The sequence below is a fragment of the Gambusia affinis genome, linkage group LG02 (assembly GCF_019740435.1).
Source record: "Gambusia affinis linkage group LG02, SWU_Gaff_1.0, whole genome shotgun sequence".
NCBI lineage: Eukaryota > Metazoa > Chordata > Actinopteri > Cyprinodontiformes > Poeciliidae > Gambusia > Gambusia affinis.
In genome coordinates, this window is record NC_057869.1 from 13,656,466 (window position 1) to 13,728,554 (window position 72,089).

General features: G+C 36.3%; 2 protein-coding genes and 1 long non-coding RNA gene across 14 annotated transcripts; 2 read left to right on the plus strand and 1 right to left on the minus strand.

Annotated features, from left to right (window-relative positions):
• Positions 1-14,017: 14,017 nt before the first annotated feature.
• On the plus strand, positions 14,018-31,152 carry syt9a (synaptotagmin IXa). Its single transcript, XM_044137189.1, has 7 exons — positions 14,018-14,446; positions 21,541-22,030; positions 22,229-22,784; positions 27,997-28,117; positions 28,216-28,387; positions 28,637-28,766; positions 30,462-31,152. The coding sequence occupies exons 1-7, from the start codon at positions 14,299-14,301 to the stop codon at positions 30,528-30,530; spliced, it is 1,686 nt and encodes a 561-aa protein (XP_043993124.1). The 5' UTR covers positions 14,018-14,298; the 3' UTR covers positions 30,531-31,152.
• Positions 14,215-30,455, minus strand: LOC122842901. Its single transcript, XR_006372641.1, has 3 exons — positions 29,723-30,455; positions 29,266-29,352; positions 14,215-14,302 (listed from the first exon to the last, which is right to left on the minus strand). It is a non-coding gene; the product is annotated as an uncharacterized LOC122842901 (long non-coding RNA).
• A 2,749-nt stretch (positions 31,153-33,901) lies between the features above and the next one.
• ppfibp2a (PPFIA binding protein 2a) lies at positions 33,902-59,162 on the plus strand. Of its 12 annotated transcripts, none has more exons than XM_044137094.1 (23): positions 33,902-33,969; positions 39,286-39,533; positions 42,606-42,692; positions 44,541-44,654; positions 46,241-46,372; positions 49,032-49,319; positions 49,607-49,699; positions 50,727-50,838; positions 51,389-51,450; positions 52,113-52,191; positions 52,288-52,412; positions 52,517-52,575; positions 52,664-52,724; positions 53,354-53,489; positions 54,200-54,335; positions 54,669-54,794; positions 54,889-55,039; positions 55,184-55,295; positions 55,543-55,631; positions 55,762-55,884; positions 56,197-56,322; positions 58,632-58,820; positions 58,921-59,162. In XM_044137094.1, exons 2-23 carry the CDS (start codon positions 39,291-39,293, stop codon positions 59,143-59,145), a joined length of 2,868 nt encoding a protein of 955 aa, XP_043993029.1. In that variant the 5' UTR covers positions 33,902-33,969; positions 39,286-39,290; the 3' UTR covers positions 59,146-59,162. The 12 variants fall into 12 exon arrangements, with proteins under 12 accessions (XP_043993029.1, XP_043993038.1, XP_043993047.1 ...); XM_044137103.1 differs by lacking the exon at positions 33,902-33,969 and adding an exon at positions 33,985-34,099; XM_044137112.1 differs by lacking the exon at positions 33,902-33,969 and adding an exon at positions 35,795-35,822.
• The last annotated feature ends 12,927 nt before the right edge of the window (positions 59,163-72,089 follow it).

The following is a 72,089-nucleotide window of genomic DNA, read 5'->3' on the forward strand; positions in this document are numbered from 1 at the left end:
TCCTGGTGTTAAGAAAAATCTCTGCCAGCACGAGAGGTAGACTGATTCAGTACTGCAGAGATTAACCTTCCATTTATAAACTGTAACTATTTTAAAACAAACAAACAAAAAAAAAGAAACAATGCTAGTTGTTTCCTTTAAAAGAAAAGCTCAAGTTGAGATTAGTCAATGTCAAACTTTAGAATTAATGACGTAATTTGACACCACAGGTAAAAACAAATTAAACTGCAGTTACCTTTTAAGCAAATTATGTCCCCATTTGATGTAAAACCATTTCTATCAATATATACCATCAGTATACAAAAAGAAAATTTTCAAACTACACTATGCATATTTTGTTTCATTTCTAAAAAAAAAGTCTATTTCCTTTTGAACAAACTTTCTATACAACTTTCTAATATGCAATAGTGTCTCTAATTAAACATACTTAATTTGTTTTGATTCGTACCCAAGCACACTCTCAGATCTAGTAGTCTGCCTTTTCATTGGTGGGTACATATGCAGTATTTTTCTGCAGCTTCATACTGGGAAAGCTTGAACCCTGTGATGTCAGCAGAGATGTTGATTTCTTCCTTCCATCCAGATTGCTCTGGGTCACAATGACTCAGAGGGAGACACAGAAAATCACCATCAGACCATCCATCTGTTCTCATATATTTTCTAATTTCTGTCAGCCAGCAAATTAGAACATAAAATCTGGTAATTAAAGAAAAAGCACATGAGACGAGAAAGTACAGCAAATAAAACATCAAATCATTAAACTGAGTCAACTAATAGTGTTCTTTTTTCCTCTCTTTTTTGAAATATTGAGCTGACCTGGTACTAAGCCCCTGCAAAGGGGATTTGTGTCTCTGTCTGATTAGTAGAGGGTTTCACAGCTTGGATTAACTGTTCTAATCGTTTTTTGTTTGTTTTTTTTAAACGAAAACACAATGAATGTATTGTTTGGAGGATGCTAAAATAAACTTTTCTGATGTGCTCTGGACTGAACCTGAAATCATTTTGTGAATGTCAAATTTCAACATCGGTCATATGGAGTAAAAGGAGCTCTTTCTTTTTAACCTAATCTTTACTAGGTGGGAATCACAAAACAATATGCAAATACAATACAAAAAGAGCAATTATTGCTTAGTAACACTCATCTAAAATGCTAAGCAAAAGGTGAAGGATGAGGAAAACTAAAGCTACTAAAAGGCAGACAGTAAGAATATACTTGTAAAAGAATGGGATCAATAAAATAATTCAAAGATGTCATAGTTAAATATAAGATAGAGTTAACAGATATGCAGACAGAAGACGACATATTTTCTGGATCCAGGGCTCCTGGTAAGGAGCAGTCCTCCCTTCACCAGAAAAGTCAAATAAATTTACATGCTGTGTCCCCAATGGTGGCCTCGGGTTGCAAAGGAGAACAACTTCTTTCAGTGGCTCCTCTTTGCTAACACAGTAACATTTTCATGGAAAGAATCTACTCCTATTCCTTCTTAAACTAAAGGTTGGTTGAAAAAATTCATTATGGGATTAATAGTCCTTATACCAACCTTCTTGCTCCTTGTATGCATGTAGACCAATATGAATAATAACTTTTCCAAATATCTTAAACTGTTCGGTTGACTTTCACTAAAGAGAAAATATCGGAAGATCTTACTAAGTACTACAAACATCTACATCTACATTTTTTTGTGGATTGAACTGGGTGGGAGTCAATAATAGGATGAATTTAAATATTTAATTTAAAGAAAAAAAATGTGATGTGTGCGTGTGTAAGAATTATGTTTTTGTTAAAAAACACAGACGCATGTTGGAAAAAAAAAAAAAAATTGTAACATACCATATTATGCCCATTAAAACTACAAGTTGTTATTCTCTTTGTGTGTTCCCAGAGTACACATAGCATAAAGATTTATCCAGAAGAGTTCTTGGTCTTAAATTAGATCCCTCAGAATGAAGCCTTTGGGAAGCTACATTAGCTAACAACAGATACAAATGTTTGCTCACACCATTTAAACCCCCTTGCTACGTCGTGCTCACTCTGACTCTCCTCCAGCATCCTCTCTCTTCTAGAGAAATTCTTTATCGCAAGCAATACAATTGCTGTTTTTGTCAATCACATTTATTTATCCTAAAATGACTTCAGTGTTATTCCCCCTGACCAAATGGGCTTTGTACTCCATGGTTTGGTTATCGCTTGACAATGTAGACCAGCAGAGCATGTGGGAAGTGTGAGGATAGCTTACAGTATGAGTAGGCAGTGAAAAAAAATCTAGGTCTGTATGCATATAATCAAACTCAATCACTTCCTTTAGCTATGACCAATTTAATACGTTCACATGCTAACCAAGTGCCAGACCTCACTATGATCGTATTTTATTTAATGTCACATCTAGTGAGTGTTTTTGCAAAGCAGAGATAGCATTATGGAATATCATAAACCCACAAGGACATATGCTCTTTTATAAATTCCAGGAAATTTAATTATTGTAAACAATTATTTTGAATTTATTCCAACTACCAAACAAAAAAGTTCCAAGTTTCCAGATTGCAACATTAATAGTGTGGAAAAACAAGTGACAGCTTGTTGCAGGACTGAACAATTTGTTCATACAATTTGAGAGAACCCAGCATGTGCTTTTCTGGTGAAAAAATGAATAAAAAATTTATATTCATTCCAGCATTCATTCAACTTCAGCAAATTTGGTTTCTTTGTTTTTCTTTTGCTCCATCTGCCACATTTGATGATTTGGGAACTATGTATCTTTTAAACAGCATAAGACAAGATTCTTACACAACCAATCCTGTAATACGATTTAAATATACATCAAATTATTACAAACTAAGCCTTCTTTCCTTGCTTCCTGCCTGACGCCTTCATCATGCCGGACAGAAACTAACCCACTAAAGCAGCCAGAACTCAGAGGGACCGGGGCAGAGAGGGCACATTACCGCCAAACCCTGGGAGACCGAGAGGTACAGAGTCCCGTCCACCCCAAGGTCACCCCAATACTTCCCTGGGAGCCATAGGCTCCTGCATAGTCCTGTTGATCTTTCATAAAAGACTTCACTTAAAGGACCTTTATTTAAAAATCTTTTGGATAGATATGTTAATACTTCTGCTTAAGAGAAAGACATGAACACCCCTTCCACCTCTTCACTTGTTGTTTGAATGTCTTAGTGTTTCTGGGAAAAGTGACTTGGGAATACAAACTCATTAGCAAGCCTCAGTAAATCTGGCACTGCAACACATCTATCCACCCCCAACATCTAATCAAACACAGACAATGCATCAAATGTCTTTAGAACAAAATGAATCGATTGGGTATCGCTATGCCAGTTCTTGTGCACTAAATGATGCGGGCTGACACAAATCAGAGCTTGGAGACTTTTGCAAAACAACAAAGCATAAAGATATCTTCTTTTTAAAATGATCCATCCCAGTTTTTCTTGCTCTGGATTTCCATTGTCTTGGACTAATCTTGGTATGATAATGAGGGTGTGCAGCTGTAAATGAAGCATGAGCAGGGATATAATAGAACTGGAGACTACAGCGCCAGATCTGTGAGGTTTCAGCAGACTAGGTGGAATAATTTATTTGCAATAGAAGATCTTGAGCACACCAACAGCATGAGTCGAAGCTCAAACAACAGATATCTACTGAGTATCAAAAGAAAGCTTTTGGTGCTGTTGCCTAGAAGTCTCGCCAATTTTTAAAACAAACTCCAGTATGTGGCTTCTGGACGTTCTCAAAACAATTTAAAAAAAACATCCACAGAATGGCTTCTGACATGTTTTGTATATTTGTTTATAGCTTTTATATTATACGACGTTAAAACAGCTTAATAATGCTGACATAATGTGGCATAATTAGATGATGAGTAGTGGAAGCTTTTTTTTCCTTGTTAGGAGATAGAGTTGTGTCAAGCCCTATTTGCATTTTAGCAGGTTCTGCTGCCCTTGTTACTAACCCTGTTATCACATGATAACATTGTGCTTCTCAGCCATGCCCCAAACACATAATTTCTTAATTAGCTTACTTCAGTGTTGCTAAGCAATTTCAACTGCACCAGCAGGAAAAGAAGCTGTGAAAGCAATCATTTTAATCACAGAACAATTTTTTAACTATTTGGTTCCAATGGCTGTCAACAAGGTAATTTCAGTGAAGTGTTTGTGAAGTATGCTGCTTTAGGAGGGACTTATTCTGTGTTTCTAAACGGACATCTAAAACGTTTTCAGACTCGTAATGAGTATGCATAGCTATGTAGAAACAGAAAGCGGAATAAACACAGATTAGCTTGAAGGCCGAGTGAAAGGTGGATGAAACAGATTTCCACCCTGGAAGAATCCGTACTCCCATCAGGACTGCCCTCCCACTTGGTTTGTGGAGTGGGAAGCGAGTAGTCAGTCTCGACTCATGCCATTTTTAGCTTGTTCTGCACCAGTGCCACCATGATTCGACACTTGGTGAGCAGAATAGTGATCAATCCCTCCACCTAGGAATGGAAACGGACACCCATAGCCAGAGATATTACAGCTATGGAGGAACTCGCTGCACTGTTACTATGGCAACAAGCCATGTGGGGAGGGGTGGGGGATGGCAGTAAGGAGGGTGTCAATGTTGGCTCTGTGAGACTGGTTGCTGGTTTGTTTGGTGCAATGGTTCAGCCCAGCTTTTTGTGCACCTTGAACTAGCTGAGGCTCCTTGGATTTATGATGCAAAAACAGCAAAGACTGCAGATGTGAGTCAGTGAAGCCCAGAATAATTGCTTAAAGCCATGAAAAACAATAACAAAAAAAAAAAAAGCCTTTTTTATATTCAGTGATATAATGACTATGTTAGAATTTTCCATAATGGAAGCATTCTGCTCATTTTGAAACTCAGAAATGCTTTCATTGCTTAGCGTCTTCACTTATAAGTAACATGTGCGTTAAAACACTCAGTTAGTCTTAGTTGGTTTATTTTATAATCTTTTTTAATTAAGAAAAATCTTACAGAATACAGGAATATTACATTGCTATAGTATTAATATTTGATCAATCTATTATATGGATTTTCCACCTATGTGTATTTGAGAGAGCAGTCAGTCAGTGGAGCTTGTCTGAGTCCCTCAGTGTTCTGACCCCTGAGGATATACATGCAACATTTACACACAGCCTCACCCAGTCTCTCTGATAAATTATTACTGAAATGCTTTCACAAACACATCATCTCAGTGTGTCCCTGAGCGACTATACTGTAAGCTCAATATCGTCAGAGTCCAGAAAATATGTATTATACAGAACATGTAAGCGGACACCTTAACACAAAGACATGAAACCATGTGCACACACATTCCAAACTCTTGCCCCACCCCTGCTCCCGAGAGCCTTTTTCCAGCTGTCTTTTTCTCACAGAGATGCCCTGATGCTCTGAACACGTGTGAGACTATCACACAGGAATGGATCGCTCACATCACCCCTGGAGTAAACAACTCACTCAGCTGCACACTTCAGGACACAATCAACATCGTCATTATGGGTGTTTCACAACTGTGCTTCCTCACTCACTAACGACAAGGTCCATCTAAGAAGTGTACCAGCTTCAATTTGTTGCAAACATTTTGAACTTTTACTTTTGCATGGGACAAAAACAAAAGTTATTTCATTGTAAAACCAGAATGAAAAGGCAGCAAGAAATTGTGATCTAAAGACTGAAAAACTTTCTTATTTACCGTATAAATGCTGGATTAGTCTGCATTCTTATAAGTTTCCTAGTGGTCATCAGTTGGAGCAGGAACCACTGTGTGGATGTGCTCGTATTCATCTTCCTCTCCTCTAATCTGAAGGCTTTGTCTGGGAGCGTTCTCCCTTGAGTCTCACCAGGATTAGCAAGTCTCTAACCTCTCTCTGGGATGTTCCCTCCCAAGGGGAACACAATGTCTAGCTGAGCAACACCTCTCGTTCCTGCAGCAGCTTTCAATCTGCCACTCATGAAAGAGTGGAGATGATGGACAGGCAGATGAGGCTCCCTCACTCCCTGAGTAATATTCCTCTATGCTGCAGCTCTGGAAATAACACATCAACTGTCCTGCAGTGCTGCATACTTTAGATAATTTTTATTGTATCCGGATGTTCTTTTCCTCTACAATAAATCCCAAAGATAATTAACCCATGATTGGTGGGTGACCTCTGTTTCACATATATTTATGTCAAGCTTATACACTGGCTCATACCTTAGAACTTTGCTGCTCTCCTATTTTTAATTTAACAAACTCATAATTGCTTTTATAGTTTAGTTGTTAATTAGTCTGAAATGTATGAGTTGTGATTAGTTCCATAATAAAGCCACACTGTTTGATTCCAGTTGCAATGCTTCCAGAATAGTTTTTGATGACTTAACTTTAATTCTCGTATACAACTTACTTCAATTCACGTAAACAGAATGTAAATGCAGCTGTTTCAGAAGAGTTGATGGATATTTTAATCATGTGCCAAATTAAAAAGGGTACACAAATTAAGCCTAATTATTATTTTACTACAGGCAATGCATTTAAAAACAAGAGCTAAGAGGTAGGTAAAAACAAAACTATAATTGTCATATAATCAAGTCTTAAGAGGACATTTTTATTTTATGCATCCAATAATGCTTGTATGACTTGATTTTTACAAGTTGATTCTAATTTTTTTTTTTTTTTTTTTTTTTTTTTTTTAGTAATGTCTCTTTTAAATGTTCACAAACAAAAATAAAGTCTACTTATCAGGAGAAACAAAAATATCTATGTAGTCTATCAGCTTGTTTAAACTAAATCTCGCAATTTATTCTGACACTGATATCAACAACGTTGTAATAGTTGGCAAAATCCCCAATGTCACTCTGATTTCACACTCATATAATAGACACAAACTTATGTTAGTTGTACAGACTTAGCTAAGTTAATTGATGATTTTTGATCCACTCTTTTCATCTTTTATGTTAATTTAATCAGATAGTTGTAGGTGCTTCATGTCTTGCCTTGTCAATGCTGAATAATAAATGTCACAAAAAAAAATTAAGGAAAATAATATTGTGATTTCCTACCAGAAAAATTGACTACATGTTTTCATAAAATAAATATAGGTGTCACACTGCAGAAAAGCATGTTGCATTATGTATTTCCTTTTGCAATATGTATAAATCAAAAACTAGATTTTTTTGTAATACAGATATGGGTCTGCGTTTTGGATGGAGACCATCACTATTGGAATAAATTCCATACATTCAATTAAAAGGTTGCATTAAATAACCCGCCATTAAACAACAGGAAACAGATGGATGAATTATGTTGACAAAATCATCATTTTGATTTTATTACCAAAAGTAAGTCCAAAAGTCCAAATCCTCCTCGAATATCTTCAGAATATGGTCGGCGTGTTTGATTTGTTAGAAGTAAGGGTAGGCTTAGAGCTTCATAACACAGGTTCTGCCAGCTGGGAGTTGCAACTGAGCCAACATAGATTATTACCTGCAGCTATTGGCACTGAAAAAAATAATCCATTCCATTTCTGTCTGCCACTCGAGAATGCTCTGTACCTCTGTGGCTAATTTCAACATTGTTGTTTTTTTCCCATTCAGGATAAAGAACATTCAATTTCCATGTCCAGGATGAAATTAAGTTATTTTTTTTTTAAACAGATGCTGTTGTCCTTAAAATTGTTTACCTGCTTTTTTAATTAGAAGATTTAAAAAATCTTCAATTTTTTTAAATTAGAAGATTTTTCAACAGTCTTTACAGTTTACAACAGTAAAGACTGTGTAGACTGATTGAGAAAGACATGTAACAATGTTGTCGCTGATTTAGGATCGCAAACATACAATATTTGGACATACAATGAAACACACTTCTGGGTGTGTTTTGGGGAGGGATCTGGTTTCGCATTAATAATTTTTTTCTAAGCAGTTTACAACTACACACTGCCTACGCTTAGCAAGGACAGATTTGTTGCTTTCTGTTTAAAATGATCTCTCTTGGTCAGTAAAATTCTTTTTTTGAAAGATTCCATTAGTTGAAGATAAAAGTGTAAAGATGTTCTGCAAATCTCTAAACACTGCTTGTTGTCATGACTCCATTTAATCTAAAGGGCTAAGTGGCCTCTGCTCAGCAATGTTCTGTACCACTTTACCAAGATAATTAATGTCAAAGGAGAGAAATAAAGACTGCAAGTTGAAAATAAGCCATTATGTAAACCGACTCCTCTACTGCTTGTTAAAACATGTCCCCTGTTCCCTTCGCAGTGGGATTATATTCTAATTCGATCCCTGTGGATAGCAACTGCAAAAAAAAAAAAAAAAAAAAGATTTAGTTTTAGTTTTGCTTGTTGTCTTCCATTCAAATGGATATTTGTATATTTTTTTCATAAAATCACTGCTATTTTGAATTTGCATGTGAATATGCAATTTAAAGTGATTTTTGGCAGGGAGATTGTGGTTCAGAGGATCAAATGCTCTCTCTTGTTTACCTTGGTTCTAAATCTTTTCCCTCGGGTGTGTGCACCTGATCCCAATCCTCTGGCTCCTCTTTGTGACCTGCAACACCTGCCACACACACTGTCCCTCACTGACTCGTTGTGTTAACTGTACTTACTTCCATGTCTTTCCACACGGATATCTCACACCTTGTAAGCTGTCTTGGTGTCTCTGTCATCTTAATTGGCTTACATAATTATCCACAAAAGTCACAGCATTTTTTTCCATTGTATTCTTCTGTGGATGAACCTGATTGCCTTTGTTTAACTTTGCCAGCTGTTTTTCAGATGTCACGTCTTGCTGCATCACAGTGTTCTGCAAATAGTGCATGAGTGCTCACCTGTTACAGCTTCAATATAATTTGGGAATATTTATGTTAATATGCAATGTAACACTTTGGTCACATAAAATGCTTAAAGTGCCAAAATATTAAAATGTCAGGTCTTGCATTTAAAGACATTTATGGATTATAAAGCAGGAACAAATGTAAGCGTTAAACACTAAACAAAAAAAAAAAAAAAAACATTTCAAATGAATATATTAGCATGATAATCAAAGCAAAAGTCAACTTTTACTTTGATTTCAAAAACAACCAGCCAAAATTATCCCATACAGTTTCATGCCAACAAAAAGTATGCATAAAAGCAGAATGAGTCAGACAAATGTATTGAAAACAGGAAAAAATGGAGGCACAAATAAGCATGAAGGCTAAGAAAAATATTGTAATCTCTCCATATAGAAAGCAATCCCGTCCCCAATAAGTGCCAACAATATCAATTGGTTTAGTCCTAATTGACAGACTGTAAATAGATTTCTCATTACAGAGGTATCAGAGAGGATCTCATGATGGATAGAAGCAAAGAGCTCCAGGAAGGCCTTTGCAACCTTACTGCTGTAAAATATACTGATTGTATTTATCACATGTATTTCTTCATTTAATGTTGCAAAATCTTGTGAGGAATCAAGAGGGAAGACAACGGTGGGTCTTTCAACATGACAGCAGCTGCTTATCCATTACAAATCTCCCCAAAGCTTTGTTGATTTGCCACTAATGTCAACCTTCCCCCACCCCCAAGAGATTTTGTAATTTTGTAAAAATTTTGTAATTTTTTAATTTAATTGCATTAAATTAAAAAAAATTATTAAAATCACACATGAATAAGTTTCTTAACACAATAAGACATTAAAAAACAAGCTTAAAAGTTTTTCTCCTCATTTATATCACAGATGTTCAAGGCCTCTCTTTTAAGCGCACAGAAGAGCAAATTCAAAAAAGAGCAGAGAGGTGAATTTCTTTCCATTGTCCTCCTTGCAAGAATCTCCTCAGAAATGCACATTGTTTGATATAAAGCAAGCTGAAAAGCTTGTACACATGAGAATAATTTATTATAACTGTCATATAGTGTTTTTTTAGCCACACATGAATTCTGCTGTGCTCTTCTGGCTGCTCATTGCCTCATTTCTTTAAATTTTGTTTACCGTTTGCCAACTTTAGACCAGTTTCACCAGAAAAGTTGTAACATTCATAAAGGTCAAATCACAATAATGTGGTTCCAGGGCTAAAATATTATAACCTACCACCAGTGTTATTGTGCAACTTGCCTATAGTTAAAAGCAAATTGTACATATTAAAAACCATGATTGATATTTAATGGGATGAGGGATGATTTTGTGTCTTCCTGTCAGTGAACTGACACCCATGTCCACCTCCTCATACCTCCAAATAATGACCAAATCATCATCGATACTGTCAAGTCAAACTGTCATAACTCATGCAATGAGACATAAAATGTCAGTGTTCTCACATACTGAGCATGTAGTGGTGTCACAATATTTATAAAAGGAAATGACTCAGATAGGGCTAGCCATTTTACAGTCTTGTTATGAAATGCTATTTTTATAGCTGTGGCTGCTTTGAGTGACAATTGAATAAATAAACCAGAGAATACATATAACGGCGTCTGGTTTTCAGTGAGCTCTATTTTTTAAACATTATGATTCCAAGATGACAACAACTAAAGAATGAGTGTTAAATGGCACTTACCAATTTAAAAGTCAATTTGATCTTAGAGACAGCCAATGTTGTTCCTTCATGAAAATCTTTTTGATGTTGTATGGATGTTATTTCAGCTTAATATTGTTCCGTTCAGATGGATATTTATATCAATATGATACCATAAAACTCATTTATTACCAAACAAACTAAATCACAGAAAATGCAACACACCAGCGAGCAGAAGCTCCAACTCTATACCTCCACATCCAGGAAATAATACCTCAGAAGGTGGTCGCCTTAATTCTAGGGTAGAGACAAGTAGACCAAGATCCTGCAGTAACGAAGAAGCCCATCAGATCAGACAAGGGACACTCAATGCCCAAACAACTTCAATCCGAACCATGACTAGACCATCGAGAGGTACGGCCACTACAGCCAGAACAGCCCACAAGTTTTGTTAACGTTTAGTGATATATTGTTTGTCATTTGTGAAATCATGATAAATATCCCTCCTACAGGCTCATCGTCTTGTTCCTAAATCCTAGGATATGAACTTTAGTGTTATGAGTGAGACTGGGCTCGTTAAATGGGGATTGGCTAAGGGAGGCTGATAGTCACTGTTGTCAGTATTCTTTTTTGGTTCTTATCACTCTGCAAAGCCTTGCAGATGTTATTAGCCGATAGCAAGAAAAAAAAAAGCATTGCTAATTGAAAAGCACTAAATTGGAAGGAGATTGTGTGGAACAAAGTGTAGTCTAGGAAGAAGATGATAACGCTGAAGACTGCAAGAAGTGAAAATGAAAGTAATTATGGTGAGGAGAAAAGCATATAACCACAGTATTATTATATTTACAAAGAAGAAAAAAAGCAGAACGACTTGGAGTGAAGATTCTGGTAAAGAGTGCCTTGTTTCAGTTGCCATGGACACCAAGTAAGCTGATTTTGTGCACTGCAAGCACTTTTCTCTGAAGAAAATCTCACATACACAACCAAACATTAGGCTCATTAACCATTCAACACAGAAAGCTCACACAACCTTAACTCTTTAGTTAGAGAGCATTTTACATAATCAGAAACTCGCAAAAGTATGTTTTACAGAGATCAAGTAATGAGGACATCCAGCTGGGTCCAAATTGACAAAAGGTACCAAAGACTTATAATATTTTAATTTTGTTTTTTATGTATTCCTCCCCAAATTCAACTTAATTAGAAACTGAGAGAAAAAAAATTGTCATATCAGTATTTCACCTTTTATCTAGAGCTAAGGTGAACTAGAAATAAAAAGAAAAGTTTGAGAACCTTTAAACTAAATTTTTAGACAAAATAAAAAAAAATAAAAACCTAATTCTTAGCAAGAGGTACTTTACCTTTTTCTATCCACAAAATAGCATTTTTAGAATCCCCCACCAAGATTGCTCCCTCAGAGTAACATGGTACAATCCATCAATTCTATCCAGGCTAATTAAATTCAGTTGTATCAACAAATAAAAAGAACGTTACTACAAAATTTGCATTTGTAGACCGTGAAGTAACGATGAATTACACCTGCTAGTTGAAGTAACCTTATAGTAATTTTCCACATAACATTTTTCTTGAACCAGGCAGAGAAATTGTGATATAGTAACAGAAAAAATAGATACTGTAAGCGTTGCAATTGCTTAAGGCATCTGCTTTGCAGCCTCAGCTTTTCTTTTGCTAATTTCTACACTAAAGGATAATTTCACTTTTGTGAGGATTCTGGACTGAATTGTTAATCTTTTAAATTTAGCATACGGTACTTGGACTGGTCAAATCTGAACCTAATAATTCCAAACAAAATATTATTGACTGCTGCACAGTTTTTTTGTTGGTTAGAAAACAACAGGGGACCAATGTCAATATCGGTTAAAAGGTCAATATAGGTTAAAATGAGAATAAAAACTTAAGCTTTTGATAAGTTAATTGATTGTACCTTGCCATGTCCCTCTTGGAAAAGCGATTGTAGTTCTCAACGAGGTTCTTAAATAGTTAAATATAGGTAACTATAATTCAGAGTTCAAACTACACTAATCTGAGGTTCTTTAATACAAAGTTTTGAATTGTGATTACTGTATTTCTAAAAATAGGGAAAAGAAGGCATTATTCATTTTTCTCAAAATTGTTTTAATTCTTGACTTGTCCTATTCTTGTAAATATAATATGTATTTTCTTATCTCATTAGCTGGATCCATCATTGTCCTTCTAGTTAAAGCCCAAATAGTATTCAGTAAGGTCAGAAAATGTTCATTTCAGCACAGTTTTCTTTTTCTCAGAGCCTGCAATCATGTGACAAAAGCTCAACACGAACACCTCAAACATAAGAGATGGGAAATTGCAGTGCAACAGAATGAATTCATAGCTCATTATAGATCGTATTTATCTTTGATGGAATGGAACAGGCTGGATGTTCTGTTCTTCATGGAAGGAGTGTGAAAAGCATAAACACAACCAGGCTTTTTACCTCGTTTTAGTAATTTCTAACATAGTTTTCTTCAAATCCTTGCATCTTGTAAAAAAACATTAGAATTTTTTTAATTCTTTAGTGGATAAAATTGCATATACATTGAAAAATTCATTTATTGATTGATTTCTATACCTCAATAGATTCATAGATGTTCAATTAAACAAGAAATTGTTTGCCAATTTATGATAATCAGATTAGTTCACATTTGCTTTCTCCTTTATGTTATAAGTTATTGCTTTTTCTCTCTAAGATTAATAGTGTGCACACTAAAACTACATACCTTAATTAGTGGGCTTCTCAATCAATGCAACAATTCAGTGGATGTGAAATTGACTAGGCTCCCATGAGAACTGACAGGTGAAGTAAATGCATATAAAAAACAACAGAACAACAATGCAATAGCGCATATATTGACACCAATTCTCCCATGAGAAATATAGAAGGCTGCCTACTGATTAATTATAATTAGACTTCTAGAAGTCAAAGAAACACTCGGAAATTCAGAAAATAAATAAATAAAGACAGGAAGATATTAATACATTGTTTCTTGATTAAGTGTAGCGTGTGGGAAAACAACCTTGCCATTTATGTGGCAGAAGATCGTAACATGAAAACATCAATGAAAAGCACAGTTTTCTCAATAACCAAAAACTATTCTGTATTCAAGTTTTCTAAGGTATTCTACACGAACAGTATCGCAGATTTTGATGGCTTTTGAGTGGAAAGCGGTTTTGCCAATGAAAGCCTAAAATGATTTCACAAAGCGAAAAAAAGTAGGTTCTGATTGGCCATGTGCAGGAACGTAAAACCACACCAGGCTTGTCAGAGCACATTTATTTATTTTATTATTATTTTTGTACTGGTTGTAAAGCTTGCAAATGCGGCTTTTTCGCTCTCGCCTATACTCGGAGTTGATGTGTTCAGCTTTTCCCGGGTTTCGCATTGTTTCGTAGCTCAAATAAAAAATGATTTGGAGACAGAAGTCAGCGTGATGCAAACGATTTATTGCAGCGGGAGTACGCGCGCACATTTCAGCACACTGGACAGCGCACGGCGCCGCAGAGGCGGTGCGTGGATTCAACCGGTGGCTTTCAGCGGAGCAGCAGAGTGAGAGGAGTGTTTCACTCGTTGTTACACAAAAGAAAACAACTCTTCGTGCTCCACATGTGGGATAGGTTGCTTTATTTTTGGAGCACTTGGACTTGGGATTTTTTCGCCCTTTCCAATAAAGTCCGGCATCGGAAGGCGTGCCGCTGGTCGAGCGTTTCACTCCACAAACCGTGCCGACCAGCGTGGAATAGGTGCCGACGAGAGACCGTCCATTTATAAGGATGCTGGTGGGAAATGCCTGGAGACAGAGATGACGAGATTTGTCAAAAAGCACTCGAACTCCTGTCAGATCTTTGCTCAAAGGGGGAAGTGCAGAATGAAAACTGTCTGGATTTTATCTACTATTTCCGAGATCTCACCAGACCACGATATTCTGATTCAGGTAAGGCATCATTTGCATGCTTTCCTTCAGCGGCGGAGCTGATCAGGAGGGAACGTGCATGTGACTTCTTTCGTTGAAACCGACCGGCTTACGGCACGAGCTTTTGGGTTAGAGCATGTACTTGATCATAGTAGATATTTATTCAACATTCTTGGGTTTAATTTTGTCCCTTAAAGTAATTTACCCGTTGTTAAATCGAAATTTCACTTTATATTTGAAGAAATGTAATGTTTTTAGTTTTATTTATTTATATTTCTTCCCCAATTCGTTTATGCGATTTTATTTTGGTACCCACCAGAGGAAAATATTAAACTAACTTAATACCTGACTTTGTTTCATATAGTTAACTCTACATAATGTATATTTTCTCTCGGTTGAGTAAGCAGGAGGTCCATTATTTGCCTCTCTTACTCGCAGTTCTAATAGGCTCCTACTTATTTAAAAGTTTATTTTCCTCTCTTGCCTAAAAGTCTCTGCCTTGGAGGAATAAAGTGTTTGCCTGAAACCACATCAGAATCAAAGCCAAATGTCAAGAAATACCATTAGGTTAAATCATTAAGGCTATCAAACCTCACCTGACTTGGCTGGTTGAGCGCGCGTGCGCACAAAAGCAAGGCATAGATCGTGCTGGGCACAATTCCTGCAATCCTCCACAAGCCTATTTTTGTCTATATAGTTTGGATGATGATTTCTGATTATACAGAAATCGTGCCATTTTAGGTCTTTCTGTGATTCTTTATTTTTACTCTAGTCATTTTCCTCCTTAATTTTCTGTCCTGAGTAAACTCACTCACATCCCCAAATTTAAGATTTGTATGGGTTAACAAGCAGACAGGGAGGTTATTGATCTCAAGTCACATGATATTTAATTTTATTTTTCACAAAAGCTGGTAGATCTCATCCTTTAGGATGCTACACCAGAATGATAAAGTCAGTGGACAGCCATTGGATCAATTACAGCTCTAAAGAGCTCGGACTAGACTGTGTTAAAAGACTTTCCTAAGTTTATGAGTAAGTATGAAGACACTTTGGAATGGCTACCACAGGAGATTGAAAAATTTCTCAAACATGCATGAATCAATCAAAGCAATATTATGTTTCTGATGAGGGAATACAATTAGAGCATGATCTAAAGCTCATAAAATCTTTTACCTTTAATGTTCACAGATCACATGAACAGAGAGCACTGACAAAAGACAAAACACAAAACACTTTTGAGCAACAACATCATGTATTCTTCTTCAGAATGCTGCCTGCATTGTTTTGACTACATCTAAAGGCAGGTAAAGATGTTTTGAAATGTCCTGCAAAAAGGTAAATTCTGTTTTCGGACACTACCGAAAAATAAACTAAATATTTCAGTCATGGGTTGTGCATCAGAACTGATCAAAGATAACCTCACATTGTTGGTGGCATAACTGTTAGAACCATAATCATTGTCATTCTTGGTTTCATACCAGTGCAAAGATGCCCTGCTGTCATCTCTTTTATCCTGGAGCTGATTTCATTTTCAATATGAACAATCCAATTTTCCATTTCAAATCATAAAGGAAAAAGGAAATGTTTCTTGGTTTGCTTTTGAGACCCAGTTTTAAGTATAATAGATTCCCAGAATAAAAACACTGAGCAGGAGATGACCAAAATAGGTTGTCTTATATAAAACGCAGCAATTGTGCAACATTTCTTGCTGCTTTCAAAAGTAGCACACAAACTGCTGCTGTTTGTAATTCCATTACATTTCTATCTAACCATCAGCCAATGTGTGCTACAGCTTTAAAACTAGGATTCCGTGAATATGAACACCAAGCAGCAGGTAAGACCCAGAGGACAACAGTTTAAAATGCAAGAGTCTGTCCCTGGATACTAACTTCTAATTAACAACTGGAAAATCAAGTAATGCTACATATTGTACATTGAGAAAGCAGCATCTTGGAGCTTGCACATTGGTTTTTCCTCTCTTGCTCACCTCCTACACTATTGCACCGCTGAAGGTCTTGTGCTCTAGATTTGGTTCACCTTCTTCATTGTGATGCTGCCTCTAAACCATTCCAGTTGTCTGCTGATTCCTTTTAACCAGTCAGTTCCTCAACATTCTGCCAAGCTGGGCTCAGTGTCCTCAGATGGCAAATCCTTCAGTTTCTCCCCGATCACACTTACTCTGGTGTTCACAGAATCTCGCAGCACAGAAAGCACAGTTGGTCTAAGTTCTTGTGCTAACTCTTATGACTGTGCCTACACACAGGCTCAACGGCGTACTAAGCAAATTTGCTGGATTTGATTTCTGAGCTACAAGAAAAATAGAGCTATTCTTTTTTAAAATTATCTTCATGCCAAACAATACACTTCTTTCAGGTGGCTTAATTGCTAATTTCATATCATTTTGTGCTCATTGCACTTTTTAATTAATGGTTCCCAAATATATAGCCAGATTTACTTTTGTTTCTCAAGGTTGACACAACGTTTATATTTGTAAATGCTAATTAGCATAAACTTAAACAGAAGTAAATGGTACATTTCTTCAGTATTATCTCTAAAAAGAAAAATTGAAAAGTAAGACCATTGACTTTGACACATTTGGGAAATATTTAACACGTAATGATTTGTTAATGTTAATTAGAAGAAAAAAAAACCTATTACTATTGATTAAAGTGTCTATCTTCTCCAAACGTCTATTTTGCTTTCAAAAGTTGCAGGTTTCTATAACTAGGTCACAGTAGGATAGAAACAAAAAGACTATCCTGCTTATTACTAGAGATGTTTAATGGGATACTTTATTTTCCCCCCAAACCTCTGTGCAAGTCTGCCCCTGGACAAATTTATTTTGAATATATGGAACAAAATTTCATATTTTCTCTTTTACAAAAAATAACTTGTGGCATCTTGCATAGTCAGCATAAGAAGGCAGAATGTGTGCACCACTGACACCACACATCCAAAAATAGACATGGTCAGGTGGATTTGCAGATACTGCCGCTATTAGAAAAATTTGTGACAAAATGGCTTGGCAACATAAATACCAACCTTTGGTGTCAGGAGAAGAAACCACCATGTGCATGATATAAAAATGTTGCATACTGTGCAGATTGCAAACATTGTACACATTACCATTTAATCTTACCAAAGACCAAAGCATATGTCAGCTGAGAATCTTCCAATTGCACACAATCCATCCTGGTAAAACCAGGGGCAGCTGCAATAGTAAAAGTAGGTAAATAACAGGAGAACACTGGCTTTGTTAAGGGAGAGTATTGGACCCACCGGGTCGTGAAATTAGTAAAAAAAAATTAGCCTAACTAAAAATACACAAGGGAAACATGCTTATCTCATAGTCGATCTCTGAATGTTTACATGCATTAGGACACATGTACGTGAACATGCTGTGTCATTCAGACATTCAAACATGTCTGGGATTAATGCACAATAGTTCATATAAAAGTTCCTTCTTCAAATTATCATTACAAGATTGTAGCAGTAGAACAATTTGTTTATCTGAAGACCATTCTATGTGTGACTTTTCACAAAGTTGTGTGATGATAGTTGTGAAGACCTCATTACACACCCAATCTCTAGTTAAATTTGAATTTTATAAAAAATTAATTGTGACAACTAAAAAAAAAAATAAAAGCACTATACAAGCAGGGAAACAGAAAATATAAGTATTTAAGATAAAATAAAAGTTTTAAAAAGTCATTTAAAAAAATAAATACAAGTAATCTGGGTGTATATGTACTAAATATTAAGATGAATATGACAATTGAAGTCTGAAAAAAATAACTAATACAACAAACTAGAGAAGTTCAGTCAAGCATAAATACCTATTACCTATATTACCAAATTATCTATACCTTTGGCAGATGCAGGTTTAAAATAATCCTTTAATTTTACTAACATGCTTCATCTGACTAGAGCTACTTTGTGGTAGCCCAGTTTGAGTCTTGACATGAATCTGGTAATCAGTAGAGAGCTAATTAATAGAGTAATGGTAGGAACTCCTTACAATCTCAAAGAAAGGGAGTCTGCCCTCATTAATAATCTGTTTTGACAGTGATTCAAATATCATAAAATGAAGTCCACAAATACACTGTGGGCTTAGAATCACTGTGACGTGATTTTTCTGCTATGCCTGCTTTTATTCTCCCACACCCACTGAATGTATATGAATAAAATATATTAAAGTATTTTCCAATTTTTTTATATTGTGGCCGCAAAGTTTGATGTATTCTATTAGATTTCATGTAATATATTAATGCAAAGTACTGAATTAATGTGAAGGGGAATGAAAAGATAACAGGGTTTACATAAATTGCATAAAGTGTGATGTGGATTTGAAGGATGTGTGTTAATCTGTGTAGTTAAATCAAAAGATAATCTGTTCATTACTCTGATATTTATCAATACAAATAACACTTTTAATTATCTGATTTAAAACAGGAAATGTTTAGTCTTTTTATTTCAGACATTGAGAAGAATATTATTTGTGGGAGTGAAAATATTTGATCTCAGTTTGATTCTTTAAACTTACTGGCTGATGGATTCCTCACAGAGCTCTGTGAGATGGTCAGAGTTTAGGATCTTTTCAACCTCACCTTACTCAAATATCTGCTTTCAGCTGTATTAACTTGGTTGCAAAGCTACCAAGACCCAAGTATAACTGATGGCAGAATCATACTCTGTGGTTGCTTGTCTTCATCACGAACAGGAAAGCTGGTCAGAATTGGTAGGGTGGATTCAGCTAAATACAGGACAATCTTGCAAGAAAGCCTGCAAAAGACTTGAGATTAGAGCAGTGATTCAACCACCAGCAAGACAACAAACCTAAACGTATATCCAAAGCTTCAGCAGGACGGTTAAGAGCAGTGGTTGCCAAACCAGGTCTTAATGGTCAGAAACCTCATTTAAATGGATGGCGATGAACACATCTCAATGAGATTCTAATAAGAAAATACAATCATTCAAATCAGGTCTGTTGGAGCAGGTACAATCTGAAATATGCAGGGCAGTGAACCCTGAGGACAAGGGTTAGGCCCACTGCTATTTGCATACTAAGAGATTGGAATAGGCTGCTCAAAATCCAATCCTTTAATTCATTTAAAAATTTGTAGCAAGACCTAAATGGTGGTATTTATAGATCATCTTCATTGAATATGGCAGAGCTATTTTGCAAAAATTTTTAAATACTTTTTATAGTAGCAGGAGGCAGTTCTGCACCGTATCAACTGGAAAAGATAAATAGAAATGTATGGCACACTGTTCAAACTTTTATTTGAAAAACATTCAATGTAAAAACTGCATATGATTTCTTTCATCATCAAAACTGTGCAGTGCTGTGCGTTGACCTTTACATCAAATCCCAATAAATTGCATAGAAGGCTGTGGCTGTAATAGAAAAAGTGCAAAGAGGTTCAAGGGGTTCAAGATGTATACTCACATCTGGAAAGCCCTCTATATTTCTAAATATCCATCCATCCATCCATTCATTTTCTTACATCCTTGTCCCTAGTGGGGCTGGGAGGGGTGGTGGTGCCTATCTCCAATGAACGTTTCGGACAAGAGGCGGGGTCACCCAGGACAGGTCGCCAGTCCATCGTAGTATTTATTAATATAGTATTCTTATTTTCAACATTTTAAAATAAAAGAAGTTTATACAAAACAACCTCATTTTCCTGCTGTGTTCTTTGTGTTGATAAGGATCTTAAGGCTTTTCTGCTCTATCGAGAAAAAAGCTCTTAACCTGTAGTTTTTAGAAAGTATGAATGGTTTCATATTTATTAGATTTTATTGTCTCAGCAGGTGAAATAAGTTTGATTCTGCCATGTCTGCCTCATTTGCTGTGAGTTTCATTTTTCTTGTGTTGCCACAGAAATATATTACATATTCATGTGTATTGTGGTTTCTTTTACTTATAAAGGTTAGCTGGGATACTTTATCATGTTGAAAAAATGAACTGAGCAGCAGGTAGTAGTTCAGCTCCTACAAACCGTTATATTTTTCATACATATGGGTGTACAATGTGATGAGAAAAGTACAACCGCCTTGACATTTTCACATTATTCCTCTTCTATGAGCATAAAGCACAAACTACACTCTGAAGGATATTCAGAGTGTAGTTTGAATGAGTGAAAAATAAAAGAAACACAGGGCCTATAATCTATTTGAATTCAAGATTTTTAAAATATTAACTGGACAAAACCATGAAATCCACCTTTTGCTGGATCATGAAATTCCCCAAGGTTTAATACATAAATAATGCAGTGCCACCCAACATTTATTTCTTTACACTTCACTTGAATGAAGTTAGCCTTTTATCATACCTTCTAAAGTGGTGTTGATCAGCAGTACATTTTCTAGAAAGACTGAAGAGCCAGAGTTTTTTATTGACTTTGGTTGCTTTGTCAAGACATTATTAGTCAGGTCTTTTTCTCTCAGATTGTATAGTGTGAGAGAAAATGCACTGGCTAGATGGGTAAAGAGGAAAATAATTTTCAGGGCTTAAAAAGTATCTGCAGCAGATCTTCAAAATCTTAAATTGGATGTTTGATCTAAGATTTTATCTCAGGAAACTGTCTTATAATTTGACAGTGCTAAGTGCAAAATATTAAAAAAATTAATTATTAATGTTTGCAGATACTTTTGTTTAAAAAAATATTTGCTGAAACGAAATCAAAATCTTTAAACAACTTATATGTTATTAATTATACTGTCATACATAAACACTGCTACATCCTTTGAGTATAGAAACATTTTTATGCACCATGCACCAGAGTTAAATGTCTTAAGAGGAAAAACAAATCGTGTCAAAACGTTCAAACTGAACCCCAATAAACTAAAAAAAAGTCAAATAAAGCTAAAGTCTAAGAACATTTATTTGGTAATTCATAATTAGCATGTTACTTTATCTGTTCTGTATAATTTCTAAACAAAACCTATCTTGAAATATCCGTTGGAAGATAATGTGTTGTATTAAGAATTGATAATATTCGTACTTTTCTCCCATTGTTATTCTACAATAGCAGTGGTGTAGCTTTAGCGAGAAGCAAAATTACAAGTAAAATCTCAATTTAACTCTGATTTCTTTTCACTTGTCATCTTCTCAGATATATCAGTGAGTCTACTCTCACTAGTAGTTACTGCCTGTGGATTGGCCCTATTTGGGGTCTCCCTCTTTGTCTCCTGGAAACTCTGTTGGATACCATGGAGAGAGCGAGGACTTTCACCCACAACAAAAGAGGCTCAAGGGCACATAAACCCCACCATGAGCCCTCTGCCCACACAGTCTGCACCCAAACAGCCAGTTTACACTGCCGTCGACCCTCCGATGCACAACCGCCGTAAGTCTTCACATTGTTCTGTCGCCAAAGAGCCTACACCCGTGGCCTCTGTTGTGTCAGTGGAGGCTCCCATGACTCCCGTGTCACCTCCACCTGTGGTGATGGCCACACCAGAGGCAGCTATGAAGATAAGCCACACATCCCCAGACATACCACTGGATGCTCAGAGTAAAACTCGGGAAAACGGAGTTCACACAAACCCTCGAATGCAGAGGCAGACAACAGAACCAGCACCAGGTGGTGGCTCAGAAATGGGGTAGGTATAGGTTTCCCTAATATTCACAAATAAGGCGTATTCCTGTTCTGGGAGTCCAGCCTTTCCATTATCTTGAATGTTACTACTCATATATCTCTCTTAACAAAATAATAAATAAAAAAAAGTTGAGTCTTACTGCCTTTGATTCTTTTTGATGTAGTCTGATTTTACTTATTTGTTTGCCTTCTTTGTCCTCAGTCAAGGTTCCATTCGCAGACATATGAACCTCTCTAACCCAGATTTCAATGTGGCACAGTTCCAAAGACAGGATTCCCTTACTGGAATGGGTCTTGGCCTTGGCCGCCTCAAACCCGAGCTGTACAAGCAGCGCTCATTTGAGGGGGACGAGGGCAGTCGCAGAGGTGGGGGCTGTGGGCGCCTCCACTTTATTCTTAAATTTGACTGCGACTTGGAACAATTAATAGTTAAAATCCACAAAGCAGAGGACCTCCCAGCCAAGGATTTCTCCGGTACCTCTGATCCTTATGTTAAGATCTACCTGCTGCCTGATAGGAAGACTAAACACCAGACCAAGGTGCACCGCAAGACGCTCAACCCTGTGTTTGACGAAGTCTTCCTGTTCCCTGTGGCCTACTCTGAGCTTCCCACGCGAAAGCTGCATTTCAGCATCTATGACTTCGACCGTTTTTCACGCCATGATATCATTGGTCAAGTAGTGGTGGACAACTTCCTGGATCTGGCAGATTTTCCCAGGGAGACAAAACTCTGCCGTGAAATCCAATATGTCTCCTCGGTAAGTCATTTCAAGTACTCATTTTGTTCCATGGTTATAGAAATGGAAAGTAAAAAAAAATAAATGTGTTCATTAGAAGTTCTTTTTCTATATATATATTTTTTTTTCAAGCAGTTGAATTCTCAGTTCTTCATTAAACACTTGTTCTCTGGGGTTCTTTGTGGAGTCAATCAGCATAAAATCATTGTCTGCTTTTCCCTTTGCATTACAATTAGCTTGACTAGTCATTGTAACAACAGAAAAGATAAATATTTGAAAGGAAAAACAACCAGCACACAGTAGCCTTCAGATGTCTATCTAATATAATCCTTTACAATGTTCACAGTTGCCAGACATATGACTCATTTTAGTCTGGGTCTGCTGCTATTTCTCGTTCTGCTGAAACCAGCCAAAAGACATAAAATTCACAAGACTTTTGAGAAAATCAACCGGATTAAAAAGGTTTATTGTAGTTGTGCTTGTGTCTATTTTAAAAGGTGACAAAATTATAATGTGAGATTATTAAAGGATCACAGCTGCTATTTTATTCGACAAGTATAAGCAAAGATGGGATTTGTTTTATTTAAATGTTTTATTCCTCGTGTATCTAAATATAGAAAAGAACACTAAGCATCATCACTGCAGTTTTGTGGTTCATTTCAGTTTTGGGTTAATGCTAAAAGGATATACTCTGAGACTAAACATGTCTAACAAATAAGTTTAACTTTTTTTGCTTAATGAAAGACGATGTGGGGAGATTTATGTTTTCTGTGTTTGTCTTATCTTTGTAAAGCATTTTTGAATGTCCTAAACAGCATTATATGTTGGTCATAAGAGGCTTATAGCATCAATATTAGAGAATATTTAGTATTAGAGAACATTTTAAATGAAGTATCTTTTCTTGAGCCTTTTCTGCAGCAGATTGTTTAGCTTCCTTGTCAACCTGAGATAAAGCATGAGGGTAACGATTATCTTCACTGACAGTATTGTTATAATTATTAGTACTATTGCTTCTATATTTTGTTTTGAAATACTTTACTGTGGTAGTGAAATTATTATTTGCATTAAATGAACAATCAGCTATATCACTTTATTTTTTTATTCATGCCATGGCCTTAGCCTTTTGGTCCCTTAAGTCCTTGAATTTAAAAATGTGAAGGGCTCCAGGCTTCAGCTTTAACATCAGTGACTCACAGTAAAAAGGTCTCAGTTTGAAAGCTGGCAACACAAATTTAGCGAAGTTTACACATTCCCACTGTGCAAGGGTGGACTTTCTTCATGTACACTGGTTATGCCCTAAAATCTTTATAAATGTGACTTAGTTAAACAGAAAAGAACAAATATTACCCCTAAGTGTGAGTGTTTGCCTTATGTGTCTTTGTGTTGACCTTGCAATGGAAAGGAATTTATTTTGTGTAAAGCCTATCATTTCTCTCTTTTGGGCTCCAGAAAGGATCGTTAGTTTTGCAAAACTGTTATATTTTGTTGTTGAATTGATAACTAAAGAAAAGACAGTAGTTGACCAGAGATGCATCTTTTTTAACTGGTCGTGCAATTAGCCAAGACAGGAAGTTTCTCCAGTCTCCATCTACCTTAGAGAGTGAATTGCTTGCTGAGCCTCCACAAATTGTCTGGTAGAATCCAAATGAGAGAAAATCATGTTTTAGGAATGACGCAAACTGGGTTTGGTAGTTTTGCTTCAAAGCTACAGAGAAATGTAAACTTTGATTTTTATGTTTGAGTCAATATTAAAAGATTTGAGGATACACATCTCCTAGAAAGGCCCATTTCACTCACTGAGCTCAAGTAGAGCTGCAGCTAAATGTCTACCTGACTTCTTTTAACAATGTTGAGTAAAGAGGAAGTTATCTACAGTAAAATAACATTTTAGTTAAGCAGGACCTTCACCTGATTTCAGAAAAAATACACCATCATGATCATTTTGTTGAGGTACTTTATTAACTAACTTTACCAATACCCACAATTCCAAATGAAATTTGCCATATGGTTTGCAGTGTACCCTTTTATCAAATGTATTGCTAGCTGTAACAATATTGCAGAAATAGTTGTTGCAATGCAGCAGTGAAGAAATGAGAGACATACACACATGCAGTCACGATTCTTCGTTTTTGTAAAGTGTATGAATCATACTCACAATCCTGTAGATTTTGGGACACCCTTAAAGAAATGCAGGTCATGATTTTCCAATTACCCTAAGCTAACGGCAAGTTTATGCAATCAAATAAAAAGTAAGAAGGTCTCACTTTGAATGCAAACAGACAAAACTAGTTTGAGCTTAATAATTAATAAATATTATACATTACGTCAGTAACATTTTCAATTTATTACCATGTGTAAGAGAAAAGTGATGGATTAGAGAAAGTTGTCACAAATCAACAGAGAAAAAGAGGCACAGCCGTTATTCTGTCGGCATGCTGCCAGATAGAGACTTCACAGGAATATCGACAAAAGTATTGATATTTTTGAGCAAACCCCCTGCTTATGGTTGTTTTGTGGATCAATGCCCCCACTTATGCCCTTGATTAATTGTTAGTCAATGTTGTCCATTTAGAGCAGAAAGCAACGAGAAAGGTGGATGATGAGAACCAGTGATTCACAGAATCCAACGTCCTCCATTCTCACACTTTTCTTTCACACTCCCAGTATTCAGAGAAACCAGATACAGCTCACAGGCTGTATGCCTCGTCTGAGCACAGACTGTAAAACATGCACAAATGCTTGTGTCCAAAAAATCTGGACAGAAGTCTCTCAGAAATTAGTACAATATACAAAGGTAGGGCATCCAGTAACTACTGCACCACAGATGATTGGATATAAATGATGGAGTTTTCATTACGCCTCATTGCCAGAGGGAGGGACCATACTGTTTGTTTTGTTGCCAGATTGGTCTCGTTGAGCTCCACAGCAGAAGCAGACTGTATATTGATGGAAGAACATGTGTTATTTTTCTGATACTGAGAATGGCACTGGTAATAAGAACAAATGCTACATAATGCTTTTATTCCTTAAGGGGATTTGGATTTGATTTCTCTTTGATAATTTTAGCTTTTCAGCTTCGTGTAATGAAGGATAATGTGCCACAGATGGTAAATTCAGAATACAAATAAATGTAATATTGTTGAAAAAGCATTTGATTTCTAAGCTAGATCCTAGAGCAGATTTTGAAATTGTTTACCTGTGTGCATTTTGATGATGCATGTTGACGGTGGGACATGAAGCATGTAAGACCCGCAGGTCCTTTGTGGGATCTGGACCATATTACGTCAATAGATAAATAAATAATCCTTGGCTGTGTTTGATTATTCATTTCTGATTATACAGGATTCATGCTGAGACATATGCTCTTAGTGGTATATTTTTTTCTTGCCTTTTATTGTAACACTTGAGCATTTATAATTTCTGAATACAAATACCTCATATAAAGTAACTACTGCAACTTAAAAACTGTTTTTAAACATAAAAACTGTCTCAAGAACCTCTAGCGCTATGACAGTCCTAGGTGAACCTAATTGTAAATATTGGACTGAAAATGTTTTTTATGCTTGCATCTATTGTTTTAAATAATGAATTTACAGTTGGTCCTCATTTCAGGTTGTCTCTAGGTTATCAATTGCTGAAGAATTGCCATGAATTATTCTAAAGCCTAATTGAAAACAGTTGTACAGTATTTATACTTGCAGAAAATGTTATTTAAATATCTGAAATGTATACATTTTAACTGCTTTAATTACAAAGGATATTTGCCCCACTTCATACATACATACGCATTACATATCTATTTTTGTATTCATAGTATATGGATGGGACCATTTCATGTTAAATCTCCACTTGTATCAAATGGGAAGTGTGTTTATTTGAACTCTTTGCATCTTGCAGAGTTCAGTTTGATAGACATCTGCGTGGTATTTATTGTGAAGCAGTTAAATTGAGCAAGCTATTACACAAACATGTTCAATGATTTTAAGTTAATAAATCACAAGAACCCTTTCACTTTCACAGGAGAAAACAAAAAAATATCTGTTAGAGCCACATCAATAAGTAAAACCAAACATACTCAGAAACTGAAGGTAATTACTGGCACATCTGGCAGGAACAGCGAACAGAAACCGTACTTACTGTGCATAACATTACCATGTCAAACAATTATTTGTATGCAGGTAACTCGGGGGTAACATTACTCACTAAAATCTAATTTTCTACTTTTACTGGCTTAGTTTCACCTCTGATTGCATCAAATAAAAATTCCTCATCAGATTCAAATCCTAGACCTTGTGTCTGAGTTGAGTCTAAAGTCTTTACAGTGTGAAATCAACTCTGTAAACGTAAGTTTTTTCAAATTAAAAGCGATCTTTTAATTTGAGGCTCCTCTGGTAGGGATGCTTTATGTGAATGTTTCTTCCCAGCTAAGATTACAATACTGTTCAGATAGTGTCTTTGCTTCTCTATCGCTGATTAAAAAAAAAAAAAAGGATTATCATTTTATCCGTGAAAAACCTTGAGCATAGGTCATTTGGTGTGCATAGATTTGGACCATGTGTTTAAATTCCTCTACTTTATGAAAACCCTGTTGGCATAGAGAAAACTTGCAATAATCACAAAACAATAACTCTGGAATCGCATAGTAAAATGCTGCATTGATCTGTCACACATATTTGGTTTCAATATATATATTTTTTTACTTTCATAAAGACGCACACACATAAGATTGCACAGACTGGATATACTTTACCACTGAAATTTTAAGACATTTGCGAGGTGTAATGTTACTGTCAGCATAAACGGCTGGATAGGTAGATGGATGGATGTCCACAACATTTAAATGTTTAATGGGCTGACATTGTATAAAATTAAACAAACACATCAATAACTCGGGAAGAGATTGTAGTGTAGGAGTAGTGCTCACCACACATTTTGTCTGCTGCTGTGGTTCTCACTTCTTGGTGGAGCTATTTTCAGTGCAGGTGATAAGTGAGCTGCATCTAAGCAGAAGTCTGCATTCTAGCTGAAATATGGGAGGGTTTTATCTGAGCCAAGCATAGGACACAGTTTTTTATTTTGAAAAAGCAAAAAAAAAAAAAAGCATGAAAAGCATTGTAAATAAATGTCAAGACACTCCTGCTGTTCTTCCTCAGCATTGGCTCCAGTGCATAAAGGAATAACAAACAAAGATTCAAACTTAGGTGAGAGTAAATGTGTCTCTGATGTCTTTTAGGATAACGTGGACCTTGGGGATTTGATGTTCTCCCTCTGCTACTTGCCTACAGCAGGCCGATTGACCATCACCATGATACAGGCTCGCAATCTTAAGGCCATGGATATAACTGGTGCATCAGGTAAATGAAATAAGACTTTGTCAATCCATAGAAAGTTGTGTTGCTCTGCAGGAAAGAAATAAATGCATAACGTAAACATTTCTCTGTCTTTTAAAAAGATCCGTATGTGAAGGTTTCTCTGATGTGTGAGGGTCGGAGACTGAAGAAAAGGAAGACATCTACGAAAAGAAACACCTTGAACCCAGTCTATAACGAGGCTATTGTCTTTGATGTCCTTCCAGAAAATATTGAGCAGATCAGCCTTTTAATAGCAGTGATGGACTATGATCGGTTAGCTTACAACTTACACCAGATAGCTACCTTTCATTAATAATTACAACCAAATAAACAGATAAACATACACTGAAATCTTTTTTAGGGGATGTGTAAGCCATCATTTAAAGACTGAACATTTTTAACAATGTTAACACTTTCCGTTCAGAAACTTTTCTCATTAAGAATGTAACATACCATTGACCCAGAATGCAAGGCAGGCTGAGATTACATTCTTTTTCTTCTCTCTTCCCCCTGCGCCTGTAGTGTGGGTCATAATGAGGTCATTGGTGTGTGTCGAGTCGGCAATGATGCAGACAGCCTCGGTCGAGAACACTGGAGTGAAATGCTCACATATCCACGGAAACCTGTCGCCCACTGGCATCCTCTTGTTGAGGTGAGTTGGCTTTTCTATAATGGATGTGACAGCTGTTTCCAGGCATGGATGACTGACCAGTTTTCAAACCCAAAGATTTTTTTTTCAGTTGTTTTCTACTAACCATTTCACAACTGGGATCTTCCACAAAACCTTGACTCTTCTTCCCAGTTCCTGAACTGTACTGTTTCTTCAACAGTAGCATTTTTAACACATTATTAAGTTTCTAGAAATTGAAGTGGTCCAAAAGATTTAAAACTTCAAATTTAGTAAAAGATAGAAATATGAAACAAGTACATATTTTTACTTCCTAGTTTTTCATAAATAAAACCAAAAAAGTTGTCTCTTTGCTCGTCTACATAAGTTGCGAACAAAAAAGCATCTTCTCTCTAAAAAAGCACAGAGAAGGTACTTTTTTACAACTGTTATTCAGTACATATTTGAATAAATTAGATGTCTTCGGAACAATGATCTTAAGACACATGAGACCAAAGTGGAAACATAAACCAAGTGCACTTACCAGAATACTAATGTAAGTGTAAAGGCAAACAAGGCCGTTTGTCCTAAAGCTGATTCCAGTTTAATGACGCTCAGGACATCTTCAAATCTGCAACAGAAAGTATGATAAAGAAAAGTTGCTGTAGTTCCATGGTTGTAGAAATATCTGCCTGGAAAGCGCAATAAAAGAAAACATTATTGTACACATTGTAACAGTTTTGATAGGCAGAGGCTGATTACATTATAAAAAAAGTTATTTAATTTTGTTGTCTCTGAAGTTGGTCCTACAAATGATTAAACCGTGTGGTTTTGTCCCAAGATTTGTATATCATTGAGTCATTTCTTTTTCAAGAAGAGAAGTCATAATTTAAATACATTCTGGTTTTAACACAAGACGTAAAATTAAAGTTCAGATATGTATCAAATTTGTTTTTCTCTAGGAATAATAAGTATAAAAGAAAAGAAAAAAAAATGATTACCTCAAATAACAACCATTTCCGAGAATAAAATGATTATAAAGTCTGAACCTGAGTAGGAAAAGAAAATATAATTGAGTTTCATTCACCTTCAGCAATTCAATGCAGACAACAACTTTCTTGTACTGTTGAAAAACATCAAAGTTTAGCAGCAAAAAAACCCCAAAATTAAGACATCACAACAAATAGTGCTGTATTTGTCTACATCCTCAGCAGCTATAATTTGAATCCTGTGTAGAAACCAAATATTAACCCAAGTTTTATTTTCATTTCCACAAATCATTCATTCTGCCAAAAAATCTTGTCCCACGTATAAGTGCATATTTATGCATTCACATCCCACAGACCATTTTATCTTGAAAATATTTTATCCTTTCACTTGCAGATGTCAGTTAGAATAGAAAGTTGATAAAAAAAAAAAAAAGAATAAAGGCTAAACTTTGCTTTTACTACCCAATTCCGTGCTGGTAGCAAGTTATTTCGTGTGTTCAAAAACAAAAATTTGTATACAAAATAAATGTTGTGCTTTTTCTCATTATCTATTTGTTTCTATGAGTTATTTGTGCATATATTGCATTGTATTTTTGTGTTTGATTTGATGTGAAGCACTTTGAAATGCCTTGCTGCTGAAATGTGCTATACAAATAAAGCTAGATTTTGATTTGATATTTTTCTTAATTTGTTTACTTGTTCATTAATTAATTTTTGATCTGTTGCATTCTTTCACTTCTGTTTATTACAGTACGAGGGGACTACAAGTAGTAGCCAAGGAGGATCTTGTAATTCCCTCAAAGCTCCTCCTTCTCCGTAGCCTTCAGCAAAAATTTAAACGAAACTTCTGATCAACCTGAAGCTCTTGCTGAGTGCTGCTGAATGTTGTTCAAAAAGGGTTTTAATAAAATTAATGCAGGCATTTAGTAACAACTATGGAAAGGAGAGATGCACACTGTCTTATGTTGCATGTAGAACGATTGCAAGAACGGATGTTTTATTAATGATGTTTCATTAGAAAAACAGGTGTATGCAGACATTTTAAGTCTGTGCAATTCCTGCGTTTATACAGACTATACTATTATTTATTTTTACATAGTCTTGGTACTTGTTTTAATAAAGTGAGTCTGTACTTGCAAGATGTACTTAAACCCATTTGAACTGCCATGCCATTTCTTTTGTTCTATTTGGTGTTGACTTGGTGCATGAGGTCATGGTTTGGTGGGAAATCTCCTAGTCTGTTTGCTTCTGTTTCTATTTTTACAATGCAGTGTGTTGCTTTGTCTGTTGATGTGAAGTAACGGTTAATTTACATACAATGTATATGTGAGCAAAACTATGTTGAATGTTGGAAATAAATAGTGTCAAATAAAAGTAACTGGAGCCTTTTTTGCCGAGTTGTCATATTATTAAAATCCACAAAGAAGAATATATATTTTACAAATAATGTGTAAGAAAATTGTTTTAAGCTGCAGTACATAACTAACAAAATAGCTTTTTCTATATCTGTTAAAACTATCAGTGTGCTGTGACAGTACTATATGAGAGATAATCTGTGAAAAGAAAAGCCTTATTGTTGATAGCTTTATGAAGTAATATATATGCAGACATTGGAATAGGATATTAACAGTGGCCTGCGAACTTGCAATAGTAACAAAACGGGACAACACAATGCATCCAGTCTGGACCAATTGACAGAGATTTTTGAAGACATTTATCTGACAAACATAATGAGGGAATAAAAACTCTAGATGGAACAGAACCAGGAGAAATAGGAAGCATCCCAAAGAAAAAAAAAATGACATGTGGACCTGACAACATTTTTTACTCCTGTTCATGTAAATCCCTGTTTTTGTTAGCAGGATTACAACAAATTGATTTACATTTTTATCCCAGGTCCTGTTTATTGAAACTATTTATAGCATTGGCGATATGTTGTTATAAATATCCTCAGACTGTAACTACCTTGCCCTTCAAATATTTGAGCAAGCAGTGAACAACCATGACCCTGTCTGCTTAGTCGGCTGCTGATTATAACACACCATGTGACTGTATCGTGATTGGATTGTCATCTGAAAGAGGGAAAAAAAAGGAAGGAGGGTGTTGGTTGTCACTGCAGAGACAGAGGTGAGTGGGTTGCTTGTTAAGGCCTTGTTAGTGGGCACTGTGTATGACAGATTTCTACTGCACTGTACTACAATGATTCAGACAAGTAGGGGGAAAGAGAGAGAGAGAGAAAGACAGAGCGAGATCTTATCACTGAACATCTTACCTGGTGAAATAATTATCCACCTGACATTTGACTTACGCAACCCAAAGACTGTTAGTGTTAAAAAGCTGAAGAAAATCCTTTATAAAAAGCTACCCTGATAGAAAATTTCTAAAAAACGTACTTCAGAAAGGTATTTTACAAAATAATTAATGAAGATTATTGGTTTGATCTGATGACACTAAATATTCACCTGGCAAAGAATATATGAGATTTAAATATATCCATACACATAGGCAATTTTTTTCCCTGCAGTCTACAGTTAAAAAAAAGAAAGAAAAACCCAGTGAAACGGCAACAAAATACTTAAACTACATATATGCAGTCCTTCTCCAAGTCTTAAGACTGGGGTAAAATGACAAGTATCTGGATGATCTGCTGAATTACAACCAGCTCTTAGGCCCTCAGGAACTTTTAAGAGAGTTAAAATTACTTACTGCATCCAACCTTTGCCATCAGTAATCCTGCTTGTATATCCCAACAATCCTGCCATGGCCAAAGCCAGAAGGCCTTTTTGCCTAGAGTTATAGTAGTGTGAACGCTTTTCACAAAACGGCATGAAGGAAATGTTCTTGTGAAGATTTAGACTTTAAGTTAACACGTGTTTCTTTGCCTACTTTCAGTGAGTTGCGCCTATTTCTTCTTTTAGAATTATTTTTGCCTGACTATGATTCAGCAGAAAACAGGAACACCAAGTCTCAAGATTTTGATCAGGAATGTATTAAAATCACATCAGAGATTTTTTTTTTTGTGGAATAGCAAAAAGAAGAATCTTCTATATGATATGCCTTGTCTTATCCAGATATTTATAGCTGTGTTAAAAATAAATGCATTATTTAATTTTTATTTTTCACTAACGTTTTTGTTTGGCCTCATCATTGTTATAATAATGATGTTTAACTTAAATGATTTTCCTGATGAACAGAAAAAAAAATAAAATCAATAATCTAGATATGACAGAAGGTGTACATTATGCTCATTTATATGAACATATATTTTTATATTTATATGAAACATTGTGAACAAATTAGACTTGATTAGATTACACTCATGTAATAATTTGTATTCAGGGCTAAACATTGAATGAGATTTAGAAGTGTGTATACTTTTTTGTTAAATTGGATTAAACTGATCTGTGTTTCATTAGCGCCCCTTGGTGGCAAAAAAAGAAAATCACATTTTAGAAAATAAAAATCTCAACAGCAGCTCATACAGCATTTTTTTTACCAAAACTGAAAAAAATTAAAACAAAAACGTTTGCGTATAATCCTGTTATACATGTTCAGTTTGATATATTTACAGAGAAAAGATTTGGCGGTGAGGATACAAATGTGACCAGCCGAGGGGTTGATCTTTTTAGACAAGACGCACCAGAGCACGGAATCGTCCACAATGATTTATTAACCAATTTCATTAAAACATTTTTCTTTCAAAACAGGGCCTCAGGCCCACTACTCAGCCCCTAAAAGGAAAAGGCATCAAAATAAGGACAATTTAAATTATTCCCAAAAAACTGAATGAACAAACAAAACATGCAATGCAAAAGAAAACAAATTAGTAAATCAAAACAAAGGAAAGCAAACAAATTAGTAATTTAAATAATAAGCAAACAAACGGCAAAGAAAATAACACAACCACTGCAAACGATGGGACAAATTGTCGTTGTCCGACTTCTAATGTCCTTTCACGGGGCCAGAGGAGTCGTGCCCCGCTCGTTCGGCCAGCCCAAGCGTCAGCAGGCTCCGTCGAGAGCGGCCCAAACAAAACCGGCAAGACAAGACAAGACAGCAGGAGCGTCCAAGCGCTGCAACTCCGAAAGAATCCCAGATGTGGTGACACAGCCGACCAGGGAGAGAGCGGATCAGCAGGCGAGGGCTGGATGGAAGCCGCTCGCCGCACCAACCTCCAACCGCAGCCGCCAACGCCAGCTGCGCAACGTATTTTGGATGAGTGGATCGAGCACACCAGCCACTTGGGCAGCCGACATACAGTAAAGGAAACAAGGCACACACACCTCGCAGCAGACTGCTCAGCTTTAAAGCTATCTGCCCCGCCCACCAATCAATTGCTACACCTGGTGTGTGTAGTTGGGAGGGTGGAACACCATCCCACCACACAAAGTTGGTATAGAGCTAAGAAATATATTTTATTAGGTGACATTGGTAACTGAGGGAGGTAACGACAGAATCCTTTTAACTTTTGAACAAGGAAACCTTGTAGTAGTTGATAAATGAGCCTGCAATCTCAATCCCAGTCAAAACAAATACGTTTTTGTAGTCTCTTAGCTGTAAAATGTCAGAGTAGCTGATCGGTTTTAACTTGTGTTCATAAAGTATGTGTTGCACACTTAATGATTAGTCAGTGTGGTTTTCGCAGGTTCTTTTATTCGATGAACGCTGTTAACAAACAAGACCGACAGCGAGCGCCTACGCTGACCAGCCGTTATTGCACTAAATTACCGTTGGCTCTCTTCATAAATAAATATTTCCAATATTAATTTATGAAAAAAATACTCATTCAAAACTTTCACACAAATATATCGTTACTTTACTCTAACTCACTTCCGCTATAAGAGACAATTTATATAAATAGCGGCGCTAATTGATATTTACCTGTTAACAAACAAGAGCGACAGTGAGCGCCTCCGCTGACCAGCCGTTACTACGCTAAATTGCCGTTGAGTCGCTGAGTCAGGAGTTCTCACCGTGCTCTGTGTGCTAACTGGTGGCGAACTGCTGTAACTGCAGTTTAATGCATCTCAGTTCAAGCAGAAGTGCAGCTTAAGAGTAGAATCAACAGTACTTAAATAAAGTAAAAAAATAAAAAAAAAGGGGCGGGGGGAGCAGGGGGCAATCATTTCTACTGTCCATTCTGTCACATATGCACTAAAAACAGTTTTTTTTATTTTTTTTATAATAAATATGCCACATTGTTAACCAAGCAACAGTTGCACAAACATGATGTGCATCATATTTATAGCAGTATTTCTTTACATATGCTTTTAGGTTTTAAAATATTTTGGAAATAATTATTTGTATTGTATCAGAATGTTTCCTCTGAATAAGTAGGACAGTCATGTAAATCAAGATGGGTCAGATGATTTCTTCCAAACCATTTCTTCTTTTACATTGTTTTACAAACTTTTGAGTGATGCCCATCTTATACCGCAAACAAACGTTTTGGCTGAATGAAAAACAATAATAGCCTATATCTAAACCTATTCAGATATATATATTATATTATATATAAATAAATAAATATTAGCTGAATCGTATATCCTGCAAGATTCAATGGAAAAACAACAACAACAACACTTTTAAGGAAGAACAAAATCATAAAATGGAATTTTATTTTTAAAGAAACAACTTATAGGTGTCAATTTATTACCTTGTCAGTTCCAAAATTATTTAAACTTACTTACTTTAAAGCTGCAATACGTAACTTTTATAAATAAATATATATATTTTTTGACATATTTGATGAGACTGTCACTATATATTGTGACAGTATGGACCTTACCAAGCTCCGCCCACAACCGACCCACGTGACCGCAAGTCTCACAAGCAAAGCCTCGTAGCGCATTGTTTCTATGTAAACATGACTCCATTAGTGCATAATTTCTACCGGATTTTCACAATATATCAGCTACTACAATGGACAGAGGAAATAACAAGTTCATGTCATCATCTGGGAGGAGGTTACTGGTTTCTCAGTCACAAGCTGGTTGCAAACCTGAGGCTAGCAGGTGTCAGTCGGTCAGTTATGGTAGATCTGAAATTTGGTTTGATGACCTCAATATGAGAAGCTACAGACTGATAAGAGGAACCAAAGAGCTCTGTTACGGTAAAGAAGCCATTTGTTTGTTAAAATTTTATGAAATCTATTTGTTCTTTTTGATGTTTGTTATGAATGACGTATAATCACAAACAGGGTAATTGGTCCAACGTTTAGAAACTACAGCGGCTGTAATACGCCACAGCAAAGGTAAACAAAGGTAAAATAACCCGAACAGGTGATCAACTCAAAACCATTCGTACCTTTTTAGTCTGTCTCTCTTTGTAGTTTAAGCACACTTGTTACCGTATCAACCGCCTGCGCCCCGCAAGACGAGCAAAGATTACGTTAAAAACATAACATCCAGTCCGTTACGATATCAAGTTTCCAGGCTTGATATTTATTTATGGATTATTAATCAGCGCTTCCCTGAACACAGCGATGGTTGATTGACCAGCTGTACTTCGTGCTAGAGTGGCTAACACGAGTAACAATTTAGTCCAAAGCCTTTTCTGCTAAAATAAAATCTTTAGTGTGTGTCAGATACAGTACACGTTGCATATTGATCTGTTTAGCTAACGTTAGACTGTGTAGCAGACAGGCTTCAAGGTGTAGAAGTTGTATCAGAACTGCTATTATGCTGTACTTAGCTAACGAAAAGCTCGTGTTTGTGAGACTGCCACCCACGTGACCACGTAGAATGAGCATCAGCCAATGAAAAGCGGCCCCTCTGGTAAGGTCCATTGGTCTTGCTATCTAGAAACAACCAATCAGAGCCAGGAAGCGGGTCTTGGCGCCGTCAGTCTAGCTCCAACCCCCCCACTCCCGCTCCACCTTGCTTGCTCTCTACTATGCTAAAGCTAGCAAATCCTGTAATGAATACGTGGGCTAGTTGGAATGGCCGCTGATAACTGTGAATAAACGGTTTCCCTGTAATGGTAAGTTGGTTCTCTACCATTAGTACATGTAGCAGCCAATACATGAGGGGATTAATAACAATGCTAAGACACTCCTGGCCGGGAGTTGTGTATATCTTCAGACGGCTAGCAGCTCTGAGCTGCTAGCTCAGGGATAAGATCGATCTTTTCACAAGTTATTTGTCTCATAACATACAGACAGCACATGGTGACAGTTTCATGTGTTATATAAAAGTTACATACTGCATATTTAACTAGCTTGCGTCTGACAAGCTAAACAATTTACACTAATTTGTGAAAAAAAAACGCAATTTCGATGCTATGAAGCTTACCGGTCTCCTGCGAAATTCTGTTTCATGTGACAATCTGTTCCCCCTGTGTCGGTAGCGCGCAGTTCAACCAGACACGGATCTGACCATTTTAACGACAGATTATTTCAAACAGCTGAAATATTTTGTTCTCCCCAGATGATGTTGGCAGATAAAGAGCAAATGTTCCCAAATCTACAGGATTTGTTCTCCCTGATGAGAGGAATAAACACAGTTAAAGACTTACTGGTAAATTAATTTGTTCCCATCTTATGGAGGAACCATATTCCATCTCATCCATAAACTTTAGTAAATAAAGACAAAATGTTTTCCAGTTCTCAAGGACAGTTGTGTAGTACAATTGACTGACCTAAATTTCAAGATGATTGGTTAATTCTTGTCCCGTGGTTTCTAAATATTTATTTTCTTTTTTGAAAAGAGACGAACAATGTTCTCATGCATCAAATAATAAAGAAATATTTCATGATATGTAATATAAATGCTAGAACTTATTTGCAGCTTAAAGGTGACATTAACTATCAAAAATGAGCAATTACTAATATCTTTTATCCAGTAATTCCAGTATTTCAGTAAATTTTCATGTCCTGCTATCTAGCTTACATCTTTTTATGTCAGCAATAAAAAATACAAATACACACAATTTGTTGAAAGACACTGTTTGGTGGCTGACTGATAAATTATGAGTTTAAAGAAAACATGACCAAAAAACTACAGGCAGACTGCAATTCTTAAACATTGCAGAAAATTTACATTATCATTCACAACTTCTCTTTCCGTTTACTGATTGACCCACGTTGAAAGAAAGATACCAGAGAGAATCCAAGTGAAAGGGGAAAAGCCCAGATTCTGTAGCAGTCTAAAGCTTATTTGAGCAGAAATGGACAGGAAGGCAATGGCCAGGCTAGCTCAAGCAGTTTTGGGAAATAAACATTTTGCTGGAAACTGCTTTATTATTATTAAAACCACAAATATGACTATATCACATGAAATCTATTAGTTTGAAAAAAAAAAATTATATAGTCCAGTGAATTTATTCTTTGTTGTGAATTGGCGCTATAAAAATAAACTAAACTAAGCCGAATTGAAACGCTCTAAATTTGAGCTTGCGCCTCATTTGGACTACAAGCCTGACAATTTGTGACACTCTGGTCACAAAATAAGAGGAGAGTTTAAACCCAAAAGCCACACTCAGGAGGTTATTTACTTTCAGAGTCACAAAAATGTCAGGACAGCTGTTAGAGCTTTGCTGTGAACTTGAACACACTCTGCAGTCCTGCCCTTCAGAAGAACATCTTTTCCAACATTCTATCAACTTCCACTCTGCTTTCCACATGCGAAGGAGTATCTATCTGTGCTGCTTTAAGAGTTTCCATGGAGGCACATGCCAGCCACATGTTAAACGCTGCCTTGGAGCAAATGGATGGCATTATAGCTGGTAAGAGTCTCTGTTTCATCATCAAAGTCTCAAGAGTCTGCCCAGTTTTTAATAATAGGCTTTCATAAGACCACCAGCAGCCAACAGATTTTGCTTCTGACCACTTTACATGTGTATTTAATGACAAATCCTTCCTTACCATGGTAAGGAACGATTGTTTTATGTTTCCTGCTCATTCACACTGTATGTAATTGACCTTGTTTCTCCCAGTGATTTAACTCAAGCTTCTGTTGTTTCTTGTGCAATTCTTACAGAACAATGTGAGCTTTAACATACTTCTAACATTTTATGTCTATTCTTTTCTAACATTGGTGATACATTTTGCTTACGGCTCATGCTGCAACAGCAGCAGTGTTGCAGCATGGAGTCATGACTTTAAGATCTATATTCAGAGGTGAGAACCTAGTCATTATCACATTTAGCAACAACTTAAAGTACAAGAAAAAAGCTAGTAATTAAACAAAGCAACCAATAATTTTACCATCAAATACCTAAACGTTAACATTTATTGTTTCTCCAGATTCTCATTTCATGTAGTGATTACATTACTCTACCTTTTGCTTTAGCTTGAAAAGGCGCAACATGAAAAGTGCTATTTTTTTCTAATTTGTGGATTTGAAATGCCATAACTAAAGTTTGATACTTTTTACATTCTACATGCAGCAGCAGGTCATTTTACTGCCCACAAGGGGGCATCCCTGAAAATCCTATTCCTCTCCCTGCAAGTCATGCTTTTTTCTTTTTAGTCAACACAGAACAGCTGCAAAAATGCATAATGATAGAAATAACCACAATATTTGAGGTAAATGCAAATTCCTATATTTGTGGATTTTCTTTGTTTCATTCTCTAGGCAAAATGTATGAAGGTCTTTTCAGTCCTCCGATGCAGCCGTGTGACCAAGGTTACAAGTCTTCAGATGTTGACCCAGAGTTGCCCCTCCCCACGCCCGTGGACCCTGCTTTTGTGGCACTTCAGCTGATGGAGGTCCTCAGGGCTGTGCTGGAGGGCCAGAGGAGTGAGGAAAAGCAGGGTGCTCTCTGTAAACAAATGTCTACAGATACACCAAATGTTATATTAAAATGGCTGCAAAGAGTTGAGGTAAGTACGTTTTCACTGACAGTGGCAGTTTTTGCACACATTAAGCAAATATAATAGAACTGTGAAAAATGGGCATGCAGCTATTCACAGAACGTTGTCTTCTAATGTTAAAAGGTTTGCTCATTGAATTTAGAAGTTTTGCTGGGGCCTGGCAAGAATTACTTCTAGGATCAGATTTTTTATATTTTGCTTCACTTTCGGTCTGTGATCCTGTTTAGCAACATCTGGGGGACTGTTTTCTGGCCTGCTAAGAAGTGAACCGGTAGAAGGATATAGTGAATGACACTAGTAATGAGATCCAGAGCTTCTGTTTGGAGTGCAAGTCTTTTTATTTCCCTTTAACATCTTATCTCTTATTCTTTTAATCTTTTCCTTTCAGAAATAATGGTTTAAGTGATTTGCATAAGACACCTAAAGTATGTGCGCTTGTTTAGATGTAATATCGTAAACATAATGCTCACTTCCTTTCTTCTCCTCTGCCTCCTCCCCTTCTGTAAAGCCTTTACTGACTTCTTGCCCCGCACCACATCTGAGAAACATATGGTGGAAAAAAAAAAAGTTTCCTCTCCTATATTCCCCATTTAGAAAGCCCCACAAAGCTTAGTTTGCTTGAGGGGTGCTGCAAGAGCAAACTTAGGAGAGACAAGAACAACAAGAAGAGAAAAGGGAAAGGTTTAGGACAGAAATAGTTGAGAAAATCATTAATGAAATGGAGCTCAAATGCAAAAATATGCAGCTAAAAATCAAGAACTCCAGTCGGGCATAAAAGCAAGAAAGAAAGAAAGAAAGGGGGAAAAAAAGGGCAGTTGAAAGTAGATAGAAAAAAATAAAAGAGGGCGCGGGGGTTGGGGGGCAGGAGGTAATGTAAAGCCAACTGGCATAGTTTGACTTATTCAGTTCAGCTCCTAAAATCTGAGGCAGTCTGGGCTCCAAACCACACAGACCTAGATCCTTCCTGCACGCTCCTTACAGCACCGCGTTGTAGTGAAAGAAGGAGAGCATGCAGTGCAGTTAAAAGCCATTGTTTTGATTATGTGTTGGTGCTTCATAGGATATATTCAGTTCTGTTAAACATCAAATGTAAGATCTCAACTACAATGGGTCTGCAGAATGGAGAATCATATTGATTTCTACAAACATTTCACTTGGCTCAGAAAGGTAAGACATTCACTATTATGTCTACTCTTCATACCTTCATTCAACATAGTTGTGTAACTCTTTCCTACATTTTTTGATTTAGCCTTTTGTTTTTACTTTTCAGTAGTATCCTTACAGTTCCCACAGTCAGCATTTAAGTGAAAGACTTTCATCTTCCAAACATGAAGTGTTGCTGCATAATAACAGTTTTGTGTTGTCATAACGTCTGAATAAAATTTCTCTTGCTTGACAAGCTTTCTATCCTAAGGTAGTTGTCTTGTTTATTTTTCAGAATTTTGAAGTTGTTTAAACTGAATTAAAGGAGGATAGTACAATGTATGAGATAATTCACCTTAATCTATAAAGTATCTTTTAATAAATATCAGCCATTTGGTTATGGAGATAACCAAATATCTGCCATTTGGTTATGTAATATCTGAATATTAAAACGTAGTAGAAACCAATAGAAGAGGTTTCTACTACGTTTTAATATTCAGTGCTAATTAAATTAATAGAAAATGACCTCTGAATAGAAAGTTCCAACAGCAAGAGTGGTTGTGTCCTTTGACTAGACACTTGACCCTCCTGCCTAATGATGGTGGTCCCCAGTAGCACCTGTACATGGCAGCCTCTTCTATGTGCACGGGGCAGCTTTGGCTACTGTGTAGTTTGCCACCATCATTGTGTAAATGTGGTTCAGTGATGTTCATAGCTGTACAATGAACTCATCCAGAGTCATATGGACATCTTTTGAGAATGATCCTGATTAGTTGGCAGTTGGCAACACACTTGCTTGCTGCAACATTACCAACTAATTAAACAAATCAGCTTGTGTTTAAATAAGATTATCTTACCCACCTCATGCATACAGTGAAAAAATAAACTTGACCCATATTATTTTCCCCCAAGTACACTGTTTTTGTTTTTGCAGTTTATTGTCAGATACTATTTAAGTGATTTCTTAATTATAAAAGTTGTAAAGGCCCATCAATATCCAGTAGCATGATTTGAAATTGTAATTTGAAAACTTAATTTTGTATTTCCTCATGTATTTTTATTTCACACTAAAATATGGTTCATGATTTGAAGCATTAAAGTGGGCAAAATAAATGTGTACAGGTGCAAATATTCCCAGAGTAATTCAATAAAGTACATTTCCCATATATGTAGAAAACAAGTAGGAGAAATAAAATAGGAGGAAAATTAGGATTGAGAACACTGGAGCTCAAAAGTGAAATTGGTGTTTCTAATGAGACATGCAAGTTGCAAATGTAAGAAGTATGAACCTTCAAGGCTCATTCACCTTCTTTTATGGGCCACAACAGATTCAGATTTTGATTCAATATTATGAATTCTTTTATAACTGGATTCACTACATGGTCATAAGTTGAAAAGTTTTTAAATTAATCACATCATTAATATGATTATGTATAGACTATAAAGCTAATAGTCTATTTAAACATTAATGTTGGAACGTCAGACTTTTACATATTTGAGAACGTATGTTGCAATTCTTTGCAGCACAAACCACAAAAGCTTAACAATTAATTCTGAAAAACAATGTTTTCTTCCAGAAGTTCAGTTCAATTCAATCTTTTTTATTATTATTATTATTATTCAAATGATAATTAGGAAATCTGGGTTGTATTCCTGTGCTTTGCACTTCGATGACTGAAATACACTGTGTACACTGACCTAATACAGAACTCCCCTTTAAACTATGTAACTGGCATAAAATGTGGAACACAACTTTTAATGCTGGATTAGGATTTGTAAACCTCTTACAATCTCCACACAGTTGTGGCACTGTAAGAGGTTTAAGATTTCAGTGCTAAAAGGCTGTAAACAATAATAAAAATGAAAAGCTAATTTCCACTGAGAAACTGTTCTGTCTTGTGAGTATTCGAAGATTGTTCAATTATTTCTATTCAACAGGCAAACCTCACCTTAAACAACAGCAGTGAGTCCTACCAAGAGAGGTTATCACGTCTGGAGGGAGACAAAGAGTCACTAATTCTGCAGGTATAACACTCTTGCATTGGTCTTGGAAAATACAAAAAGCACAACTAAGATTACTTAGAAATATTAGAATGTTCCCAACACTGTTTTGTTCCTGGGCATCTGAATATAGAGTGAATTACCTGGGAATTGATTCTAACCCTTGGTTATATCTCAACACCGAGACAAGGTAGAGATGGGAAAAAGAGGGTGAAAGAACAAAGATGTATGGCAGCATTGTGTTGTAAGTGTTGCACAAGTTTCTGCTTCAGTACCCAGGTGAAGCAACAGTAACAAAGTGGGTTTGGTGCTATTATGACTCCACAATCTCATGTTTTGACTGATGTGTTTTTCTTATACCTGTAGGTGTGTGTAGCACTCCGGGCGGCTGAGCAAGTGCTTTGTAGACAGGCTTAGGCTCGCACCATTATGTGACCTGTTGCATGTAGGCGTGCTTGTGTGTCAGAGTAAGTTTCGAGCAGGTGCCTTTTATCATTCATTAGGCCTCAGAGAAAGAAAATAAATTCTTTAGAAATGTTTGCTTCAACAGTTGGTGTTCCGTTGAAGCAGAGCTCATCTATTTCAAATCAGTTTTAGCATCTCAGCATCAAAACACAACATCACAAGTACACTAGCACCTGATTATTTGCCCACATGTGGGGTAGATTCTGTGCACATAGATTTAGCACAAACAGTATGATTAATGGTTAATTCTTTCTTTCTTCTAAAGTTTCTCTTTGGTAATAAGCATCGTGGTGTTGAAAAGCATGTTCAGTTTTTTTCCTTTAACAGCTCCACATTTGCTTGAAAACTCATTTGTGGGTTGAGTAGAAGAGTTGAGTAATTGGGTCTTTCCAATGAAGTACTTGCCAAATGCTAATAAAAAAGAAAGCTCGCCATCTTTTGATTTCTCCACAATTAGAAACTGAACTTGAGGGAACTGTTCATGTTGGAGTGATCAACACAGCATGTGATAAAAGTGGGTTGAAGAAAGCCATCCCACAGCAATTTGTGTTCAAGTTGTGCAACAGAAAGAGGAGCTGCAAAGCTCTATTTTGGTTGTGTACATTTCTTTTGCATACTATTGAGGCCTCTACTTGTTAAAAGAAAAAGGTTGTGTAACAGCCAATATTTCTTGTTTCTTTAAATTTCTATCATGTACAATCCAATAAACTACACCATTTGGTTCATATCCCTTCTCATAGTCTGAGATCGTCTGGTCAGAAATCAGTGCTGCTTACTAATTTTTAAGACCAATGAAGTAGACAGAAATTTCTATTCTCATGTATTCTAAGTTGTGCAATAAATTACCTTTCCCTTTGCATGACTGTGAGTCAGTTAAATCTTTTAAGCATCTAAAATATTTTTCTTTGCCACCTTTCAATCAGTTAAGGCTTTATCCTGTCCCCTGTTCTCTAAGATATATGTGCTTCTTTTGACCTATATTTTTGGTTTTGATTGTTCCCGTCTTTCAAAATGTTTGCCTTCTTTTATTTAGCATGTTGTGACTTCTACATAACAAACTGGTTTATAAATTAATTGTACTTAGACAAAATGAGAGTCATTTAGAGTAAGCTCTTAGTATTGGGAGTAAGGTTTTGTCAAGGTTCTCATTGGCAAAACATTCTGAATGATGCTGCTCATCCTACAAGTTTCATAAAATATACTGAAATTTCCTTACTTTTAGTGCCAAGTATATTTACCTTTGTTGCTGTAATTGTTTCTTTATTTAGAATCACAGAAATTTCCAGAAGAAACTTTTTCTATCATATATCATATATGTAGAAATTTTAAGAACCAAACCATCAGTTTATTTTGAGATCCCATTTATCATGTTGTAAATTATCTTTTGACATACAAACCCCCTCATAGGTGAGTGTGCTGACAGACCAGGTGGAGGCTCAAGGGGTGAAGATCCATGATTTGGAAAGTTCTTTGGTGGAGCATCAACACAAACTCAACAGTACAGAAGAGATGCTACAGCAGGTAATTGCCTCTACTAGACTTTGAACTATGTGATTTGTTCAGACAATATTGGCACAAAACAATTAATTTGTGTGAATCTGGACCAAAGTCTGGAAAGCCTCACAATCACTGCAACAGTAATTCAATTAACATGTTGTTCCCATAAAAATATACAGGATACAAAGACAGCCCATCTCTTGTAAAATGGGACCTTTTCTGCACTTTCATGTGTTTTTCATAAGCTGCACCCAGTGAGAACTTCCTCTTCAGAAATTCATTTCTTGGATTATGGAGAAGATAGCTTTGGATTACTTTGGCAACAAAAATATTTAGTACGCTCAAACATTTTCCCAAACAGTTTCTCACTCTGGGTTCCTGTCTGGTTTATGCAAGGCCAAACTAGTCTGTCTGTGCAGGAGATTAACTGCACAGCAAGCCACTCCCCTAACTGGTAATAACCATGACTGCTCACATGCAGGCTTCTGGAGAGAAAGAGAGAGACAGGAAAGAAAAACAGAAGGAGGGAGAAGAGAACAAACGAGGAGGAGAGAAACAGCTGTAAAAAGGTGGAGAGATGGGAGGGAAAAAGAACGAAGTGGTGCTCCTGTAAGAGCTGGATGTGCTTTGCTGGCACTCGGTTCTTTTGCTTTAGATTTGAGATAGTTTGTTAGAGGCCACTGGATGAACTGGATATGTGAAACCTTGTCCAACTTGAACTCCGACACATTGTTTGCATGAAGGAAATACTGACAGACACTGGATAAACCAGGTATTAACTTTCCTTCTTATGTTGCAACTCTTGTAAAATCTTTGTTGAAACCCGAAGTGAAAAAATCTAAATAGGTCAAAAACTTATTTAAAACTGTGTCTTTTTCTTCTACGACTTATTTAGCAAGCTTGCACATTATGAAACGGGCAGCCAGTTTTTTGGAGATGTGGTCATTATGAGGCTTTGGACCTGAGCTCTAAATCTCTTCCTGGTGACAGAATTAAAATACTTTCCATGTGCTGTGTAGAAGAAGTTCATATCTTTTCAAAAAGCCTACACTTTAAATGTTTACTGGGGCTACTGTCACTGTTTTTTGCTCTTTTCTGAATGTTCAGCACCTGCTTGACATGAGCAAAGTATGAAGTACATCTACCTTTATGTTCTGGTATAACTCTGATGGCTAACAGCCTTTGAGGAAAGAGATCACAGAGCTATTAAACTGTAATCTCCCTCAGCATGACAGGAGGTAATTTTTATACAGAGGACAGGGAAATGCACCTGTCAAAGTTATTTTGATATTCTGTCAATGAATGTTTTGCATGCTTTTTCTTGGTCTCACCCCCTCCCTTCTCTCTGCTATGTACTTTGAGAGAGCTGCGAAATACACATTATAAATAGTGGTCATGGGTTGTGTATATTTAGCCACCCAAACAGCTTCAGAAACCAGTGTGGTTTGTGTGGAGGGACAGTCATTACAGAGCTGGTAACTTGCTGTGCCTCACACTTCATGTTGTCTTTGTAGAGCAAGTGCTGGATCTCGTTTAAAATTGGGGTTTTAACGTATAGGTTTGCGTCTGCCTGTGTTTTTCACACTCTTGCTGTGTGTTGTTGATGACAGGAACTCGTGCATAGGACGTCACTGGAGAAACAGAAGCTGAATCTTATGGGGGAGGTCTCTTATCTGAAACTGAAGCTGAAAGACATGGAGGGAACGCAGATTCATGGGGCAGAGAGGCAGCACAAAGCTGAGGTGAGACTTTTCACTGGGTCAGGAACCCCTCAGGTACATTATATAGATCATTTTAGGTTTATTATATTGTCTTAAACTCAGTGTCTGTCAGTGAAAAAACCGGTGTGCAGAGAACAATCACTGAATTCACAGTTTTTTTGTCATAGTTTCCAAAGTGAACAATTACTTGATGTTTAACACCATTAAAGTCCTGTTTCCAAATTACCTTTTATAGTTTGATTTACTGAAGATGAATATGTTCAATCACAGGAAATTTAAACGTAACTCTGGTAGTAATAACAAGGGTAAAAATAATTATCTGCTTTTTGAATGGAAGCTGTTGACTTTAAGGAAGCCCATAAATCCTTATAGGATCTGTGGAAACAAAACATTCACCTAAATACTGACTTCATTGTACCTGGGAAAAAAAATAGTGAATGGGATTTAATTTTTTTTTCTTATTTTAACCTAACACGCCAGTCTTATTTGCTTAAGACTGGCGTGTTAGGTTGCCAGCATACTTCATGGGCATTTAGAGACCACATGAATTATAGAAACGGAAATCAGAACTTTTACCAGACAGGGTACTGTAATGTATGTAATTACTGCCCAAACACTGCTCAAAGGATCTTTTTGTCCTCAGTTTAAAGGAGTTAAAACCCCAGGGAGCTGTCGTGACGGCCCAAATATGTGAGCCCTTAGTTATTGAAAGAAATTTTCTGTTTAAATGAACATTTTTTTATAAAATTTTCTTGGAATCTTCTGAATACAGTTAATATTTCTGGAGGTTTGATTTGTAGGTCCAAAATATCACACCCATTAAATTTTTAACACCTGCTTTGACAAAGATCAAAGAAACTGTTTTTATTATTATAGTTGTCCCCTGCGTGCTGCCTTTGTTATCTAAACATTATGTCCTCACATATGCATGTTTGCATGTACACACACAGACACGCGCAGGGCACTTGGTCCTGGAGCCAACAAGCTTATGGTTAAAATTAGCCATGGAGGCCTTCCATATCATTTGTCATATCCGTTGTACTGAACCCCAAGTAAGACTTCCTCTGAACACTGTCCAGGCATAGCATGTGTGCTGTTTACACACTGTCTGGGGGAACATGGGTAGAAATCACCTTGAAAATGGATTGATTTCTGTTAATATGAAAAACATAGAACATTTTAGTTCCATGTTTGTAAAAACGACATAAAAATATATTTTGGACAAACCAGTGTTGGCTCAGTAAAAGTAACGGTACCAGTAAATGTCCCTTTAAATACTAATTTCAAATAGGGTTGAAACAATTCCTCGAATGATTCAAGTACCTTTATTATTAAAATTCTTTGACGAAAATTTGCCTGCCTCAAAGCAGATTAATGTATGTTTTATTATTTAGCGCACCGTGGTCCGGCCGGGACATTATTTCCGTTACGCGCAGCTCTGACTTCCGCCTATGTGTTGTTGACAATTGCTAAGTGTTAGCGGCATACGATTAATCGGAAGAATAATCGATAGATTACTCGATTACTAAAATATTAGTTTACAACAACCCTAATTTCAAATGTAGCCATATGAAGATACATTCTTTACCAGAAACCTGGAATTCAGGGATCTTATAGATAATATAAAACAACAAAATGAAATAAAAAAATGCTTCACATAAACACATAAAATGAAATAGACACTCCTGTTAATAAGATATCCTTTGAGGTATGAAAAAAATTAACCAATAAAATAAATTAAGATCTTGTCTTGATTTATTAAGACGGGTGTGTTAGGTTGCTAGCATACATCATGGGCATTTAAGAGACCACATGAATTATAGAAACGGAAATCAGAACTTTTATCAGACAGGATGCTGTAATGTATGTAATTACTGCCCAAACACTGAGATGTGTTTGGACAGTAATATACAGTATATACATATAATGTGATGTATATCCTGTATTTAGATTGTCGTTTTTTTGATGCTTAGGGAGCGCCCTTCTCGTCAATTATTGACGCAAAGAAGTTTCCCGATGCATCAACTTGTGACGCTGAAGGAACCTTCCCAAATCGTCAATATGTGACGCATGGTCAGAAATCGCCCCCGACTCGTCACATATATATCAGAATGTGTTGGGATATGAGGTCAGAACTAAATCTGCCAGAAAGTGTTTGTGGATCACCTGATTGTCAAAATTAGTCTGACTTCTGACAGATTTTAGGAACTGTGAACAACCACAGTCTTATCCACACCCCCACAAATCTGTCAGAAGTCCTGAAAAATTTAGATGATTTTGGCAAGACAGAGTGGACAAGCAGTGCCAACTCATATGGGACATACACAGACTCCAACTAACAAAGACAGACTACTGAAATAAAATTAAAGAGGTGGTTTGAAATAATTCTGTGCACACATATGCAAAAAAGGTGATGCACCCCTTTTTTTCCAGAGTTGTTCATACTAACAGATTTATTTATCTATCAATTGGTTTGCACAGCATACATGTCAGATGCAAGCTGGAAAGGTTTCTAAGTTATTTATTTTGTTTCTGTTTTATATTTTTGTCTTAACGCAAATACCTGGCATTTAATATGGGTGTAGACTTTTTAAATCCACAATATGCACAAATCCTGTACATAGTTTCTTTCTCTCTCTAAACATGTTCTTCTCAATGTTTTTCTTCCCTACTCTGTCAGACTGTAGTGAATTTCATTAGTGAACTGCAGGAGCAGATGTGTCAATTTCAGAAGGAGATCAATAGCAAGATCCAGGAGAAAAAGGCCTTGGAGATCTCGACTGACAGCAGATTTCCAGTGGTGGGCCCCACTGAGTCCCCTGAGGGTCGAGGCAAAAACTTCACTGTGTCCTGTGATGGGCCCTTGGGGTGTATGCAGAAGCTAGAGGAGACTCCAGACAGACCTTTGGGGAACCTGGGAGAGGGTAGCTCAGATGCAGAGCAGCTGTGCCACTGCGGAGGAGAAAGAGTAGGCATAGTTCACCTGCATGGCTTCCAATGTTGTGCACAGCATGGGTTGTCTTACTTTATTGTGTTGACCATCAGATGGAATTGACACATTCACCTAATATATTGAGCAGTGCTAAATATAGCTGAACAAATACAAGAAATACATTTTGGATTATGGAATAATGTGACATATTAAGTATTGTCAGTCATTAAAGACTGTGTGCTGTGTGAAATTATTAGAGTAAGCGTCTTTATGAAAGCAACTGGATTGTAAGCCTGCTAAGTTTTCCAAATGTTCCTGTGTAGGTTTTACTGAAAGAGCTCAGAATTCTCAAGGACAAAGTACAGTATCTGGAGGACCAGAAGTTACAATATGAAAAGAAGCTCAAGGCAACCAAGGTAAAATATCTGTGTTGACATTGCGATACACCACAAGTGCCCAAATTCCACTGTTAATTGTCCGCTCAACTTTCCTGAATGTAGTCCAGTCTGATGTTTCAGCCAGCTAAGTGAGTCATTCTCTTGTGCACGTGTTCCCTCTTTTTTTTAGGCGCTTATGGGTGTGATATATTTTTCATTCAATAGAAATAGAATTAATAATAGCTTAGTCTATTTAATTCCTGTCTTAATGTTTTTATATGGCTTTATTATAGACTTTCCTCTGCATTTCTTTTCTCTTCAGTTCTTCAGTTAGAAAAACAAGTGCACAGCTTTTAAAATACAGTACATAATAAAAAAAAAATACAAAGGAAACAGTCATCTGTAGTGACAGGAACCTGTACAGTTCAGAAACAGGCTGGCCTCAAGAATTTTGTTAAAGAGCAGTATGCCAAGATTACTACGCTGTCGAGAAGTAAATAGAGCACAGGGTTTGAAAGATTTTAAAAAACTGACTGAAGCAAGAGTTTACTTTGCATAAACAGCTGAAAGAAAGTTCAAACAATCAATCTTACAGAAATTGTCTCCTTAGATTTAGGTTGTATGAATTCTAGTAGACTTTTTGTGTTAAGACGTAACTTTTAATTATCCAACCGCATTACAAAACTCATTACTTGCCAGTGTAATAACCATACCTTGTGACTTAAATTATCATACTTGTCACATTTAACTTTATTCCAAAGATGGTGACACAGTTCAGCCTGAACAAATCTTTTTCATCTGTGTCCTCCTTATGTAACTTCCTTTAAAACAAACTAAACTGTGGAGAGTTGTGGTTCAACATTTGGTGCTTCAGAACTCAGAGAAAATAACTTCTCCATTCTTTGTTTGAGGTGTTTCACACATAGCAACTTTTGAGGAGATTTGAAAAGCATACACGTGTCTAGTCTTTATTGAGTGTAAACTTTCTGTATGTGAACCTTTTGTAAACAGTGACAAGACCTATGTTTTCTTTCTGCTAAAATTCCTGCTTGTGTGTCACCCTCAGGCAGAGATCAGCAGCCTTCAGCAACTTCTCCTCACAAAGAATGCAGAAATTGAGAGTTTGCACACTCAGTTGCTGGCTAGACCTCCTCTGACGACAGAGATCTCAGAGAGAGGTAAGCAAACAATTCGTGCAACTTCAAGCCTTCAACAACCTTCCAGTGAAATGCTACAAATACATACACATAATTAGATGAAGACAATTATCGACTGTCCTTTTGCATTCAGTAAGAGCTATGGAAACATTTTGGCTTGACCATAGATAAATTGTGTTTTTGGGGTCGGGGCTTGTGTGTCTATCTCTCAGAAGAGATGTACAGGAAAAGACTAAGCACCAAATGTAAGCCAATGGAGCACTCAATAAAATCTCTTGGGCCTTGTCTACTACTAACTGCAGATTCACTGCTTTTTCCCTAGGGTGTTTTTTCTTAATTATCTTTTTTATTTCCCTTTGCTTTAAAAGACTACTTTGAAAATCATCAAAAGTTTACTTAAATTACCACTTCAGTCTTTATGTGTTTCAAAAGAAACACTGTCGTTTTGTCAAAAATTGTCTGCTTCTCAGATCTAGACTCATAGTTGTCGTTTACTGGAAATGCTGATTTATTTCTGAATAAACGGGAGCCAAAATAGATTAATAAACTCTGTAACTTTTTTGTGATTTAGATCAAGAACTCCAAAGGCTTCGCAGTGGAATGAAATCACTGGTTGCTACCAATGATGAAAAGGTAAGCTGTAAAAAAAAATTGAAATAAACTTTTTAAAATGATTTTATTGTGGAAAAACATTTCATTACACCATAACTTATTCAACTGCTCTGTTTGTGGGAACACAGTCATTTTTTTAGGAAAGTATCAGCTATAAGATCCTGTTATTTCCTAGAGGTGCCACCCTCTGACCATTTACGTTTAGCACAGAGGATCTTTTGTATTCTTTCGCCTAGAGCATCTTGCACTTTAAGCACTTGCAGACAGACTTGCGTGTAGCACACTAGTGAGGACACACACATACACACACACGCACGCACACACACATCCTGGAACGAGCCTTTTCAGACTAGCCACAATTAAGCAGGCTTTGCTCTGCCAAGTTTAATTTTGGAGTGAGCTGCATTAAGATAACTGGCAAAACCAGGCATGGGCACCACTTCAAAACAAACGCACTCCTTGCAGCTGTTTGCTGCAAAATACAGTTTCCAGTGAGGTCTAGGTCTGTTCCCTCCCTGTCCGTTACTTTGATGTAAAGGCCATATGGTGGAAGGGTAATGTCTGTGGGCGTATCAGCCACCAGCCGAGTAAAACCAGCAGCGGGTGGTCATGCTTCTTAACTTTTAATGAATATCCTAATAGGGTTATGTTGACTTAAAGCTCCACTGCTGTGTTTTCTGCAGGACAGACAGATTGAAGAGCTCACTCTTCTCCTGAATCAATGCAGACAGTTCAGAGATGTTACTCTCATCTCAAGACAAGGTATTGGGATTATTTACCCTGTCACTTATTTATATGAGTGACTGAATTTTTACCCTTATGATGTATAATCTATAATCTTTCCATAACTTGTCGCAGCTCCATCTGCTGTCAGTTCATTGTCAAATGGTCGGACTGCTTCAAGTAGCAGTGAGGAAGGAGACCAGAACTTGACCAAGACTGTTGACTCTACCAGTACAAAATCCGATGATGTGAAGTCTGAGGTGGGTTTAAATAAATCTAGCTGGTTTTAAAGTTAGCGTAGAAAAATATAAATCTAAACAGTCCATGCAAATTCTGTGTATTGTAACTTTTTGACCCACAACAGGTTTCAACAAATAGTTCGTCTTCCCAGCAAACATCAATCCAGACAGATTGCGATTCCAGGTAGTAAAATAGTTTTTCATCATAATGAATTTTGCATCTCTTATTGGAATCTTTCTGAGTGTGTTTTGTCTTTTTTGTTTTTTTACAGAACAGAGCTACAGATTTTATCAAGTAGCTTGAATGACATAACAAACGGACATTCACCCAAGGTATTTGTAGTATTAGTGAGGTATTTGCCTTCCCTTATTTTAATCAACAGACATGCACATTTAATTCAAAAGTAGCAAGTGCCTCTTCTCATTATGAATATTTAGGGTTTTTGAATATTTATTTTGTTGCATGCTCATGGTTGAAAATTTCTAAGTTACTGGCTCAAACTTGGAGATATAGCAATTATGTTTAGTGTCCTCTACTTGACTGTGTTCTGTACTGTTTCATCACTGATTTCAAATTCTTTAGAAGTGTCTTTAGATCTCTTACCAGACTTAAGAGCTGTTGCAGTGGTCCTCGTGAAAGCCTCAGACTGGGGCTTTTGTCTTACCATGCTGTTCATTCTCACTTTAAAAGTCAGGAACACACCAAACTAAATGCCTGAGATTTAAATAGTCAATTGCTTTCAAAATTCTGATTAATCCTGATGTTATATTCATGAGTTGAATGGTGATAGATGTGTGAGTGTGTTATTCCTGAGACATTTTGCATAAAGAAAAATACAGAAAAATACACTTTTTTTCACATGGCTGTAATTGTATTAAATGATCTGAGCTCATTGATTTACATAAGAGTTATTAAGAACTTTCTCCCTTTTTATGTATATATCTTTTAAATTTGTTAATAGTTTCTCCGTGGTGGTCTGGGTGACAGTAGAAGTCAGACTTTGCCTGTGAATTCTACTCTCCTGGAACAAAATGAGACTGATGATACAGATATTCAGAGACAAGAAAATCCAGTTGAAGATGGAGACTCATGCCAAAGTAAGTTCACACAATGAGTTTCAGACTGTTGTTCATGATATTGTAGGTTAAGCAGTGTAAAATGCTTTGTTATAATGTATTTCAGAGGCCTAGAGATTCTCATGAGAGCAGACAGGATTCAATTTTGGAGCTATAACCACTCTCTTCTGACCAGAAGACCACTGAACTCTTGATCACAGCTAATTGCAGAGGCTCCTGTCAGAGCAGATGGCTCGTGGGATAGGGTTACTTGCCCAGCCCAACCTCTCCCTTTCTTGAACCAACCACATTCAGCCCAGCTCCACCCTTCCTTGATGTGACTGACCAGTTTAAAATCCAGGCACACCCTGTTATCTCTTTGAACCTTTTGCACAACCAACAGACTTTATCATAAATATATCACCATGTAAATTATCATAAAACTTTTGTTCACGCTGATACATTTACCCAGTGATCTGTAACCAGTATTTATCAACTCAACATGTTCAAAAAAAATCTGGCTCCATACTCACTCATCATTATCAAGATATTTTCTGTTGCGTTAATAACAGGGAAACTGATATAATCTTTATTCAGATGTCATTAATCAAGAGCATGTTTTTGGCGGGAAGTTACTGAAGCTTAGTCTGCGCCCTGACGCTATTCTGAGTAAAGCACTTTTTCAAAAAGAATCCTTAAAATGACCAGTGCTTTTGTTCTCCGTTACTGACTGTTGTTTTTACCCCCTTAAGGAAAGTCGGAGAGAGCCCATGACTGCACACCCAGTGAGAATTCCCCTGCTCCTTGTGAGGCACAGCCTGGCCAGCGAGCTGTGGGATCTCCTGAATACATGAAGAACAACAGGAGCTTCAAGAGATTCTGGGGAAAGTAAGTGCTGGGACACAAAAACAAGTAAGCAATGTCCAAACAATTAGGAAGAGGTGACATTTATTATTTTATTTTTATTGCAGTTGCAGTTTTAAAACTGATGTTATGACCTAATAATTAACTGACCACTTGACATTTCTTGGGCAGGTTATCTGCTGATTTTAAAATGAACAAGTAAACACAGTGACATACCCTGACCTGGTAAAGCAGTGCACTGTGAATTACTTTTGGTTGATCCCAATACAACGACATGCAAAGTGTCTGTCAGTATTTATTTTGAGTATCAAAACTGCAGTCATTTTAATCTGCCAGCTTGCACTTTTGTTCACACAGGCTTCGAAGAACCCAGTCAGGCGGCTTCCAGCCTGCAGATCCAGATGCGGGTCAGTTCAGAAGAGGAGGCTTACGTGCAACAGCGGGGCCCAGACTTACCCGAACTCCTGAATCTAACCCCACACGGTAAAACACTTTGTGTTTCAACATTTTCCTACTGTACTTTCAATACTTTAATAAATTGTATGTTTTGTCTCATTGTTAATTTTGTTGTTGTCAGCGACTTGAATAGTCCATTCAGTCAATGGACCAAGGAGCAGGTGTGTGGGTGGCTTGAAGACTACGGTCTTGGCCAATACATCAATCTCACCAGACAGTGGGTTGAAAATGGGCAGACGCTTTTGGCAGCCACACCTCAAGACTTTGAGAAGGTTTGAGAACTGCATCCCAAATGGAACACTTGTACAAAAAAGATTTTACATATCTTTACACTTGTATATTGAGTCATACAAATATTATAAAACATATCCAAACTATTGTTTTTGTTCCACTTTGACTTTTCTTTCTGATTTCAGGAGATGGGCATGAAACATCCCCTTCACAGGAAAAAGCTGCAACTTGCTTTGAGGGCCTTTACTTCAAAGGTTGCAGAGAAATCGTCAGAGCTGGATCATATCTGGGTCACCCGTAAGTGTTAATCTGGAGGAAATATGTCTCAAACTGTTCATATTTTAGTTAAATCCACAATGATAAAGTAGGGCTCCTTCTGTCATAAACCCAACAGTCGTACACAGTGTAATACATCATAAGAAAATGTAAATATTATCATTTGCCAAAACATGAAAATTCAACTGAGCACATTTTTGCATGAAGCATGTTTTTAATGTCGTATCTTAGTGAGCTGATCTATGTGGGATTTTCTGTCCCTCTGTAGGCTGGCTGGATGATATAGGATTGCCTCAGTATAAAGACCAATTCCATGAGGCTAGAGTAGATGGCCGGATGATCCAGTATCTCACAGTGGTAAGGCTTAATCAAATTAATACACAATTTTCTAATACACTTAAAGTAATAAAGCTGTTTTTGTTGCTTTATGAAAGCAAACTTTTCATCAAATTCAATGTTTAATTTTTTTTTTTTTTTGTCATTTCAGAATGACCTCTTGACTCTAAAGGTCACCAGCCAGCTTCACCATCTCAGCATTAAATGTGCCATTCATGTTCTTCATGCCAATAAGTTCAACCCCAACTGTCTTCGACGCAGGCCAGGCGAAGAGGTGGATAAACACAAAAAGAATCAAGTTGAAACTAAAAATATACTTGTGGTTGTATTACGATGACAAATATGGTGATGCCTCACTGTTATTTAAAGGCATGGAGGCGTTTACTGAAATTGTAATCTCATAATCTTCCACAGGATGGCAGCAGAGATTAAATGAGCTTAATCTCAGTTTTTATGTTTCTTTTTAAACAATTGAATTAGCTATCCATCAGCAGTGATTAAATATTTCTTATACAGTAAGATTCCAGTAGGTATTTTTTTATTTCAATGGAATATTATTTCAGTGACATTTTGCTTTTATTCCCAGAAACATCCCTCTCCTTCAGAGGTAGTACAGTGGTCAAACCACTGCGTAATGGAGTGGCTAAGAGCAGTTGATCTTGCTGAGTATGCTCCTAATCTACGGGGGAGCGGCGTTCATGGTGGCCTGATTGTAAGTACTGCTAAAAAAAAAAAAGCTGGTCTGTGTTATTTGTGATTTTACATTACATAAAATATTTTCATTTCTACCTTGCATATCTAACAACATCAAAAAGACCACACTAGGTTTCAGAATGAAACATAGGTTAGGTTAAGAGAGGGTTTAATGACCTTTACTTTTTTTATCTAAAAATGTTTTTAAAATAAGTTTAAATTTTTACATTAAGGTTCCTTTAGACAAATTAAATACTATGGGTGATAAATCAAAGACTATAAAACATAGCTACTCACTGTTAGTGCTACAGCATCTAAAATGCATAAACCTGATTATTTGTTCAGCAAAATAAGCCACTTCTTCAGTTCAGGTCACAAGTGATTGTTCATCAAATCAATCAAATATGCTATTACACTGTACTGCCAAACGTTTTGAGTCACCCATCCACGTTGTTGCATTCAATTGTTTCAGTTACTTCCACGACTACAAGTGCAATATTGGAACTGATTGGGCATGACAGCAACTCAGGCAAAATATTATAGGTTGCATAAAGTCACAGAGAAGAGGTTGCCAACTTTCTGCAATGTTACTTGCTACAGACCAACAAGCTTCATTTAGCCTTCAAGCTAAAGCTAGGTCAAGAACAGTGTATAGAGACTTTCCATGAAATGAACTTGTTTTTGCAGCTGGATCTGAGCTTTATATCTTCCAACTAAATGCTTGGCGTCAGATGTAGTGGTGTAAAGCACACTCCCATAAGACTGTCAAGGGGTGAACACTGTACCTGCTTTCTGGAATTACAAATTACATCTATTTGGCAATCTAATCAATAACCGTGGATGTCAAAGTAGCCAGAAAACCTGCACCTGCCTGACTGGAACATGTAATGCTTTCTACAGATGGGATTGTGGTGTGGGGTTGTTAGTTGGACTCTACCCATTAGCTCCAGGAAACGGGGGCTGATTGTTTGGTCTAGCTCATTGGTTCCAGTGAAAAGATGCTTTTGAATAGTCTTGTTATTTTTGGAATTTTGGAGCTTATTCTGTACCACCATGTATTTGTACCAGTGCACAAAGCAAGGCCCTTAAGATCAACAAGTAGCAAGTTAAGCAGGAAGGAGTTCACCCTGCAATCACTGGGTCACTGGTTTGACTCTGTTTGCCTCTGTCATTGGACAAAACACTTCACCCACCATATTTGCTGGTGTTGATAAGAAGGGCCAATGGCTGGAAATGGCCACCTCGCTTCTGTCACACTGCCCTAGGGCAGATGTGGCTTCAATCCTGTAGCTTGCCATCAACAGTGTGTGAATGTTTGAGTGGGAATGACTCATTTCATCGTAAACTGTCTCTAAGAACCCTTTGAGTGTTGAAAAGCGTTATGTAAGTCTGATTTCATTTCATTAAGTGTAGAGGAGGTTAAATAGTTTGCACAGAGTCCAGACCACAACCTGGTAGAAAAGAGACTGTAGGCCAGGCCTCCTCATCCAATATCAGTGCCTCACCTCACAATTGCTCTACTGAAAGAATGGTTGGCTATTTCCACAGCCACAATTCTTAATATTTTAAACAATTTCCCTTGTAGACTTAAAGATATTGAAGCTATAAAGGGTGTGTGGCCAAACTAACTGAAGCCTTTGTACTAAAATATAGGATGCACTTAAGCTTCATATGTGTGTGAAGAAAAGTGGCCCTTTGAGAAATATATTGTACCTTTGCATGAGTATCACAAGGCATCAGTTTCTCAACAATAGTCTTTCATATCATTTTTCACAGCACAAAATAAACAAGACTAATTAAAGTGTAACTAAGTAGATAAATTGTGTCATTCATAAGTTTAAATGTAAATAAATTGCATATTCATAAGTTCTATTTCCAGATGTGCTGCTGGCTTTTGCATCTTTAAGGCACACTTAGAATATGTCTCCATTTCTTTACTTATCTGTGTAGAACTGGAAGAGGCTCTATAACTTTTAATGTTGACAATCCGGCACATTGAGCTGACATGCTTAAGAACACCAAACATGCAAAATACCTCTGGCTTTGAAGTGAAACTTTCAACTAACTGCTGTAGAAAACCACAAGACAAATCAATCAGTCATATACCCTGATCTTTAGGAACTCCTTATAATTGTTGTGACTTTAGTTATTCATTTCATATTTGGTCTCCCACTTTCTCATCCTAACGATAGCCTAAAAGGGGCACAATGGCTTCAGAGGAGAAATTTTGCTGTTCAAAGCCTTTTTTAGTTGTTTTTATGGCTTGAGACTGTTTCATAACAAACTACACTAAATATTTTATTATCAGTCTTTTTTGTTCTTTTATAGATCTTGGAGCCTCGCTTCAGTTCTGAGACTTTGGCGCTGCTTTTAAATATTCCTCCACAGAAGACTTTGCTCCGACGTCATCTTGCTACTGCTTTTGCTGCCCTGGTTGGGCCTCAAGCCATGCAGGAGAAACGAGAGTATGGCAACGCCACAGGCCATGTCCCACTTACTACCACTGCTAAAGTGAAAGTAAGAGGGCTGTTTGAGCAGATCCATATGTAGTTATTACAGAAAAATAACGGATATAAAAATGGATTAACATTGTATTGTACCTTTTGTGTTTTTTCAGCCAAAGAAGCTGGGCTTCACCCAATTCAGTCATCTCAGAAAGAGGAAACCCGATGAATCTGCAGACTACATTTGCCCAATTGACAGTGAGGCACTAACAGTGAATGGGGTTTCCCGGGTGCTCACTCCATCACACAGAGGCTTTAGCTCAACTTTGGACAGACAAGCTGAAAAGTGGCAACCAGCGGCTGTAAAAGCTCATAGTAACGTTCCAGATAATAACTGAATAAAAAAGAAACTCAGTTTTATCTTTCACTTATTGGACTTAAAATTTGCTGAAAGATTATTATGGCTTTTCACCGGGATGTATTTCTGTTGGGATTTGGTGGATGGGTTTGGAAGACTCTATGAATACATACAAGTGTTTTATTCATCATTGTCTTTTTGATCAGATTTGAGATTGAAAATCTCAGTATTTAAGAGTTAAATGTATCTAATACGATGCGAATGGCATTACAAAGGCTGCTCCCGGCATTCCTCATGAAGATTGATTCCAAAGCTTACCCCACTGCTTTAAAACTGTTTTATTGACCATTTTGTATCTAAATATTTCTGTATTTTTTTTTTATATATGTAAATTAGGATTGTATGTACAGCTTAATTATTGACATCAAGTACTTCAAGATTGTCTTTTATTTTTGGAATTATTTTTGGCATTTCATTTGGTATATTAGATCTTAAAATAAAGTTATTGTGTAAATAGTATTCTGCTGATTAGACAGTTAACCTAACTGGAACATAAAATTGTCATTCATTAATATTCCTTAATAAATGGTAGGTTTCTAATATTTCTGAATCTTTTAATGCAGTGTAATATTTATTTCTGTTTCAACGTTAGATATAGATAGACAGACCGTAGTGAAAGGTCACCAGAGCACTCGTGGCTTTAACAGCTAAGATACAGTGAAGAACCCTCAAGCACCCTCTGGGAGGATGATGGGTGTGTGGAAGAATAACTTGCTTATAAGTTGTGTAAATACTTCCACCTGGAATACAAGAGGATAAACTGCAAAAACTGTGGAATTTTTAATTTCATTTCTTTTCCAATTTATTTTTTAACCCTTATAATACACCAACATATTTGCATAAATATGTTGGTGCATCATAAACTCATAGTCTGTTGTCAGTTTAAGTTATAAAACTGACAACAGACTATGTCATACACATAAAAAAGATGTTTTAATGTGTATGACAAATCTGAACTGTAACCAGGTTTCATTTAATACCTGAACAAGCCAGATATGATTATTAAAAAATGTTACGTACTGGCAAGTAATTAGTAGCCATATGTCAGTTTTATTAATCCATTAGAAACTGCAGTACATATTAAAGCTGCATCTGGAAGCAAATGATCACCGGGATGGAAAATATAGATCTGCTCAGTCCAGTCTTCACACTTGCTTTACCCTTTTTTGTTTATATATATTTTAACATCTGTTTTATGGTGCTGTTTAACAAATGTTAGTCTCGCTTGGGGACATGTTGCTGCTGCTTGGAACAGCCTAAAGAAATACTAATAAAATGTGTCTAGTTTTATTTTGGCGTAGCTTTACTCTGCCTTTCAAAGATAGAAATGATAGACATAATTCTGCTGTGTGAAGAGAAACATGAGGTGTTGTCTGTTTTTCACTATTGGGCTTGTTTTTTTTCTTTATTTTTCAGTTATTTTAAAGTAATTTTAATGGATAACTTTACCTATTTGACGTATTTAAAAAAAACAGCAAATTTGTTTATTTTAGATTTTTTTAATCCTCTTTGTGATGGTGTTTGCTGGTCTCAGCCTGTTCTATCATCTTACCTGTCAGTATTTATTCAACATGTGGGCATATCTCTGATAGTGTATGTTGCCTGTTTTTTTTTTGTTTGTTTGTTTTGTGTTTTTTTAATAACCGCATTGTGAACTGTAATTGACAAATATTTAAAATCAGCTTAGTCTTTTTTTTTTAACTTTCAATTTCTATAAGACTGTTTTTGAAATACACACATAAAAACTACAATTAATATATTGGCTCTGAATTTCATTAGTTTGAAAAGAAAGACTATTCTGATGATTAAGTGCAAATGACTGTCATAAGTCCTTATTTTTATTCAACTGATCAACATAAAAGAAATTGGAGAGATGTAAGTGTGAAGGTTGGCATTACGGTAGGTGAACATCTTAAAAACTCAAAGCGATTGTAACACAAGGTTTAATAAACCTGGCGATTGTGATATATTAACAAGAGGTTACATGAATTGAATGTTAAGCGCAACATGAATCCTTTTCAACCAGCAGGTGTCAGTGTTGCCTATGTAGTCTGACAGAATACCGCCAGTTGTGAACTTTAACACTTGGTTTCAGCTCTTTGTCACTTATCATCTAATCACTTTTATTTATTTTGGGACAATCATTTAATCATCCATTTTGTTCTTTATTCTTGAAAAATCAATGGATGTAGTGTTTAATGTGGAAAGTGTCAGAGTTTCAGAATCTTCTGTTGTTATTTCGCTCTAATTGCAAAGTATGTAAGACTTTTCACATTAAAGAAAAACAAAAAACACATTAGATCTAAAATCATGTCGGATATATCCACATTTTCTTCTATTTTACTCTGCTTTCCAAGTTGTATTTTTTGTATTTTTTTTGTATTTTTTTTTTTGTGCATGTCTACGTGGAGAAAAGATGCTTTGTTTATATCTGTGCATCTTAGGCTAATTTCAGTAATGTGATCCAGCCTGCACCCGCTGACAGTTTAATAGCTATTATTTGTGTCACCCTCTCTCATAATGCCTCTGCTGTAAATTGCTACCTGCAGGCAAGGAGGGCTTGACTGACATATTAGCTTGCAATATGGTATCTATTGTTTTAATTAAGTGTAAGTGTTTGTGACATTCATTGGTTTCCAAGTTACTTTTTAATAGCACATCAGAAAAAAAAAGTGAAATTAAATTATTATGGTTTACATTACATAAATGTTTTCCAAACTCTTTGCTAATGATTACACATTATTCTACCACTGACTATCAATTTATTTAAATGCATCACAAATAAAAACGATGGATAGGTGATGCAACATAAACCCTCTATTGGCAGCATCTGCTTCCAGTTTTTTTTTCTTTTTTTTTAATCCACCTATACGCTTTATTATTATTCTTTTGTCCCTGACGTTTTTGTTTTTTTTATTCATTACAACAAAAACTAGTTGTTTTTTTTCTTTCTTTTTTGGGGGGGGTTTCCCATCAACCAGTCTATTTGTGCTTTAGTTTCTCCCCGTTTCTGCCTGATAAATTTACTCTTTTAGATGCCCTAAGTGAGGCATAATCATGTTTTCATCTGATGTCACTGGCCATTCCTGTCAGTAATGTACCACCAGCTTGCCAGTTGGGGGAACATATTTGATGTTAGGGAGGTGCATGTGTTGCATACTCTCCATCCAGCCACTGAAGTCGTATCTGTCTCTGGCACACCAGTTTGTTCTGACAGGCCTGCCACAATGATGACTGCATCACCCAGATGCGGCAGAGTGGCTTCCGAGCCAACGCTGACATGCCGTCTAAAGGAGCAGTCAGCCGTCTACATGAGTCTCTTTCTGCCCCATCAAACCTCAGAGCCCATCTCATCCCATAGAAGGAGGCAGCATCGCCCTGGTTGGTTGTTTCGTTTTTACTCTCTGCGATGAGTTCATCTAATGTGACAGACTTATCTGACTTAGATCGTCTTAATATCTCTAACGAAGAGTTTGTGTCTTTAAATCCTTGAGTTATCTGAAGACATTCTGAATTTGCTGCGTAAATGTAATGCTGTTGTTTTTAATATGCATTATGATGACAAATTCAAATACAATTACCATCTGTGTAGGACGATCGCATAACATAATCACAAATGCAAAAATGCTCACAGAGATTATATCAACATTTAAAAATTTCCCCCTACTCAGCAGCTCCCTCTTCAGATTCAAGTTGGTACTCAGACTTTACTGCTTCGAGACATGAATATTAGTTCCAGTCAGACATGTTTGCAAAATGAAAAGATTATTTTAAAGCTAAATTTGCCCGGGGCATGAATATATCAGACCTTGCCTTGGCATCAAGTCCGTTGCTGCTGTTGCTAGTTTGAAGGAGCGGAGTGGGGAAGCCTTGGAAGCTTGGAGACGGCAGCTATGAGAAGGAGCTGCTTGGATGGTGGCGCTTGGTTCCACCAAACGTTTTGCAAATCAGAATGGTTGTCAAGGAATATTTAACAATTTTTCAAGCACGCGTGAAAAAAAATAAATAAAAATAATAAATCAACCAGAACTATCATAAAAGTGCTGAAAGTCAAAAGTGTTCCCATGTCAGAAGAATGGACGCTGTTTCTGCACCTCTGGCCGTCATCATGGGTGATCAAGACTGACACACATCACCAAAGGCTTTCATGTCTGATGAGAACACCTGTCTGACTCTCAGGATGAAACTGGACAAAGGCTTGCCAATGCAATTAACATTTCATATGTGCTGTGCTGTCTCAGACTACAGTTTTGTGGTGCACTTAAAGAAAGAAGACAGCGCAAAAACACAATTGTAGCATATGGTATGCTGTTGTAAACTTTTTGCTTTAGTTATTTTTTGTTTTTATCTTTACCATTTCATAGATCTAATTCCTAATCTAAAATGAGTTGGAAAAAGTGAATTTCTTTTCTTTTTTTTGTTGAAAGGAAATGTTTTGGGTAGTTTAATATCAAACATAAATAACCACAGTATCTGCCAAAATCTCGACATTTATTTATTAACTATCCCAAACCACCCAACCAACCAACCGACTAAAAAAATGAAAGACTTCAGACTTCATTCTGACTGAGATCATATGACAAAACCTTAAACTAGTTGTTTATTCTTGAAGAACCTCCAATATTACTGAATTAAGGCAATACTGCAAGAAAGTCAAAATTCCTCAGTGCCAGAAATGGAAAATGCTTAATGTCAGTTGTTGCTATTTGGTGTAGAACAACTGGATATCAAGTTCACTGGCAATAGCTTTTTCACATTGAGCCAGGTGTGTTCGAATGGCTTTTGTCATGTTTTAAATGAAATTACAATTTGAAAACTGCTTTTTGTAATTACATAAATGATCTTTCACTGATCTTAATATCTGCCTCATCTGAAACATTTAGGTGTGACTCAAAAAAGCATAAACAAAAGAAAAATACAAATGACATACACTTTTTGTCTTTGCTGCAAAATCACTTTGAATAAACAGAACGGTTAAAAGCTGGGGTCATAGAGATTTATTACATATTTTATATTAATTTTGTTCGGCGGATATGAGACACAAGGAAAGTCAATCATGAGACGTTAATGCTGATGGTCTGTAAGGAGGAAACAGAAATTTCCACTGAGTAAAGGAACAAAACAGCCATTCGAGCTTTTCCTCCAAAATGTATAATTCAGAGTACTCATAAATAGTTATTACATTTACTATTATGACAAACTCAAAAATATTATTTTACTGTGTAAGTTATCCACCTCTTAGAGACACAATCTTCACATTTATTAACAAAACACCTGGTTGTGTGGTTTTATTAACCTCCTGCGTAAATATGAATACTATAGCCAGAATACATTGCATCCTCTTTTTGTCACATCCTGTTTACAAACTGCAAATACATACAGCAAGGGAGCTGTTTGATGAGATAAGACAGTCTCATTTGGGCAATATTGCATAAAGAAATATGCAAAAAAAAAAAAAAACAAACCCACCAGCCACGCTTGATGAAATTACAGACAAAAAAAAATGGTCTCTGATGAATTGGCACTTAATTACCGGTTGATTAGCATAATTATGCATGTTAATAGCATCTCAAATGAATTGCAGTTGTCAGGAGGGAGGAAGCATCTGTAGTGGTGGCAGCCTGATACATATTTTCTCCTATCCAACAGCGTTGTCTAACTCTTCCCCTTAAGTGTTCTCCATTAATCACAACACACTTCTTTTCCTTTGGAGTGAAATTTGGCATTTTGGGATAATTGGCCCATTATGGTGCGCTTGTCACATCTGTAATACCAGGCTAATGAGTCCCCTTGTGTGCTAGCATTCCAAGATGATGGCAGAGCATTGGTGCTGAGTGGCAGGTAAAGATATGACTTAGTCATACTGAGACATATAATCAGACTGTTGCAGAGCTCATCCTCTCAACACTTTCAAAACACTGACAATATTTGGATCTCTGTGAAGCCATGGTGAAATAGTGAATGGGAATTTACTACCAATTAAAAGATATAATATGAAAATATGTTATCTCATACAGATTTTAGACTATAGTATATTTAAAGTGATTTAATTTTACTGTTATATAGTAACATACAACCAGCTATTAAACAATTTCTGTGTATAGTCTATTTTATGACCTTGTAGATGTTTCAACAAAAGCATATCTAAATTTGGATTACATTTATTTATTTTTTTATTTTATTTGTTGTAGTAAATCACAATATATTGTAACATCATAAATAACAATATACACAGTGACATACTTTTGTTGTTTTTGACACATCTTATTCTACTAATTTGAATCACTTACTTTAAAAACAATTTCTTGACAGATCACAATGTTTACCTTCTCACGATTGAAAAAAATAATGCCGTAACGTATTTGATAATAAATATTTCCCCACACTACTGATCCTGGTCTCTTATTGGCAGGCACTGAGGAGGGGTTGGTGTCAAAGTTGCAGTATTACAATATTACTTACAATATTCTTAGGTAATGCCTCTTTAAAAAAAAAAAATAATCAAAAATCAAAAAAACAATTAAATGAAGCAACAAACAAAGTACAAAACTCAGTGATTGAACCAATCACTTTGGCCATTGGCTTTTGTGGCAGGGAGAAATTCTTTGGATATTAACTTACTAATGCCTTGTGGTCTGTCATTCTCAGAGACAGCCTCTTAATGCCCAAATGGCTCATTTACATTATTGATAAACCAACCCTGAATCACCTCAAACATAGACTATTTAGGGGAAATAATTTTATGCAAACTACATATTGATGGACTAATGATCAATTGGTCCTTGTGTGGTGATAATATGCAACCACTAAAGTGTGATGTACATGTTCAATTAGAGAGCGTAGCTAAGTAGTGGCTGGTTTAAACAAGTGGCGTTGTTGCACTGCTTCTCCGTCTGACCATACATCTTACTCCATGAATGATATTGTGACCGAATTCTTCATCATCCTTGATAAATGTTTGCAAAGCAATCTTCTTCTCCAATAATGGTAAACATTTTCTTTAATTTAACTAAGGTGGATCAGGACATCATTTATTTCACCTTACAATTGTCATTTTATGCATTTTTAGTGAAAGCAACACAGGAATAATTTAGATAACAGACCATTCATGTGTTAGTATGATGATCAAAGTCCAGGCCTAAATTAGTTTAAAAGTCTTCAGTAAGACTAAAAAGTCTGACAAGTACACATTTTTGCTAAGGCAAAAATTGATTTGCAAAGAGGAATGTGCTAAAATTTTGATCTCTAGATGTGCAAAGTCTGGTAGAAGCCCACCAAAAGACATGCAGACCTTTGAGGTGAAATTGCAGTGATAGGTGACTCTAAAAGTGTTTATTTTGGTGGCTTCATGCCAAAGGTGAGCATTAGTTCAAAATTTCTTAAAAACTAAAGTCCGTTTTTCTTAGATTTTTGCCAAATTTTGGAGCCATTTATCATTCCTTCACTTCTGACTAATACCACAGACTTTGCTCATAAAAAACCCTGACAGCATGATTTCTTTCCCATGGCTCCTACATCGTAAGTCTTGAAAAGTTTTTCTTGAAAAGGTAAACGTAAATTTGTTGGCACAAATTTTGCTGTGCAAGACGTTGGATTTCATGTTAACATGTTCATTTGAAGGAGGACTTCTTTAATTTTGTTTGAGTAGAAAACAACGTGGCGCATGTTTTCAGGGTTTTTTTTCTAACTCAGTGCAATCTCACTAGAGAATCAATAAGGAATTAAATCGATAAGTAAAACTGATTTCTTAAGTGAATATTTCTTAAGAACAGTGTATCTTTAATTTGCCTGTTAGAGCCTTTAAACATTTCATCTTTCTTCTTAATTTAAACCTTTTAAAATATTTTTTGGAGAGGTCAAAGCAGATAAAGTCCAAAAATTGATTGATCAAACTCCTCATATGCATTATAGGGACATCCTTTTCCAAACAATAAAATAATCAATGCTGTGATCAAATACATTGTTGTGTACAAAGTGATGCAAATGGTGTCTGCCAGAGCTCCTTTTGTGTCTCTGACAAATTGGGGACATTGTTTGCATGCAGGGAGATTGCCTGTCTCTCATAGTAGCACATGGTACAGAGGATTTGTCTTGCTGATTGATTGGTGTCATCTGTAAATGTTCATCAGTCTCTTGATTTCTAAGAGCCATCACGATAAGAAAAAACTTATTTTAAAAGCAAATGTAAGTGATACAATTAGCATTTCTGTGTCTTTATGACAGAAATTGATTTTGTTTGTCCAGTCGGTAGAAGTATTGAAGACATTTTTCAATTTGCACTATTTCATTTACCCAACTTCAAATGCAAAGCATCTTTGGCAATGACTGCCTCGAAATATTAAGAATCTATTAAAACTGCACCATTTCCAGCTTCCAAGTCAAAGACTGAGGAATAATCAACTCATGCTTTGGGCAATGTTAGCCCTCAATGAACTTTTTAAAATGAATGACCACCATCTGCACTTGTGTTCACAAATCCTGTTCATTTGAATGAAATGTTTCTCTTCATTTTTAGCTTTTCCACATTTATCAGCCAGGGGGAAAATCATTTATCAGCGCCATACGGGTATTATGTATGCTGACTGCTACCATTATGATAACATATAATAATGAATAGAGGCTGTGGTGATTGGCGCTCTATGAGCCTCAAAGGCAATTTGCACAGTCATATTTCAGGCGTACTGTGCAATAATTTTAAACCAACCCTGATGTCTTTGCGCTTCAAATGTCCACAGGCAACACATCTTTGGTCTGGAGGGGGGATTATTGCAGATGTTAATCATTCATCGGTTGGGTAAAGTTTTGACAAAAGGTCAAAAGCAAAGAGCAAAGTCATTGTTTGCAGACAACTAACACCCAATGAAAACCATCATTTTAAAATTAAGAGCCCAGCATGAAGTTAGAGGAATTCTGATTCACACTTGTTTTCCAACCTCAGGACACTGATGCCTTGCAGTCACTGAGTCAGCCATGAAAGTCCACTTGGAGTTCAGTTATATCAGGCAGCAATTGAAATAATCCCAGGCCAACATATCTCTAAGTGAAAGACTGTAGATGATATTTTGTTTTCAATAAGAATAATCTAGTCTGGCTCCGGATACAATTCTGTAATGATATAGCATTCCTTTGACATGTACTTTTAAAAACAGAAAACATCGGCTTTCTTAAAGAAAAATATGAGCAAATACTGAGATATTAATGGTGTAAGCATTCAGCCTAATCTATTGCTAATCTATTACAGTTTGCCTAAAAGATAGTAGAGGAGAAAAGCGACATCATATTATGAAAGAAATTTGAGCAAGTGTGTTCAAAAGTAATTAGCCCCCTTCTTTAGCACTGTCCATTAGCCCTGACATATTGACACAGGAGTAGAAAACATTCGTGTCAACTCTGGCAGCTGCCTGCACCGTTCAGATAAACATTTTCTTTCTGTTTTGTTTTGATTCCTGATTACAAAATGATTAGTCAGCATGTCCGTCACCTTCTTACCCTTCACCTGTCCTGTAGCTTGACTGACAGATCAAACAATACAATGGTGGGTCTTCGTAACGTGTCTGCTACTTTCTCTGCTGTAGACATTAGTCCTTTTTCAGTGAAGCATATTTGGCTTGTAAAATTCATGTATACAATGGATAAATAAATTTGGGCTCATTTCTTTTTCAATAATTGTCTTTGAAATTAACATAGGCAATAAATTTTCTAAATGTGAGGAACAATTTATTATTATTATTATTTTTTACTGTAGTACCTTGGGGGTCATAGAAACAATTTCTAATTCTATGCAATCAAATTGTAAAAGACTTACTCTTACCTTTAAATTACAATACAGCAATCTAACAGAATTTCCTAAACAATTTATACCACTGTGTTGAGAAATCACAAACGGCAATATTTTTTCTCCCTGAATCTTTTCCTGAGTAAATATTAACTTCTTCATTGTTCATTTACCAGTATCTCCTGGCTAACACAAGGTTTAAACAGCTTCAGATAAAACAAAAGAGCTCTTTTATAGAATAGTGTCACTATGCATGAGTGACTATGACCAAATCCACACATTTTCTGTATACTTTATCAAATATTCATGCTTATTCTAATTGCCCTATTATATGCTGGAATCAGATGTTACTGTTATTACCTGAAATAACTTTGCAATCTAGTGGCAAAGGTGACACAAATTCAGAGAAAGCACTTCATTTTGGTTACTGACGAAGTAATGTTTGATGACCATGTGATAACTTGTTACGATAACAGCAGACAGAGCACAGGGTGCCCTTGTGTTTATTTCAGTAGCAGTCGGATTGTTCATTGGTCACCCCCCGACGCTGTAGCAGCTTATATTTTGATAAGAGTTTGATAAAAAAGACGATAAGGACAGTATCTTAAATCTTTGGCTGTATTGATTTACTGCTCGGGCTTCTACAAATGACATACCACCGTCTCCTTCCTTCTTTAACAACTTCTTAGATAGTCAGAGGAGGTTGTTATTTTACGCATCTCACTACATATTCTTATATTGGAAAGATATATCGCTAAAAATATGACTTTTCTTAACCCTGGATTCAATTTGTGAGTTAAGGTACAATACAGAACCCTTTTAAAAAAAAAAAATAAAAGACCATGAAAGACATTCTGTTGATTTATATGTAAAGGTACGCACCAGCAAAAGGAATGTCTTTCAAAGTTTCATTCAAAATGGCCTCAGCCACATAGCTAGCATTTGTCTTTTCAATGGAACTATTTTAGAATAAAGAGAAATGCTGTCCACTTTTACAAAGCTGTAAATGTCTGATTTTACTCACCATAACGGAGCAATCAACATAAAGGTCTCAACTTTGGACCTAATTCCCTGTAATTTATCCTGCTGGAGTACAGCCAGGATTATTGATAGGATGGTATCATAGAGCCATAATAGTAACTGATTGCTGCAAACGTTTTTGTAAGTTAAACAAACTTTTAAAGCTGACCCAATAAGTAATACAGTTATAAGGCTGAAAATATCCACTCAGATTACCTTTAGTTTGAGGAAATATATTTTAATCAAATAAATTTAGTTTAATTGTGCATCATAAAATAAAAGTAATTTAAATAACTATTCTGTTCATTGTGATTTGATGAAGAACTAAAACTCTTTCTTCTGAAATAACATGAATGGTTTTGTTTTTCATTCACAAAACATTCTTGATAAAGCAGTGTTTATGATCTGTACTCCCTCACTAGAGACAAATCACATGCTCTGGCACATGGTACTGTGCTTTGGCCTTTGATCAATGGTTAGAAATGGTTAACACTTTTCAGGTTATGCTCTTGGTCCTGGTAAAAATAAGTGAGGTACTGAAGAAAAAGAAAGTCCACTTATTTTTTCAGTTTTCTCTTAGTAGAGTTGAAAAATGGGGGTGAATTTGGTATATATTACTGTTTTGTTTTTCTGTCTTTTGCAGTATATTGCCAGTAGGATGAAATATTAAATGCTTATAGGTTTTAGATTTTTGATTTCTTGTTTTGATTCACATATTTTCATGTGACAGGGTTGGGATGAGAATAAAAATGAGCAGAAGAAATCTTCGTAGATCTACTTCTTTCCATGAACAGGAATTTGGTGGAAGGTAGTGTTATTTTACATTTTTTTCTTGGGCAAGTGGTTTTGACAAACCTTTGGTACAGTACTTTGGATTTCTTGCTCTCCAAAATGTTACTCTTCAATAAGCATCTAAGCACATGTTGTTTCAGCCAGTGGATCCACAAGTATTTTTCTCTTTCCAACAAATTTTGCACTGAGATTTGCACTGTACCATATCTACTTTTTATACTTTTGTATGTTTGCATATTTATTTTTATTTAAATAATGCCATTCAAGGTTGCAGGGCAGGGGGAGCTAGAGGCTACCTGTGCAGGCAAACGGTGAGAGGCAGGTTGCATCCTGGATGAGTTGCCAGTCAGACCAATACAGACACTCCAGATAGAAAACCATATTCATACACACATATTCACATATAAAGTCAAATTATAGCCACCAACTAACCCAACATCATTTTTTTCTGACTTTACGAGGAAATAACTCAATCCAAAGATTTGAAACGACTACCTTCTCAAGATACAGCCATGTGATTTTTTTTCTTGTTTCCACTGAATTTATTAATTTTTCATGTCTATTATGTTACCCTGTACTTAAAAATGCTATTAAAATGCTATGTACCTAAAAATGCCATTTAAAGACACCCGTCACATTTAGACAACAAGTTTTTACAGAACTGTAACTAATGAAGGGATTTCTTGATTTGTTGGTGATATTCCACTGGCATTTACAAAAGCTGGAAGATTACTGTGGTTTGCAAAAGGATGTCTAGAACTCCTTAAAGCTTTAAGCCTGTGATTGTAAAACACAAATATATTCATACCTTTTCACCAACTTTATACAGATTTATAACTTTTTTTTTGTGGAAATCCCACAAAATAGTGTTAAATATTAAATATTCATATTGAAAAGTGATAAAGTCACAGTCTGATTCAAGACCTTCTGGTACAAACTGAATGCTTACCTGATTATAAATCACCTTGGAAACACATGGTGATGCAAAATCCATAATGTGAACATCATGCTTAAAACCATATTTAAGCATTCAGGAGCACTGCTACAATAGCCTGTTAGCATGCATTTTGCATTTATTTACCAATTAAAAATGCATTTGGTATGGATTTGAAAGTACTATGCAAAGCTGCAGTGCTCCTGTAAACAGATTACGGTCCTAGGGGACAGTGTGGTATTGAATGATTAAATAGGCCTACTATGATTTATGATAATGCATAAGAAAAAACAGGGGCCTCTACCCTCAGTCGCTTCACTACAGCAAAGAATCGTGAAATTAGCATTTACTACAATTCTTCAGCTTCCAGTAAATACCTTTACTTTAATATCTCGCGTAAGTT

Coding starts and splice junctions, on each gene's coding strand:
- syt9a (XM_044137189.1), top strand. CDS start 14,299: ATGCCTGGAGACAGAGATGACGAGATTTGTCAAAAAGCACTCGAACTC. Junction 28,388..28,636: donor GCAGTGATGGACTATGATCG/GTTAGCTTACAA, acceptor CTGCGCCTGTAG/TGTGGGTCATAATGAGGTCA. Junction 28,767..30,461: donor ACTGGCATCCTCTTGTTGAG/GTGAGTTGGCTT, acceptor TGTTTATTACAG/TACGAGGGGACTACAAGTAG.
- ppfibp2a (XM_044137077.1), top strand. CDS start 38,371: ATGGAGGCACATGCCAGCCACATGTTAAACGCTGCCTTGGAGCAAATG. Junction 50,839..51,388: donor GACAGAGATCTCAGAGAGAG/GTAAGCAAACAA, acceptor TTTGTGATTTAG/ATCAAGAACTCCAAAGGCTT. Junction 52,725..53,353: donor CAAACGGACATTCACCCAAG/GTATTTGTAGTA, acceptor ATTTGTTAATAG/TTTCTCCGTGGTGGTCTGGG.